Raw genomic sequence first — 72,089 nt, 5'->3', positions numbered from 1 at the left:
GGTGGCCAGTCCTCTCACAGGGGCCTCTAGGCCTCTTGGGGAGTGGTGTGCTGCTATCCCCTTGCACCTCTGACCCAGTCCACAGCTGGGGGTGGTGGCTTCAGCTAAAGTCTCCTTCGGTTCATCTGGCTGGGGCCCCAGCGTCCCAGCAGGGTCTCCGACTTCCGGCAGAGCCCCATTGGCTGGTTTCCTGGGGGCAATGGTGGTCACTTCTTCCCTTGGCTCGTACGGTAGGTCTGGTCTCTCCGTGGCGTCAACGTTCGTTGTCCTAATACACTCCACACCCCACCCGAAGGCGTGTTAGGTTAGAAAAAAAAAACGCAGAAACGGTTTACACAGGATGTACTGGGACCTTATGGTGAGTTCAGAACATACTTTCCCTAAACTGAGTTAGTACCTTCCCATAGTAGAAAATTTTAAAATTACTTTTGGTGATCAAATATTACTTTCATTTTTAGACTACCTTCACCTAACCTGCTTTATTGTCTTATTTTGCCTTTCATGTTTATCATGCTAATTCGCTCACATTGCAGTTGAAATGACAGATATTGGAGCTTTCTAAAAAGGTCTCTAACATTTTTCTAGCTCTAATACTTTTTGAGATATCTTATTTCAAAGTATTGCTGTAAAATCATCTTTTATACAGCAAAAAGTTGAAATATAAAATTAGTTATTTTAGAAAAAATTTCAAGTATCTTCATGTAAATCTCTCTAATATTGCTCCAAATTGACCAAATTGGACAGTTAAGGTGCCTAAAACTATCTACATTCAATGGACAATCCAAATCCACACTTTTTAAGACTTTTATAAGTCAACAGGAGCATGATGAAGTGAATTTTAAAAATGCTAAAGAAAAAAATATTTGCTGTTTATTTAAATAAATTGAAATTTAATCGACTTTAGCAAGGATTTTAAGATAAGTTATGGTGTATAAAGTTGTCACTTTGTAATGAGAAAGCCAATAAAACACAATCATATGATATTTTGAACCACCAATAGAAACATAGCTTAAGAAAAATAGACATAATCATTGAAAATAAACAAAAAATTTGTTAGAATTTTAAGCATTTCCAAGCAGTTTACAAATGTAATCTACTAATTCTAGTAATTTTTTCTAAGAATAATTGATTGGCTTTTTAAATTTTTTATAACCTTATGAAACAAAATTAGTTTTTGCCACCTTAAATAAGAAATCATAGTATTTTTAAAGACTTTCATGGATGATCTCATATATAATAAAAGAAACAATTTATTCTTAAGCCACATTTTTTTTGTTAATATACACTATTAGGTACTCTAAACTAATACTGAGATTTTTAAAAATAATAAATTATAATCAATTATGAGTTTATTGTACCTTAAAACACATTTTACATTATTAAAATGCCTTAAAAGTGATTTATAATTAAAATTAAATTACATTTGTTTCTTTGATATTACATTTTAGCCTTCTCCTGTTGACTTATAAAGTCTCAAAAAGTGTGGATTTGGATTGTCCATTGAATGTAGATAGTTTTAGGCACCTTAACTTTCCAATTTGGTAAATTTGGAGCAAAATTAGAGAGATTTACATGAAGATACTTGTAATTTTCTCTAAAATAACTAATTTTTTATCTCAACTTTTTGCTGTGTAAGAGATGATTTTACAACAATACTTTGAAATAAGATATCTCAAAAAGTATTAGAGCTAGAAAAATGTTAGAGACCTTTTTAGAAAGCTCCAATATCTGTTAGTTTAACTGTAATGTGAACGAATTTGCTTGATTATCATGAAAGACAAAATAAGACAATAAAGCAGGTTAGGTGAAGGTGGTCTAAAAATAAAAGTAAAATTTGATCACCAAGAGTAATTTTAAAATTTTCTACTATGGGAAGGTACTAACTCAATTTAGGGAAAGCATGTTCTGAACAAGGTCCCAATACATCCTGTGTAAACCGTTTCTGCGGGGTGTTTTTTCTAACCTAACACACCTTCGGGTGGGGTGTGACTCCATATTAATAGAAATCTTGACAAGAAACAGCTTTTGAAAGAGCTGAGAAACTCACATTTCCCCGAAAACTTTTCAGACATACAGACAGACAGACATTTCAAATTATAGAGTAGCTTTGCTAATAAAAATTTTGTATATACCTCTACACAGTCAACTTGCTCTTCTGCTGGGATTGATACCAACTCAATAGATGATTCATATCTAACAACACCTTTCTTTGGAGACAATTTCTGCTAAAAAAAATCATGTTGATAAACATCCTTAGTTTTACATTATACATTCTAAAGACTATCCAGATTTTTCTTTTAGTATTTTTGAATAGAACTTGCATTGGTTATATTTGTGTTGTATAATCCAAAGATAAGTTTAAGTCACCCCTTACCATCAAAAGAAGTTCAGACCTTAAAAGCTATGAGATTCTGGTGGTTGGAAGTTATTGAAGGATATCTTAAGCTTATTAACAAAAAAATAAGGAGTTTCTCTAAATAAAGAACTTAGTAACACAATTTTTTCTGCATAAAAAAAGTAAAAACATTAATTAAAATCTTTTATCAAGATAACACATACTATATTTCATTAAAATTTCAATGAATTATTTCAACCCTTAACAGTCGGGCCCCTTGCTGCACCTAAATCATTCGGGTAGGGAGGCGTTCAACGCCCCCCATATTATCGCAGTTCTTATTAAAGCTAGAGGGCTAAAAATTTTTGTGCAAGTCTACTGATTGATAATGAATTTCCGACCTTAAGTAAGTCAAAGTCAATTTTCGCTTTCTTCACCCTTTTATTTTTAGGTCCTTTTTTACTTAAAAATTTCAAACGGCTGTAATACTCTTATTTTTATGTAGGCATGTAAGAAAAGCTTAAGTTTAAAATTTAACGTCACTAAGTCATAAATTGCAGCCGCAGGAGCCTTTTAAAGATTTCTGGAGACCTGGAGGATCAGGACCTGCAGGATCATACCTGGAACCTGAAATTGACTTGAACAACTGTATTTCATATGAAAATGTGTCAGTAAGGGATATTTTAATATTTTAGTAAGATAAAATGCTTTGTTTAGGTCAAAAAAAATATTTTTGCTCTTTACTTGGGTGACCCTGCCAGGTTTTCTGACATCCTGTGCCCGCCAGGATGGAGATATTAAAAAAATTCCAACTCTCAGTTATGTGTCATACCCAAACTTATAAAGTCACACAGTTTGGGCTCTTTTTCTTTCACACACAGAAAATGAGATAGAAAAAAACGGAAGGGGTTGAACATCCCCCCCCCGCCCCCTCCGACCGTTAAGGGTTAAATCTTTGCATTTTAGATAAAAATTGTGGATGACAGTTATATAATTTGAAGAGTGTACCTGTAAAGATTTCTGATCTAATCTTTCATTTAGCTCCTTTGTCACTTGCATCCACACAGCACTCTTCTCAGTGGATCCACCAGGATCCTTCTCCATCTGTAATAATTATTACATATTATACAAAGTAGAATGCTGTCTGTCTGACTGTATGATTGTCTGTATGTCTGAAGCTGAACCGATTGGGCTCTACTCTTTTAGGTCATATACCTTCTGGTCCTGTGATTGTTTAAATCTATTTTCTTGGGGGGTGGGACAACCCCAACCCCACAGAAAAAAGGAAAATACCCATCCCCCCCAAAAAATTTTATTTTCTTTTAAAACTAAAATCTAAATTGAGGGTGGTCGACCGCCCACAAAATTTAGTTTTTACTTCTTATTTAATCTAAATACAAAAAAAAATTATATTGTTGATATCACCCCCAACCCCCCCTCCCCCCATTTATATTGTCTATAGTACAAAGCAGTAAGATTTCAGAGATACGAAAAAAAATTTCATTTTCAGCTATATGTCATACCCATTATCCATTTAAAAAGTTAATCATAGCCCTCTATCTTTCAATAATATTTTATACATAAATTCTTAATAGAATGATAATTATCAATGATAATTTTATGTATTATTATTAAGAAAAATTGTTAATACATAGTATTACCGTGTTATGTGAAACTCAGAAATTTCTTTACTCAATTTTCAAAGACAAGAAAATAATATTCAAATCTTATTACAAAACTTTAAAGGGAGTGTGAACGTAAAAATTTCTCATCTTATTATCAAATCTTAACATTTTCTAAGCACATTTCACTACACTGATCAACCAAAAATGTCCTATTAACAAAAATATCCAGGAATAATTCCTTGATTTTATGGTATTTTGGGAGGGAAAAAGGAAAAAAACAAGGTAAATCTGAACGTTTTTGTTTCTTATAATGTTTGTAAGGAAATTTAACTTGTCATATATAGTTGAAACAATTTACTTACTGTTAAGGATTTATTTTATGATATAAAATTGCCAATTAGTTTTTTTTTTATAACGTAGTACTTAGGTAATAAACACCTATTTTAAATTCGTATTATTGACAAAAAAATAGCTCACTGTCTACAAAGGGTTGAATCTCATAGGTTATTTAAAATAATAATATCCTTATTTATTGTGTTGGACAATAAATAACCCTCTTTGGAGAATTAGTTTACACTTTTATTAGACTGTTTATAAAGAAATATTGCGTCTTTATTATTTACAAATTTGTAATTAAAGGTGGGCGAGAGATGAGCCATCTTAAGTTAATTGAATACTAATAAAAAACCTGTTTCTAGCTTTGTTATTGTATTTGGTTTTCAATAAAAAATATTGCTTATTTTATCAATTTCTAAGTAACTATACATTGCATTGGTTTAAAGCAAGGATTATGTTAAAAGTCAGCTTAACCGCTAGGAAAAATCAAGAACTATGTGAAAAAGTTTAATTTTAGCTATAATGGGAAAAAAAGCAATTTAATGCACATTTTATATAATACGGAAAATTTCTTCCTTTCCCTTTACCTTATAAAAATCGTCGGAAAAAGCCGTTTTTTAATCAAACAAAAGCGCCTTTTGCTCTATCTGTGAGATATTATGAATGAGTTAATGTTAAGATTTGATATTAAGATGAGAAAAATTTACCTTTACAGTCCCTTTAAGACTATATCATATTCTAGCAGCTATCCCCCTAAAGGTCTCTAGGGTGAGGGGTAGGGAGTAAGGGGTAAGTCAACCCCATAGAATAAGGAGGAATAGAAGTGAAAACCCTAAAAATTTCTGGGAAATTTGAAAGAATCTTTGACTTGCGCATTAAAGACAATAATGTTGAAGTACAAATCACAATGACTAGTTGGACAAAATCTAATTTTTATCAAAATCTAATATATACTATTAAAAATTTATTTGATCTTCATGATTTAAAATAATGTATTGTAGTGTAACACGCTTGACTTTAGAACTATTTAGAATAATTTTAAGCATTCAGAAGGTAATTATTAACCCTTAAACATAAGTATCTGATTAAGACTAACACCTATGATATACACCTCTTATTGAAGTGAGACAGTATTAGCTGCTTGGTCGATTTAGACAAAGATGAAAAGTTACTTAACAATATGTTGTTTTAATTTTGGTAAGTACGATTGACCACATTTGTAATTTTCAAGGGACAGTTAAATGGGTACAGCCCCTTCTTCCCCCCTCCCCCCCTACCACAAGTTAATGTATGTATGTAGTTGCTATCATGTATAAATCAGCTGTTTAAAAACATACATAAGAGCACAACCTAGTTTTATAATATAAATACCGAGACCAATATTTTTTGTAAATTTTCTTACATAATTAAATTTTTTAAGGCTTAAATGCACATCAAATTCCTTTTTAATCCATTGTGAATAGGGAAGATAAAGCTGGAAGCTTGGCTACAAGGCTTTTAGTAAATTATTGGAATAGGAATTTATTTTGAATATTTTTTCTGAATAATTACTGAAATCATGTTATTTACTAAAAGCCTTGTAGCCGTTTTGGTCTTTCAAATGGTCCAATTTTATTTCAGGCTAGCCAGGCAGAATCTTCTACCTGGATTCTATTCTATACTTTATCTTCTTTGGTCAACCCTCCTACACTATAAATTTATATTATATTGTTTAAAAAGAAAAACTAAAATATCTCTGTGGAGGGAAAAGTCATATAAAATAATTTCTAGTTGACTTTTAATCTATGAGATTTAACAATATTAGTCATTGAATATTTATAGAATTTGATCATTTATAAAATGTGTAAATCTATTAATAAATTTTATTTCCATACATAAAACTCACTATTTTTATCAAATTTCTTTTATATGTCCGTTTGGTCCAAGAATAAACGACATAATGTTGTTAAATGAATATACAATAATCTTTATTTTTAGTTACTTTTTTTACTTATTCTACCTCCAATGTTTTTCTTATTCGTTTGATTGCACATAGATTTATTTACATACATATTTGACATTTTGTGGTAAGTTGAAGCGTTTCAACCTACAGTCGCGAGTTTGATTCAAACGAGCCCCTAGCCTTGAAGATCCTACCAATAAATAACTACAAGGAGTACTGATTAAAGGATATATTTTGAACTGATCCATTACAAAAGATATACAGGTTTATATAGCAAATAGAAGTATAATAATAGATGATGAGGGGTAGCTGGTGATGGGTTCCTTTGAGCTGGGGGGCTGTGTCCACAGGCGCAAAGGTAGGAGGGAAGGCTACCTCCTTGGGGTAGGCAGGTGATGGCAGAGAAAGGGGAAGGTCCGGCTGCGGCAAGGGGGATGTAGACATCCCCTGGCAAGGCAGGTGACTGGGGCTTGGGGTTGTAGAGGGGCCATGCCCCTCCCACTATCAGAGATGTCCAATTTGACCGCTGCTTGTGATATGTCGGCAAGGCCCCGGAGGGGCAGGGTGAAATGGTGATAATAGGATTAACTTTGGGTTGTAATTTGATAAGCCGCGGCATAGCAACTCTATGAAAGGCTTGTCCGTATACTGCCGTCTTACCACATCCTCCCCTTCAAGGGCTGCGGGACCACCAGGACATCAGGCCTTGAACCGTGGGGGACGGCAGATTCTCCCTGGGGCACAGCGCGGTGTAGGACAGCTCGGGCTACACAGGCCCCTCGGGAAACTCGTTGCTCGGTCTGACTGTGGTTGGATATCAGCATGGTCAACTCCCGGTTGGCTCCCAGCTGAGGGTTGGCGACGGTCAGGCCTCGACGCTGGAAGTTAGGCCTTGTCTGGAGAACTATCTCTGTCTTGGCTGGCAGCTGGACACGGCGACCCAGGCTCACTCTAGAGGCTCCTAGAGGAGGGACAACGATGGTAGTAGGCGCGTAGAACTCCATGGGGGCGCCTGTCTTGTCCAGGTTGCTTGGCCTCTTGGCTCCTACCCGTATGGGGATGGCTGTCATCTTAAGGGGGCACATCGCTTCCGCTTTGTCCTCGGGGGCCACTACTTCCATCTCAGTGGCTGCTTCTCGTCCTGGGGACTCGCTGTTGGCTGGCAGAGGCTCCATGTCGGCATCTGGGTTCCATATTGCGTCAGTGGGTAGCGCCAGAGGAACTGTTCCCAGTTCTGCAGGTTGGCTGGTCAGGTTCTCTTCTTCTCCTCCAGGGTGGTTGGTCCGGTCCTCAGGTATCTCAAACTCTAGTTCGTCTGTGGGATTACATATAGCGCCAGTTGGCAGTGCAGGCGCAGGTCCCGACTGCTCTCCTCCTCCTGTAGGGTTGCTGGTCAGACTCCTGTTCACAGCTGGCAGTGGCAGGACAGTGACTTCGGCTGGTTGGTACAGGGGCAGTTGGTTCGTGGTTCCAAGTTGACTGCTAGCTGGTAAGGTTGCCGCAACCGTTCCACCATTGGACTGGTCCAGGAGTATCCAGCTTCCAGGGTCTCGGACCACGCTGGCAGGTGGTGGTGGCAGTTTGGCGGCCACCATGTCTCCCCTAGGGTTGTCGTGGACAGGGGCAGGTAGGAGACTGGCAGTTAGATCTTCAGTGTAGGGGTAGGCCAGCTCTCTGTGTCGGGGATCAGCGCCGGTCTGGAGGTCCGGCGGGGATCTGGCTGTTATCTGGGCAGACAGCTCCCCAGTCCCTGCTGTGAGGAGACTAAAGGTATCGCATCCTGAGCTCTCCCCAGGCAGCTTCTTCCAGTTTGCTGGAGGTGGCTGATGTCGGTATTCCTGGTTCCCACACATTCTCAGCTGGAGGCGTAGGTTGTGGAAGGTCTCCCCTGGCTGGCAAGTTCTTCTTGGCTGGCCTTGGACAGGGGTGTCTGGCTAGAGGTGACCCCTCGTTGGCAGTCGAGGGTAGACTTTGTGAATCCTTCCCAGGAACAGGCAGGTTGGTTGCTACTGGGTCTGTGCAGAGGCAGGTGGCCAGTCCTCTCACAGGGGCCTCTAGGCCTCTTGGGGAGTGGTGTGCTGCTATCCCCTTGCACCTCTGACCCAGTCCACAGCTGGGGGTGGTGGCTTCAGCTAAAGTCTCCTTCGGTTCATCTGGCTGGGGCCCCAGCGTCCCAGCAGGGTCTCCGACTTCCGGCAGAGCCCCATTGGCTGGTTTCCTGGGGGCAATGGTGGTCACTTCTTCCCTTGGCTCGTACGGTAGGTCTGGTCTCTCCGTGGCGTCAACGTTCGTTGTCCTAATACACTCCACACCCCACCCGAAGGCGTGTTAGGTTAGAAAAAAAAAACGCAGAAACGGTTTACACAGGATGTACTGGGACCTTATGGTGAGTTCAGAACATACTTTCCCTAAACTGAGTTAGTACCTTCCCATAGTAGAAAATTTTAAAATTACTTTTGGTGATCAAATATTACTTTCATTTTTAGACTACCTTCACCTAACCTGCTTTATTGTCTTATTTTGCCTTTCATGTTTATCATGCTAATTCGCTCACATTGCAGTTGAAATGACAGATATTGGAGCTTTCTAAAAAGGTCTCTAACATTTTTCTAGCTCTAATACTTTTTGAGATATCTTATTTCAAAGTATTGCTGTAAAATCATCTTTTATACAGCAAAAAGTTGAAATATAAAATTAGTTATTTTAGAAAAAATTTCAAGTATCTTCATGTAAATCTCTCTAATATTGCTCCAAATTGACCAAATTGGACAGTTAAGGTGCCTAAAACTATCTACATTCAATGGACAATCCAAATCCACACTTTTTAAGACTTTTATAAGTCAACAGGAGCATGATGAAGTGAATTTTAAAAATGCTAAAGAAAAAAATATTTGCTGTTTATTTAAATAAATTGAAATTTAATCGACTTTAGCAAGGATTTTAAGATAAGTTATGGTGTATAAAGTTGTCACTTTGTAATGAGAAAGCCAATAAAACACAATCATATGATATTTGAACCACCAATAGAAACATAGCTTAAGAAAAATAGACATAATCATTGAAAATAAACAAAAAATTTGTTAGAATTTTAAGCATTTCCAAGCAGTTTACAAATGTAATCTACTAATTCTAGTAATTTTTTCTAAGAATAATTGATTGGCTTTTTAAATTTTTTATAACCTTATGAAACAAAATTAGTTTTTGCCACCTTAAATAAGAAATCATAGTATTTTTAAAGACTTTCATGGATGATCTCATATATAATAAAAGAAACAATTTATTCTTAAGCCACATTTTTTTTGTTAATATACACTATTAGGTACTCTAAACTAATACTGAGATTTTTAAAAATAATAAATTATAATCAATTATGAGTTTATTGTACCTTAAAACACATTTTACATTATTAAAATGCCTTAAAAGTGATTTATAATTAAAATTAAATTACATTTGTTTCTTTGATATTACATTTTAGCCTTCTCCTGTTGACTTATAAAGTCTCAATAAGTGTGGATTTGGATTGTCCATTGAATGTAGATAGTTTTAGGCACCTTAACTTTCCAATTTGGTAAATTTGGAGCAAAATTAGAGAGATTTACATGAAGATACTTGTAATTTTCTCTAAAATAACTAATTTTTTATTAACTTTTTGCTGTGTAAGAGATGATTTTACAACAATACTTTGAAATAAGCTATCTCAAAAAGTATTAGAGCTAGAAAAATGTTAGAGACCTTTTTAGAAAGCTCCAATATCTGTTAGTTTAACTGTAATGTGGACGAATTTGCTTGATTATCATGAAAGACAAAATAAGACAATAAAGCAGGTTAGGTGAAGGTGGTCTAAAAATAAAAGTAAAATTTGATCACCAAGAGTAATTTTAAAATTTTCTACTATGGGAAGGTACTAACTCAATTTAGGGAAAGCATGTTCTGAACAAGGTCCCAATACATCCTGTGTAAACCGTTTCTGCGGGGTGTTTTTTCTAACCTAACACACCTTCGGGTGGGGTGTGACTCCATATTGATAGAAATCTTGACAAGAAACAGCTTTTGAAAGAGCTGAGAAACTCACATTTCCCCGAAAACTTTTCAGACATACAGACAGACAGACATTTCAAATTATAGAGTAGCTTTGCTAATAAAAATTTTGTATATACCTCTACACAGTCAACTTGCTCTTCTGCTGGGATTGATACCAACTCAATAGATGATTCATATCTAACAACACCTTTCTTTGGAGACAATTTCTGCTAAAAAAAATCATGTTGATAAACATCCTTAGTTTTACATTATACATTCTAAAGACTATCCAGATTTTTCTTTTAGTATTTTTGAATAGAACTTGCATTGATTATATTTGTGTTGTATAATCCAAAGATAAGTTTAAGTCACCCCTTACCATCAAAAGAAGTTCAGACCTTAAAAGCTATGAGATTCTGGTGGTTGGAAGTTATTGAAGGATATCTTAAGCTTATTAACAAAAAAATAAGGAGTTTCTCTAAATAAAGAACTTAGTAACACAATTTTTTCTGCATAAAAAAAGTAAAAACATTAATTAAAATCTTTTATCAAGATAACACATACTATATTTCATTAAAATTTCAATGAATTATTTCAACCCTTAACAGTCGGGCCCCTTGCTGCACCTAAATCATTCGGGTAGGGAGGCGTTCAACGCCCCCCATATTATCGCAGTTCTTATTAAAGCTAGAGGGCTAAAAATTTTTGTGCAAGTCTACTGATTGATAATGAATTTCCGACCTTAAGTAAGTCAAAGTCAATTTTCGCTTTCTTCACCCTTTTATTTTTAGGTCCTTTTTTACTTAAAAATTTCAAACGGCTGTAATACTCTTATTTTTATGTAGGCATGTAAGAAAAGCTTAAGTTTAAAATTTAACGTCACTAAGTCATAAATTGCAGCCGCAGGAGCCTTTTAAAGATTTCTGGAGACCTGGAGGATCAGGACCTGCAGGATCATACCTGGAACCTGAAATTGACTTGAACAACTGTATTTCATATGAAAATGTGTCAGTAAGGGATATTTTAATATTTTAGTAAGATAAAATGCTTTGTTTAGGTCAAAAAAAATATTTTTGCTCTTTACTTGGGTGACCCTGCCAGGTTTTCTGACATCCTGTGCCCGCCAGGATGGAGATATTAAAAAAATTCCAACTCTCAGTTATGTGTCATACCCAAACTTATAAAGTCACACAGTTTGGGCTCTTTTTCTTTCACACACAGAAAATGAGATAGAAAAAAACGGAAGGGGTTGAACATCCCCCCCCCCCGCCCCCTCCGACCGTTAAGGGTTAAATCTTTGCATTTTAGATAAAAATTGTGGATGACAGTTATATAATTTGAAGAGTGTACCTGTAAAGATTTCTGATCTAATCTTTCATTTAGCTCCTTTGTCACTTGCATCCACACAGCACTCTTCTCAGTGGATCCACCAGGATCCTTCTCCATCTGTAATAATTATTACATATTATACAAAGTAGAATGCTGTCTGTCTGACTGTATGATTGTCTGTATGTCTGAAGCTGAACCGATTGGGCTCTACTCTTTTAGGTCATATACCTTCTGGTCCTGTGATTGTTTAAATCTATTTTCTTGGGGGGTGGGACAACCCCAACCCCACAGAAAAAAGGAAAATACCCATCCCCCCAAAAAAATTTCATTTTCTTTTAAAACTAAAATCTAAATTGAGGGTGGTCGACCGCCCACAAAATTTAGTTTTTACTTCTTATTTAATCTAAATACAAAAAAAAATTATATTGTTGATATCACCCCCAACCCCCCCTCCCCCCATTTATATTGTCTATAGTACAAAGCAGTAAGATTTCAGAGATACGAAAAAAAATTTCATTTTCAGCTATATGTCATACCCATTATCCATTTAAAAAGTTAATCATAGCCCTCTATCTTTCAATAATATTTTATACATAAATTCTTAATAGAATGATAATTATCAATGATAATTTTATGTATTATTATTAAGAAAAATTGTTAATACATAGTATTACCGTGTTATGTGAAACTCAGAAATTTCTTTACTCAATTTTCAAAGACAAGAAAATAATATTCAAATCTTATTACAAAACTTTAAAGGGAGTGTGAACGTAAAAATTTCTCATCTTATTATCAAATCTTAACATTTTCTAAGCACATTTCACTACACTGATCAACCAAAAATGTCCTATTAACAAAAATATCCAGGAATAATTCCTTGATTTTATGGTATTTTGGGAGGGAAAAAGGAAAAAAACAAGGAAAATCTGAACGTTTTTGTTTCTTATAATGTTTGTAAGGAAATTTAACTTGTCATATATAGTTGAAACAATTTACTTACTGTTAAGGATTTATTTTATGATATAAAATTGCCAATTAGTTTTTTTTTATAACGTAGTACTTAGGTAATAAACACCTATTTTAAATTCGTATTATTGACAAAAAAATACCTCACTGTCTACAAAGGGTTGAATCTCATAGGTTATTTAAAATAATAATATCCTTATTTATTGTGTTGGACAATAAATAACCCTCTTTGGAGAATTAGTTTACACTTTTATTAGACTGTTTATAAAGAAATATTGCGTCTTTATTATTTACAAATTTGTAATTAAAGGTGGGCGAGAGATGAGCCATCTTAAGTTAATTGAATACTAATAAAAAACCTGTTTCTAGCTTTGTTATTGTATTTGGTTTTCAATAAAAAATATTGCTTATTTTATCAATTTCTAAGTAACTATACATTGCATTGGTTTAAAGCAAGGATTATGTTAAAAGTCAGCTTAACCGCTAGGAAAAATCAAGAACTATGTGAAAAAGTTTAATTTTATAATGGGAAAAAAAGCAATTTAATGCACATTTTATATAATACGGAAAATTTCTTCCTTTCCCTTTACCTTATAAAAATCGTTGGAAAAAGCCGTTTTTTAATCAAACAAAAGCGCCTTTTGCTCTATCTGTGAGATATTATGAATGAGTTAATGTTAAGATTTGATATTAAGATGAGAAAAATTTACCTTTACAGTCCCTTTAAGACTATATCATATTCTAGCAGCTATCCCCCTAAAGGTCTCTAGGGTGAGGGGTAGGGAGTAAGGGGTAAGTCAACCCCATAGAATAAGGAGGAATAGAAGTGAAAACCCTAAAAATTTCTGGGAAATTTGAAGGAATCTTTGACTTGCGCATTAAAGACAATAATGTTGAAGTACAAATCACAATGACTAGTTGGACAAAATCTAATTTTTATCAAAATCTAATATATACTATTAAAAATTTATTTGATCTTCATGATTTAAAATAATGTATTGTAGTGTAACACGCTTGACTTTAGAACTATTTAGAATAATTTTAAGCATTCAGAAGGTAATTATTAACCCTTAAACATAAGTATCTGATTAAGACTAACACCTATGATATACACCTCTTATTGAAGTGAGACAGTATTAGCTGCTTGGTCGATTTAGACAAAGATGAAAAGTTACTTAACAATATGTTGTTTTAATTTTGGTAAGTACGATTGACCACATTTGTAATTTTCAAGGGACAGTTAAATGGGTACAGCCCCTTCTTCCCCCCTCCCCCCCTACCACAAGTTAATGTATGTATGTAGTTGCTATCATGTATAAATCAGCTGTTTAAAAACATACATAAGAGCACAACCTAGTTTTATAATATAAATACCGAGACCAATATTTTTTGTAAATTTTCTTACATAATTAAATTTTTTAAGGCTTAAATGCACATCAAATTCCTTTTTAATCCATTGTGAATAGGGAAGATAAAGCTGGAAGCTTGGCTACAAGGCTTTTAGTAAATTATTGGAATAGGAATTTATTTTGAATATTTTTTCTGAATAATTACTGAAATCATGTTATTTACTAAAAGCCTTGTAGCCGTTTTGGTCTTTCAAATGGTCCAATTTTATTTCAGGCTAGCCAGGCAGAATCTTCTACCTGGATTCTATTCTATACTTTATCTTCTTTGGTCAACCCTCCTACACTATAAATTTATATTATATTGTTTAAAAAGAAAAACTAAAATATCTCTGTGGAGGGAAAAGTCATATAAAATAATTTCTAGTTGACTTTTAATCTATGAGATTTAACAATATTAGTCATTGAATATTTATAGAATTTGATCATTTATAAAATGTGTAAATCTATTAATAAATTTTATTTCCATACATAAAACTCACTATTTTTATCAAATTTCTTTTATATGTCCGTTTGGTCCAAGAATAAACGACATAATGTTGTTAAATGAATATACAATAATCTTTATTTTTAGTTACTTTTTTTACTTATTCTACCTCCAATGTTTTTCTTATTCGTTTGATTGCACATAGATTTATTTACATGCATATTTGACATTTTGTGGTAAGTTGAAGCGTTTCAACCTACAGTCGCGAGTTTGATTCAAACGAGCCCCTAGCCTTGAAGATCCTACCAATAAATAACTACAAGGAGTACTGATTAAAGGATATATTTTGAACTGATCCATTACAAAAGATATACAGGTTTATATAGCAAATAGAAGTATAATAATAGATGATGAGGGGTAGCTGGTGATGGGTTCCTTTGAGCTGGGGGGCTGTGTCCACAGGCGCAAAGGTAGGAGGGAAGGCTACCTCCTTGGGGTAGGCAGGTGATGGCAGAGAAAGGGGAAGGTCCGGCTGCGGCAAGGGGGATGTAGACATCCCCTGGCAAGGCAGGTGACTGGGGCTTGGGGTTGTAGAGGGGCCGTGCCCCTCCCACTATCAGAGATGTCCAATTTGACCGCTGCTTGTGATATGTCGGCAAGGCCCCGGAGGGGCAGGGTGAAATGGTGATAATAGGATTAACTTTGGGTTGTAATTTGATAAGCCGCGGCATAGCAACTCTATGAAAGGCTTGTCCGTATACTGCCGACTTACCACATCCTCCCCTTCAAGGGCTGCGGGACCACCAGGACATCAGGCCTTGAACCGTGGGGGACGGCAGATTCTCCCTGGGGCACAGCGCGGTGTAGGACAGCTCGGGCTACACAGGCCCCTCGGGAAACTCGTTGCTCGGTCTGACTGTGGTTGGATATCAGCATGGTCAACTCCCGGTTGGCTCCCAGCTGAGGGTTGGCGACGGTCAGGCCTCGACGCTGGAAGTTAGGCCTTGTCTGGAGAACTATCTCTGTCTTGGCTGGCAGCTGGACACGGCGACCCAGGCTCACTCTAGAGGCTCCTAGAGGAGGGACAACGATGGTAGTAGGCGCGTAGAACTCCATGGGGGCGCCTGTCTTGTCCAGGTTGCTTGGCCTCTTGGCTCCTACCCGTATGGGGATGGCTGTCATCTTAAGGGGGCACATCGCTTCCGCTTTGTCCTCGGGGGCCACTACTTCCATCTCAGTGGCTGCTTCTCGTCCTGGGGACTCGCTGTTGGCTGGCAGAGGCTCCATGTCGGCATCTGGGTTCCATATTGCGTCAGTGGGTAGCGCCGGAGGAACTGTTCCCAGTTCTGCAGGTTGGCTGGTCAGGTTCTCTTCTTCTCCTCCAGGGTGGTTGGTCCGGTCCTCAGGTATCTCAAACTCTAGTTCGTCTGTGGGATTACATATAGCGCCAGTTGGCGGTGCAGGCGCAGGTCCCGACTGCTCTCCTCCTCCTGTAGGGTTGCTGGTCAGACTCCTGTTCACAGCTGGCAGTGGCAGGACAGTGACTTCGGCTGGTTGGTACAGGGGCAGTTGGTTCGTGGTTCCAAGTTGACTGCTAGCTGGTAAGGTTGCCGCAACCGTTCCACCATTGGACTGGTCCAGGAGTATCCAGCTTCCAGGGTCTCGGACCACGCTGGCAGGTGGTGGTGGCAGTTTGGCGGCCACCATGTCTCCCCTAGGGTTGTCGTGGACAGGGGCAGGTAGGAGACTGGCAGTTAGATCTTCAGTGTAGGGGTAGGCCAGCTCTCTGTGTCGGGGATCAGCGCCGGTCTGGAGGTCCGGCGGGGATCTGGCCGTTATCTGGGCAGACAGCTCCCCAGTCCCTGCTGTGAGGAGACTAAAGGTATCGCATCCTGAGCTCTCCCCAGGCAGCTTCTTCCAGTTTGCTGGAGGTGGCTGATGTCGGTATTCCTGGTTCCCACACATTCTCAGCTGGAGGCGTAGGTTGTGGAAGGTCTCCCCTGGCTGGCAAGTTCTTCTTGGCTGGCCTTGGACAGGGGTGTCTGGCTAGAGGTGACCCCTCGTTGGCAGTCGAGGGTAGACTTTGTGAATCCTTCCCAGGAACAGGCAGGTTGGTTGCTACTGGGTCTGTGCAGAGGCAGGTGGCCAGTCCTCTCACAGGGGCCTCTAGGCCTCTTGGGGAGTGGTGTGCTGCTATCCCCTTGCACCTCTGACCCAGTCCACAGCTGGGGGTGGTGGCTTCAGCTAAAGTCTCCTTCGGTTCATCTGGCTGGGGCCCCAGCGTCCCAGCAGGGTCTCCGACTTCTGGCAGAGCCCCAAGGCTGGTTTCCTGGGGGCAATGGTGGTCACTTCTTCCCTTGGCTCGTACGGTAGGTCTGGTCTCTCCGTGGCGTCAACGTTCGTTGTCCTTCTCTTCTCCTTGGTGGTGACATGGGTCAGGGCAGGTTGAGATGCTGCAATGGCCGGCAGCTGCATGGGGCCGGCCTGGTGCTCAACCTCTGGTGGCCTCTGGCCCGTCCTGGGGGTCTGGTACCTCTCTTGTAGGCAACCAATTCTCTGGCATGGGTTCGAACCCCCTGAGCCTTGGTCAGGGGATCTTCTGGGTCTCTGTGATGGCACCGGATATGACAACGGGCTGGATGCCTGGACTCTCCTACGCTGCCATGTACCTCTGCTGCTGTACTCAATCGCTGACTTTCCAATCTGAGTGAACATTTGTAAGAATATTGAGAGATGTAGGGGTAAGAGCCAGGTACAACCACTCAACATTAACAATACGATGACCGGCAGCCAGGCGGTGGTCATTGATGCCAGGTGGTTGAGGGTCCCAAGCTGGCCATCCCTGACTTCTTGCTGCACAGTGGGACGTCTCGTGTGCCCAAGGCCGGCGATAAGCTGGGCCAGGTGACCAGGTAGTGACAGGTCCGAGTGAAAGGACATGGTTGCAACGGGGCCTCCAGGGGCAACCCTACCGTACGGGGTCCATGTTACAGGTAGCTTCCCCGGCGGGCAGTCCTGAGGCTTGTGGTAGGGGTCCTCCCCAGGCCTTGATCCTGTGGGGGCCTGGACTCTCCTCAGGGGGGTTGGCTCCCCCTTACTCCTAGTGCTGGGTGATGGCCTCTTCCTACGGCCCTGGGCTGTGTTGGGCTGAAGCTTCCATCCTCCTGGGTTAAAAGGGTAGTTGATGTCCTGGCATTGTTCTGGAGCGCTTGGTCCCCCCATCTTTAGCATGGGGTCTGTCTCCCAGAATTCAGTCTTGTCCAGCTCCAGGTCCGCCTGGAGTCCTACAGGTTCTTCCCTGGCATGTAGGCGTTGGGGTAGATTGGTGGAAACCCCCAGAACATCAGGCTTGACTAGCTTCCTATCCACAGGAAGGCCAGCATCCAGTGGGAGGTAGTGCTCCCCAACCTGCTGCGCTGGGGCAGCCAAGCGGATTGCGGCCTGAAAGTGTCGGCCAAGTAGTTGGACGGAGACCATCGTGAGGCTGCGGGCCGGTAGGGTGACTTGCTTGGCCGTGATCAGCGGGGCCGCGTGCCTGTGCAAGGGGAACACGGCGTTCAAGGTGTGCGAAGCCGGCCGCAACTTGACGGGCTCGGCTTGGTAGGAGCACTCAGGGATGGATCCGGGGGGACACGGTTGGCCGTTGATGACAGTATCCTCAGTCGGGGAGGCTTCTGGGAGGCAATCGTTCTCCGGGAAGGCTGTGGGTGATTCTCCTGCGGCCGTGTCTGGTACAGGTAGGAGGGTCACAGCCGACAGGTTGGTTCCCTTGCTGGCGGTGAGGGCTGTGTCCACCCGGTGGGTTCCGCGCTCACCGACATGGGATGAGTCTGGCTTCAGGCCCGGCAGCAGCTCCTTGTGGCTCAGTTCATGTTCCGTGTCGTCACGGTTGGCCGACCGTAATTGGACGGGCTCGGCACCGGGAACACCTGGTCGTGACTTGGCAGACTCGGGCTCTGTGGTGGCCAGCCGCGACTTGACGGGCCTGGCACCAGGGGCGTCCGGCCGCGATTTGATGGGCTCGGACTGGGCGGAGACCGGCCGCTGCTTGGCAGACTCGGGCTCGGTGGTGGCCAGCCGCGACTTGACGGGCCTGGCACCAGGGGCGTCCGGCCGCGCTTTGACGGGCTCGGACTGGGCAGAGACTGGCCGCGACTTGACGGGCCTGGTCCCGGACTTGACCGCGACTTGACAGGTTCGGTTCCGTGGGTGGCTGTACTCTGCTGGCCAAGCGCGGCACCGGGGGCATCAGGCCGCGACTTGACGGGCCTGGTCCCGGATTTAGCTGGCCGCGACTTGACGGGTTCGGCCTCTGGGGGCCCCTCGTAGCTTAACTCTCTCTTGGCGGTCTCGCGGTCCACTAGGGCACCGTGGAGGGGGATAAACTCCCCACGCACCCACAGGCAGGGGGTCTGCATGTCGAAACAAAGCCTAGTTCCGAACTCACACAGAAAGACCCCCCCTAAGCTCAGTGGGCACGGGAGATTCCTGACCACAGGCTCACCGCCATATAGAGCTCGCTTAGTTCGCCAAGTACCTGGAGGGGCTGCCCCCTTTCATTGGCAGTGATGATATGCGTACGTGTTGGAATCAGTAGCCTCTGCACGCCCATTGAGTGCATGAGGGACTCGGAAATTACTGCAGACCCGGGCATACGGTTGCCGGGATCTATCATTGCGTTGACCTGCACGTGCTTGACCTGCACGGAATTTCCTCTGCGGCTGGGCCGCAGCTATGATGCCCTCTCTTACCATGGTGGGGGCACAGAGCTCTAGAAGCTGATTCTTGAAGTGGTGGCAGCAGGGAATGCCCGTCCTGCAAGCGCCGGTAGGTTGTGTCCTGGGCTGGTTCCAGCGACACAGTTGGGTTTTAGAAGCAGCGGCGGCAGGGAATACCCGTCCTGCTAGCGCCGGTGGTTCGTATCTGAAGTGGTGGCGGCAGGGCATGTCCCGTCCTGCAGCACCGCGGGTTGGAATCCAGGTGGTGGCGGCAGGGAATGTCCCGTCCTGCAGCGCCGTGGGTTCGAATCCAGAGAGGTGGCGGCAGGGAATGTCCCGTCCTGCAGCGCCGTGGGTTCGGATCCAGAGAGGTGGCGGCAGGGAATGTCCCGTCCTGCAGCGCCGTGGGATTGAATCCAGAGAGGTGGCGGCAGGGAATGTCCCGTCCTGCCACGCCTTGGGTTCGAGTTCTGCTATCCGTCGCAGTGGTAGGCCTTACTTGTGTGCTGGAGCTTCGCAGCCACACATTGCCTTCTCAGGGAGACCAGCTATGCAGCTGTCCGTCTCGTAGGTTTGGCCTGGGTGTCCTGGGGCTTGTCCCAGCCGACACGTTGCCAGTTCGCAGCTATTTGGCCGGCTTCGGCCAGTCAGTGGGCATGTTTCAGCCAGTCAGTGGGCATGTTTCAGCCGTCTAACACACGATTCTCCGTTAGAATTCGCCGCTCTCCGCGGTTCTCCGTTAGATTTCGCTGCTCTCCGCAGCTCTGGAGGCTCGCCTGGTCTCGTAGATTCTCGGTGGGGGAAGACCAGTTACGCAACACTCTATCTCATGGGTCTGGCCTACTCGTGCCCTGGGGCTTGTTCCCAGCTGCACGTGCCAAGTTAGAACCCGCTCGAATCGTATGGGCTAACACTTCCAATCACCACGGCAGTGCCCCTATCGCAGCTACCCAGCGGTGTGGCAAATGTTGTACTAAGTGGTGTACAATTCCCCAGTAATTGCGGAAAAGTACGTGGACAACACTCCCAACACTGCAGTATCACCCCAATCGTGACTACCCAACAGTGTGGCAAATGATGGACACCTCTGTGATGCAATACTTATGCTCCTTCCTAAGCACAGTTGTTACACCCCGTAGAGGGTGCCCCACACTTCCGACAATGCGTTCATATGCTCCTTCCTAAGCGTAATCGCAAAACATTGCGGCAAATGTGGTTGTTTCTATTCAAGACTCCCCTCTAGGTTGTTTCTCGCAGGAGGCGACTGCAACTATGCTAGCATTCTCCCTGCTTTTAGGAGTGTTGGCTAGTGTAACTGCTCGGGAACAAGGCTTTCAGCTACAGTTGCGTCTGGACCTTTAGTCCGTTGATACTCGCAGGAGGCGACTACAACTATGCTAGCATTCTCCAAGCTTTTAGGAGTGTCAGCTAGTGTAACTGCTTGGGGACGAGGCTTTCAGCTACAGTTGTGTCTAGACCTTTGGTCCTTTGAGTCCTAGAATCAGGTTGTCAGACACTTATCAAACCCGCAAAATTGGCGGAAGTGCCCCATTAGTGGGTCCTACCTTTGCTGGCCTAGACGATAAGGCGTTCAGCAAGCGTAGGATGAATCCGCAAAGCGGCTTGGACGGTCACTAAGGGTGCCGTGTGGTGCGTTCAGCAGGCAAAAATTTACCCGCAGTAGGTAAAAATACCTACGTGGTGCATTCAAAAATGATAAAAAGTGGCCTAAAAAGGCCGTTTCTCGGGTCAGTTGGCTTCTTGACTTCTTGTTGGATGTCAGTTGACTGTCCCCTTACTTGCAAAAGGGTCCAATCTCTCGGCCAGGAGTGCTTCTAAAGTTGTCAGTTGACTGTCCCCTTACTTGCAAAAGGGTCCAATCCCTCGGCCAGAGGTAGAATCGGCTAGTTTTAGCAGGGCTCGATTGAAACACGCTGACACCAAGTTGTGGTAAGTTGAAGCGTTTCAACCTACAGTCGCGAGTTCGATTCAAACGAGCCCCTAGCCTTGAAGATCCTACCAATAAATAACTACAAGGAGTTACTGATTAAAGGATATATTTTGAACTGATCCATTACAAAAGATATACAGGTTTATATAGCAAATAGAAGTATAATAATAGATGATGAGGGGTAGCTGGTGATGGGTTCCTTTGAGCTGGGGGGCTGTGTCCACAGGCGCAAAGGTAGGAGGGAAGGCTACCTCCTTGGGGTAGGCAGGTGATGGCAGAGAAAGGGTAAGGTCCGGCTGCGGCAAGGGGGATGTAGACATCCCCTGGCAAGGCAGGTGACTAGGGCTTGGGGTTGTAGAGGGGCCGTGCCCCTCCCACTATCAGAGATGTCCAATTTGACCGCTGCTTGTGATATGTCGGCAAGGCCCCGGAGGGGCAGGGTGAAATGGTGATAATAGGATTAACTTAGGGTTGTAATTTGATAAGCCGCGGCATAGCAACTCTATGAAAGGCTTGTCCGTATACTGCCGTCTTACCACAATTTTAACATATTTTCTGTTGTCGAAATCTCCCGGGAGGGAGAACTATTCTTTATACAATAAGAATCTGAATTTACAAGTTTCTTTAAAATCATCTTACAATCTGAATATTCATCAAAAGAAACATACAGATGAACAGGCATTGTTCTACTTTTTAAAGGCGAAGCTTTTCTATAATTAGGATTGGTCCGTCTGTTTGGACCTGCAGGATTATACCTGGAACCTGAAATGGACTTGAACACCTGTATTTAATACAAGGATGTACTACTGGAGGTTATTTTAGTATTTTGGTAAGATAAAATGCTTTGTTTAAGTCAAAACATATTTTTGCTTTTTTCCTGGATGACCCTGCCAGGTTTGCTGGCATCCTGTGCCCGCCAGGATGAAAAAAGATCTAACTCTCAGTTATGTGTTATACCCTTACTTAAAAAGTCACGCAGTTTGGGCTTTTTATCTTTCACACACAGAAAATGAGATAGAAAAAACCGGAGAGGGGGGGGGGGCGTTCAACGAATTAGAAAGCTCAGCAACTTTATAATAGTTACCAGAAAGTCCATACGTCCATTTTTTACTTTTTTGACATGAACTTTTTTTATATTACATAACTTATATACATAACAAGGATGACAACATCCATAAAAGCAAATCTCTAAAACGGTTGGACAAATGAACATTAACACTTGTAGAGTGTCAGAACTGAATAATATGAATGAAAATGCATAAAAGTCGAAACAAAATTGTAAGTAAATTTGTAGAAAAACTGCCTAAATACAGTATATTGTTTAAGGTCATACTTCAATTTTTAAGACTTTATAACTTTGTTGTCTTAGGAATCAGTATTCCAAAAATCAGATTAAAATCACCAAAAATTAGTTGTTAAAATCAACGTGTTTAAAATGGACGTACGGACATTTTGATAATAATTATAGAGTTGGTATGCTTTTTAAATTGTACCCAACTACTACAGGAATCACCATATAAAGTTTGGAATATATAGGACAATTTAAACCTGTTTAAATTGTCCAAAAAAAAAAGGTAACTGTTTGTGACATACCTAATTATAGAAAAAAATCGCTTTTAAAATATATACCTTAGCTTATTTTTGACTCAATACCTTATCAATCAATTAATATTAAAAGTTAAAGCTTGAAAAAAATGATATCAACACTTGCTGAAATTTATTGGGTGTGGAACTAATTTCTACAAATAAAATTTTGATAAGAAATTATCAAAAATTTTAAAAGCAAAGCTTTTCTATAATTAGGGTCATTCTGTCCGTACGTCCGTTCGTTAAAGTTAGCTCTTTTGATTAATATAAACAGGTTAGAATTGTCCTATTGTTTTCAAACTTTGTTCGATGATTCCTATAACAGTTAGGTACGACTTAGAAAGGGCAGCAACTCTATAATCGTCACCAGAAAATACGCCCCTAGAGACATCTAGGGGCACTTGAAGTGGGGTAAGTAACTCTCCATTTTCAATTTTAGTTTTTAAGAACTGAAAAAGTTTTTTTTTTTGTGGGGGGTTATTTTTTCTAGAGGCGTTTTCTCTTGGGAGGGTGGTGGTACCCTTACCAAAAAAAACCTTCCCAGGATATATCATAAGCTACCCTGTAAAGGATAACAATATCGGTTCAGCGGTTAGCGAGATTCTCCGGTACAGACAGACAGACAAACAGATTGACAAACTTTATTGGAAGCAAAACAACCGACTGGTTTTACTCAACTGAAACTAAATATAAAATCCAAAATGGGCTGTTTATTACACTAGTCACCAAAGTTTATAAATATGTTTTGGGGACTTGAGATAATTTTAATTGGTTGGTTTATAAAGTTGAGTGTTCAAACGTTTCAACCACAAATTTTTATCTACAGAAGGGGTAATATTTTGTATCATCCTTGGGGATGTACATCAATTTATCGGCCATTGTCTTATCCCTTTAGATCCCTGATAAAAATGATTGTTATTGGACTAAATCGTCGCTAGTTTATTCTATTATTTGAAAAATATGAAAGGAAGTATAATTCTTATCAATTATAATTTTATTCATATTTTTTCTCTCTCTATGTCTCTTTCTCTCTCTCACTTTCTCTCTCCCACTCTCTCTCTCTCTCTCGTTTTAATATTCTTTCTCGCATTCTCTCTCTTTCTCTCTCTCTCTCTCTCTCTCTTTCTCTCTCTCTGTCATTCTCTCTCTCTCTTTTTCTGTCTCTTTCTCTTTCGCTTACTTCTCTCTCTCTCTTCTCTTTTCTCTCTCCTTTTCTCTGTCTCCCTCCTCTCTTTTTTCTTTGTTTCTCTCGTTTTCACATTCTTTTTCAGTCTCTTTCTTACATTCTCTCTTTCTATCTCTCGCCTGCTTATCTCTCTCTCTCTTCTCTCCCCTCTTTTTTTCTCTTTCTCTCTCTCTGTCTCTCTCTCTCTCTCTCACACACACATATTCTTTCTCAGTCTTCTTCTCGCATTCTCTCTCTCTCGATGCTGTGAGTATTGGTGCAAAAAATATGACGTAACAAAAAAAAATAGCCAATGAGAGGTCGTTATTGACCAATGCAATAGTAAAATTTATAGTGGCCTCTCATTGGCTAATTTTTTTGTTACGTCATATTTTTTGCACCAATACTCACAGCATCCTCTCTCTCTTTTTTTTCTCTCTTTCTCTCTCTCTTTTTTTCTCTCTCTCTGTCTCTCTTTTTTTCTCTCTCTCTGTCTCTCTCTCTTTCTCTGTCTCTCTCCTCTTTTTTTTTCTCTTTCTCGTATTCTCTCTCTCTCTCTCTTTCTCATTCCCTCTCTCTCTCTCCCTCTTTCTCTCTCTTTCTGTCTCTCTCTCTATCTCTCTCCTTCTATCTCTCTCTATCATACTTTGTCTTTCTCTCTGTCTCTTTCTCTCTCGCTTTCTTCTCTCTCTCCTTTTCTCTGTCTATCTCCTCTTTTTTCTCTCTTTCTCTCTCTGTGTCTCTCTCATTCTCTCTCTCTCTCTCTGTGTGTCTCTCTCATTCTCTCTCTCTCTCTCTCCCTCTTTATCTCTTTCTATCGTACTTTGTCATTTTCCCTCTCTCTCCTTCTCTCTCTTTCTCTCTCTCTCTTTCTCTTTCTCTCTCTCTCTTTCTCTCTCTCTCTTTCTGTCTCTCTCTCTGTCTCTCTCTCTCTCTCTCTCTCTTTCTCGCTTTCTGCTCTCTCTTTCCTTTTCTCTGTCTCTTTTTTTTCTTTCTCTCTCTCTTTCTCTCTCTCTCTCTCTCTCTCCCTCTCTGTCTCTCTCTATCGTACTTTGTCCCTCTCCTATCTCTCTCGCTTGCTTATCTTTCTCTCTCTCTCTCTCTCTCTCTCTCTCTCTTACTCGCTAAATACTATATCCATCTATCTGTCCTTTAAGATCCTGTATTCATTCAAAACCGATTAATATCCGGTGGATTAGAACCAGTTCTTATCCATACAAAAAAACATTGTCTAGCATCCTATTATATCCAGTTTTCTATTAATATAAAAATGTACAATCATAAGATTAAAACAAGTTTATTTAGCCTGTGCATTGGGCATCTTGGAGCTAAGATAACTGGTTTTAATCTCATAATTGTACATTTTTATATCCGCGGAAAGCTGTTTATAATACAATGCAAGAAATAACTATTATAAATACTTTATTTGATGTTTCCTCCTCTGCATCAAAGTTTGACAAGTGTCCACTATTTTCAACTTGGTCAGACATGCCATCAGGAATTGTTCTTTCCTTTACATAAATTACTATTTAAAGGAAGCCTGCAAGAAATACCATGCTTTAACTGCTGAAAGACTGCCACAGGTAGACCCAATACCTTAAATTTGAAGCCTTCAGCTTCTATAACAAAAAAGTTCTATGCATTTTAAAATGACATTTTATGTACAATGAAAATTTGAAAGAATTTTAATGCTAATGTTAGAAATTTTGAAATTAAACTACATGGTCTAGAAACAAAATTATAAGCTTATTTTTGTCAAAAATTTAGATTGCCAGTAACTAATTATATTTTTACAATAAAAATACCCATTTTTATAGTCAAAATCATTAAAAAAAATTAAGTTTAACTTGCATTGTACCGAATGTACTGTAGCCAATCAGAAGGCTGAATCAGCTAAGCAACCAATCACAGCTGAGCTTGTATTAGTTTACCCTTTTGTTTCCGCTATGATTTTCGTTTACAAATGCAATTTAAATCGAATATTTTTCATAGATTTTGACTATGAAATGTTGTGTTTTTATTATAAAAATGTAATCAGTTACATGCAATCTAAGTTTCTGACAAAGATAAGGTTATAATTTTGTGTCTAGGCGACGTAATTTAATATTGCTTTTTCTTTTATGAGCATTGGAAATCTTTCAAAATATTCATTGTACATAAAATGCTATTTTAAAATGCCTAGAACTTTTTTGTTATTGAAGCTGAAGGCTTTAAATTTTGGATATTGGGTCTACTTGTGGCAGTCTTTCAGCAGGTAAAGCGTGGTATTTCTTGCAGGCGTCCTTTAATTGAATACAATAGAAATTCTAATTTATTGTTTAAGTATATCAACTGTTAATTATAAAATGTACAGTAAAACTTAAATTTTGAATGATTATATTAACTTTACCTCATTAAGTTCTACCACAGAATTGATGAGATCTTCTAACAATTCATTGACTACATTGACAGCAGCCTCCTCATCTTGAGGAGGTTCTGCACTAGACATCTTATCAAACTATACTTCAACAGATGAAATCTAAATAAAATTTGTGATAATTTTTGTCAAGGATATGAAATATACTAAAACCTGCCCTTGACCTTCTCTTCTGATTTTTAAAACAGTTTAACTCTTACAGATCGGGGGAGGGGGGTCATATTGACCCCCCCCCCACTAGTTTTTTCAATTTCATTTTTTTTGTAGGTAAGATAGAGTTGTGACTTCATGACTTTTTAAGTTTAGTAATTATACGTCAGCAAGAGAAGGATATCTGGTCTGTGTCGGTCATGGCGTCCGGTCAAAGTCGGTTAGGTGGCACAAAATTTAGAAAAAAATCTAAATAAATCTTAATTTTACATTATGACTTTTGTGTACAAGGTAGAAACCTAAAAATTTTTTGGGGAATCCTAAGATATCAATGACCTTCTAAGAAAAGTGGTGTTATGACCGTCTGACCGCTCCCTTACCGACTTTATGACCGATTTTTGTCCGGCTTTTACTACAGACATATGTCATGAATATCCTGGCTTCTATTACAGCTAGAGACCTATAATTTTTTTTGGTAAATCCTTGAGCAACAAAAAACAGATAAAATATTAATTGGCGCTGCCAACTGCCATTTTACCGCCGTAACCGCCGAAAATGGCGGTTTCTGTTATTTGCGGTTTTTCGGCGATGATCAGAAAAAGTAATTTTTTTTGTTATGAAAAATAAAAGTTCGTCCTAAAATTTGGTCATCCAAGCTGTAAAATTGGCCGTTCTACAGCTGTTTTAATATTTAACTTTAACAGAAGCCGAGATAGAGGGGGGGGTCAATATGACCCTTCCCCCCTCGATCTATTAAGGTGGGAATTGGGGCCCGATCTGTAAGGGTTAACAATTCATGAGATCTTATCAAACATACAAATAAATATCATTTTATTTTATAAGAAATAATTTTAATTTAATAACTTGACAAATAAAAATAACAAATAGCCTAACATCTATCAATATATGTTAGGCTATTCATGAGATCCTTATGGACACAAAATATAATTATATTATCCATAAAACTTACATTACCTTTTTTTTATGTTTATTTCAAGACTGAAACTTACCAACTGCTGATTAAAAGCCCAATCAATATTGATAAGAAATACTTCCTATCAAAAATGGGTGTGAATATATAAATTTCTTAGTAATTTGATTTAATTAAACTTATTCAATTAATATACAAAGTAAAACGATGTCTGTCTTTTTGTAGCGAAGGATCTTGCTAACTGCTGAACCAGGTTCTCCTTTACAGGGTAGCTTCTCATAGGTCCCTGGAAGGTTTATAACTATTTTCTGGGGGGGTGGGACACCCCCAACCCCCCCCCCAAAAAAAAAAATTAAAAATTACCCCCCCCCAAAAAAAAAAAGAATTTATTTTTGGAACTAAAATTAAAATAGTGGGGTCGACAACCCCCCCCCCCCTTCAAAAAAAAAATTCTCCCCCACCCCAATTTATTTCTTCTTCAATTTTTCTTTTAAATCTAAAATAAGAAAAAATTGGTTTGATCAAACCTCTTAGGGCTAGTATATATGTATAGGGATAGGATAATTAAAGGAATAAGGTATAACTGACAAGAGAAATAAATCTAAAATTAATTTCATTGTTGGTATAAGATGGGACAATGATAATATAATTAGAGTCTGGCTAGGGATCTTAAGGGATAAGACAATGGACAAAAATTATGTATACCCTTCCCTTGCAAGAATGTTGAAATGAAGTAAGGCATGAGGAAGGCAACTAGCATAGGATAGAGAATTACATAACCTTTATACGTATACTAGCGGCTACACACCTAGAAGCCTCTAGGGGTACTTAATGTGGGTGAAGTGGTTATCTCCACCCATTTCAAAAAAAGTTTTAAAACGAAAAAGTAAATCTTTTTTTTTTTAGGGGGGGGGGGGGGGGTGGGGTAGGTCATCTTTTATTAGATTATTATTTTTATTTTATGAGACCTAGTAAATTAGGAGTGGATACAAAACCGCGACAATAACAAAAATATAACTATGTTGGAATTTTTGTAGGAATACATGGCCGCAGCGCTCGGCCTCCTGGCCTGCCTAGCCGCGGGCGCTCGGCCCCCTTGCCCATAACCTAACCTAACCTAAATATTGTAAAAAAAAATATTAAAAATTTTTAAAAAAATCTACCAACCACTTTTTGTAAAATCCACGAAATTCTAAACTAAAAATAAGTTAATGTACATTAAACATTCAAACATATAGGTTAGGTTAGGTTGGGTTATAGGCAAGGGGGCCAAGCTCCCGCGGATAGGCAGGCCAGGGGGCCGAGCTCTGCGGCCATGAACTTCTAGCATTAAGATTTCTTTTATTATAGATTTTTAGTATAATAGATTTTTTGTAATGACGGACATATCAAACTAGAGAGTAGCTTTACCATTAAAAATATTGTGGGGACCTATTTGGTTTTTTTAACAGTGAGGAGAAGGAATGGACAGGAAACTACACTGGTACCCAAAACTTTATTTTTCGTTGATTAAAAAAATTTGAGTACTTTTTGAATTTTCATTGGTTGCTTCAAACTTTTCAACCAAAAATTTCTATATAATAATTTCTAGTAATTTTGTTTATCTTCATTTGGGTTGAGAGTATGAATTTATCATGAATTGTCTTATCCCTAAAGTCCCTGTATATTACAGAATTAGTAGAGTAGTGCTGCCCGAGGGATCTTAAGGGATAAGACAATCCACAATAAATTTAATGATAAACAAAATTATCACTTCTGGACACTGCTAATAAAACGAAGTGCCTTAAGTGTTTTGGGCCCCAAAGTATTTTGAAGGCCAATTTCTCCTCCCTCCCTTAATGAAAAAACTTTAACAATTTCTCGTATTCATTCGAATCCAGTGGATAGGAACCAGTTCACATCCATAATAAAAAACTATGTCTAGCATCGTAATATATCCAGCTTTCTACAAATATAAAATATACAAGATTAAAACCAGTTTTTTTAGCCTGCGCCTCCGGCACCTTGGAGGCACTGGTTTTAATCTTATAATTGTACATTCTATATCCGCGGAAAGCTGTTTATAGTACGATGCAAGAAATAACTATTATTATTTCTAATTGATAAGAATTTTACTTCCTTCAATAATCAAATTTATTATACACAAATAATCATAATTAAAATAAAAAAGTATCTTTATAAATTCTGGATAATAAATATATTAAGTCTAGATGGACATTCCCTTAGTTGTACCAATAGAACCATAGTATTTAACCCCAATCTGCCAACATTTAACATATGAATCATACCTAGTAGTATCAGGAATCTTTATCCAAGTATGGATTTGAAACCAATTAATATCCGCTGGATAAGAACCAGTTCTAAGCCATACCATAAAATCGCATATCATATTGCTTTGTAAACAATTTTCTACGAATAATAAAAAAAATCAAGGATGATAACTCAAGTAGCAAAGCACCAAAAGATAATTGACAAGCTAATAAATAAATCAAATGTTAAATGGTCATAAAAAAAGGACAAAAATATATCAGAATTATAAAAAAAATCACAAAACCTTAATAAAAAATATTTGTATGTCATTTGTTGCGTAACAAAACAATATATTTAGAAATTAATAAATAATAACAAGGATGACAACATCAATAAAAGCATGGCTCTGAAACGGTATGACAGGCAAACTTTACCTCTCGTAGATTGTCAAAACTGAATAAACAAAATATAAACACACAAAATAATACGTAAATTTGTTGCAATACATCTTAACTAGAAAATAATGTTTAAGGACATACTGATATTTTTAGGACTCAATTAAAGTGATGCTTCGCTTATAATATTGTACCTTATTGTAATAGGAGTCAGTATCTAAAAATCAGATAAATCGGATGATTATATAACAAAAAAAGTTAAAAAGCAATTTGTTTAAAATATACATTCTGGTACGATTGTAGAGTTGCCATGCTTTCATAATTAAACCTAATTACAACAACAGTACTACAGTACGGACATACCCTAAATATAGAAAAGCTTTGCTTTTAAAAATCGGCTAAAAACCACCTAAAGCAGTCGGACTGCTATACTCAAATTGACCTTGCTACTTAAAGAGTGTCTAGCTTTGATAGCAGCTGAGTAAATCTATTTTCCCTCATAGCGTTACGGACAGACTGACAGATGATTAATTAAATGAACACCAGTTTTGTTGCCCTGGGCCTTCAACCCCTCTGGTCTACCAACCTTGAATTATAATCTTTTGATTTTTCATTTTACTCTCTCTGGGAAGCTGTCTATAATACAATGCATAAATTCAAACTATTCAAAGTTTATGAAAAAGTTAGGACAAATGTGTTTCCCAGATTAACAAGCATGGCTTACAAAATATACCTACAAACATATGCACAATACATACATGATTTTAGAGTATTCACATTTCTAAACAAGGTGGTATAAGTGAGTTATACAGTAGATTCTCTATAGTAATGCATAATGTTGATATCAAAAAATTACTAAAAGCAAAGCTTTTCTATAATTAGGGTTGGTCCGTACGTCCATCCGAAATATATAGCTTTTATTCGTTAATTTAGAATTGTCCTATCGATTTCAAACTTTGCATGATTATTCCTTTAGTAGTTAGGTACGATTTAGAAAGCATAGCAACTTTATAATCATTACCAGAATGTTCGTACGTCCATTTTAAACATGTTGATTTTTTCTACTTTTTTAACACAAATTTTTTGTGATCTAATTATCCGTTTGATCTGATTTTTGGTATATTGATTCATGGGACAACAAAGAACAACATTTTAAGCAAAGTAAGTCTATAATCAAGTCCTAAAAATGTATGTATGTCCATAAACATTATCCTGTATCAAGCAGTTTTTCAACAAATTTACTTACAATTTCTTATACTTTTATATTCTGGTTATTCAGTTCTGACACTATACAAGTCTACAGTTTCAGTGCTTCGCTTTTATGGATGTTGTCATCCTTGTTTTATTACACATTGCCAGGGAGGGAGGGGACATTGGGCTCATTATATTCCACTAGTTCCCAAAGTTTATAATAGCATTACTTTTTTGTTGGCTTAACAACTTGATTTTTTATTGCTTTGTCTATTAAGTTGAGTGCCCAAACATTTCAACCACTAATTGTAATCTACAAAGTAGGCAATTTTGTGCATCTTCATTGGATATGTACATCAATTTATCGGCCGTTATCTTATCCCTTTAGATCTCTAGGTTTCCTTGTCAGGTAAGAGCACAAAGTAGGATGGCCTTCCAGCACCTTTTCATTCCACCTTCATTCTTCATTCATGTACACCTTCAATTATAATAGTCTTTTCTCGCAGCATATCATAAACAACTTTCGGCGGATATAAAATTTTTATGTTTAAAACCATTTTTTAGCTCCAAGATGCCGAAGGCACGGGCTTAAAATTGGTTTTAATCTTATGATTGTATATTTTTATATTCATAGAAAACTGGATATATTACGATGCTAGACATAACCATTTACTACGGCTAAGAACCGGTTTTGTGCAAGTCCCTTGTTGCATAATGAATTTCCGGCTATTAGTGAATGAAAGTCAATTTTCACTTCCTTCACCCTTTTATTCAACAACCTTTGTTTTTAGGTGTTTTTTTTTTACTTTAACGGCTGTAATTTTCTTATTTTTGAAGCTAAAAAAACAATTTTTCCAGAAAATGTTTATATTTATATAAATTTTGTGTTAGAAATCTCAAAACATTAATTTTGGCGGCCGAAGCTATACTTGGCAGCTACCAGCCGCAACTGTCTCTGTGGAAAAGCGGTGACAGATTTTCATTAAATATGTCATGTAGATATGTTTGAAAAGTTTTAAAGTTTAAAAAGTCTCTAAGTCAAAAATTTAAAAATTCTAGCAAGCAATATTTAATTATCATATGCACTTATTTTACTTTCTTTCATGTTTCGTATTTCGGTTTTCTATCGTTATTGCCAATTTTAAAAGTCACAAAAAGTGGTAAAAATTATTTACTGATTATTAATTATGAACAACTTTTTAGTATGTCTTGAGGTTGGTGGGAGCATTTAATTCCTTCCTCTTATTTGCTAGTTTATGAACTTCGGGTACTTTAAATCTAGGTTGGTTATCTGGCAGTGTCCAAACTTTATACCAATAAAAAAAGGGGTAATTATGTTTATTAGTTTTGGGGGCTTTTGTACATTTATTATCATTTCCTTGAGATTTTTAAAAATATTTATGATAAAAAAGGGGGTAGCATCAACCCTCACCCCTCATTTAAAAAAAGGCAATAAAAAAAGATAGACAGACAAACCTCCTACTATTCTTATGTAAATATTTTAGTTTGATAAAGGTTGCGTGATTTTTCATTAAAAATTATTTCAAATTCAATTTTTAGAAATTCTTTTTTAGACATACCATTCCAATATAAATATAAGTAGTATCCAAGCTACCCCAAGAAAGATTTAATAGTGTATTCTATAGAATAAACTGCATTCCAACTATATTTTTTCTTGGAAAAAGCTGTAAAAGAAGGTGTATCAACTTTTTTTTTATAGCTAGCCGGTTCTTTTAGTAAGTAGTAGATGTAAAATTTTTCATAGAATTCAGATATGCAATCGGTTTTTTTGTAGACCTCTTATTTTTTAAGTAATTTAAGTTTTTTAAAAAAATAATTAAGTCGGTTTTAAGGTACTAAAACGCAACAAAATAAAAGAAGAAAATGGCCAGTAAGAACAAAAATAGTAAGATCTTTAATTTGACACCTTACTTTTAAAATTCTGTTGAGTAATTATTGAAAAAATCTATTTTTTTAACCTCGGTTTAATAAAAACTTTAGACCTAAATATTTTCTCAAACAGACATAAAAAACATGGGTTCATATATACCTTTAGAATCAGAAAAATATTACGAATCCATTGTAAGCAAAATTGAAAAAAAGTAAAAAAATAAAAAAATATAAAAATGGCCAATTGTATTTTTTGTTCTGGCAACACTATCGTCTTCCCTTTTTTACCCCCTCTTTACCCCCTCTATACCCCCTTCCCATTTTTATACTCAATTGAAGAGTTAAGACGTTGCCTGTACAATATAATATGATATTTTCATATAATTCCTTTTATTGTAGTTTATATTGTAAACTTTTTTTTTCAATTTTGCTTACAATGGATTCGTAATATTTTTCTGATTCTAAAGGTATATATGAACCCATATTTTTTTACTTGTGAAATGATAAAATTGAGTTCAAAGTTTTTATTCTTGTGGGTTTAAAATAATCGATTTTTTCAATAATTACCTGACAGAATTGAAAAAGTAAGGTGTCAAATTAAAGATCTTACTATTTTTGTTCATAATGGCCATTTTCTTTCTTTTTTTTGTTGCATTTTAGTACCTTAAAATCGACTTAATTTTTTTTTTTTAAACTTAAATTACTTAAAAAAAAAGAGGTCTACAAAAAAACCGATTGCATATCTGAATTCTATGAAAAATTTTACATCTACTACTTACTAAAAGGACCGGCTAGCTATAAAAAAAAAAGTTGATACAACTTCTTTGCGAAACTTTTCTATAATTCTGTCTGGATAGCTTTATTTGTTAATTTAGGCATGTTAAAATTGTCAAATTGATTTTAAACTTTATGTGGTGATTCCTGTAGTTGTTAGGTATGCTTTAGAAAACGTAACAACTATGTAATCGTTACCAGAATGTCCGTACGTCCAGTTTTTAAACAATTTTATGTTCGTTTGTCCTAGTCTATTCCAGTATGAGAATCTAGATTGCTATTATAATTTTACTGAATTCTTCGATATATTCTGAAATATCTTTTACTTTTAATGCTATAATAGTTAATTAAAATGTATGTATATAAAAAAAAACATTAAATATTATTGCAAATTTAAAAGAACATATTTTATAGCTCCCTACCCCCGCATAGGTTAGGCATAAGAAAGTACCAAATGTGGTTCTGTGTCTCACGCATGCGAGGGGACCTAACCTTGCTAGGCCAATTCTGGTGGTGCTAAATCCCTATAGGGCTAACCAGTTCCTAATATAACCTAACCTAAACTATCCTAAATAATTAACAAATAAACGAAACACTAACCCCTCTTATTTCAAATTTTTTATAAAAATAAAATTCAAAGATTTTTACAAAAAGTTTTTGAAAATTTTTTCCAAAATTATTGAATTATTAATTTGAAACAAAAATATCTTTATAGAAAAGTAACGGAATGTCTGTTTGTACTGAAGGATCCTGCTAACCACTGGACTGATATGGAACTCTTTTACAATGCAGAAAAAAGCAAAAGAAATTAATTTGAAAAAAAAAATCACAAACACAGATTTTTAATTGGACGTCATTTATATACTTATGTTATCAAAAATATTTATATTATGTTCACTTATTTTCTTGTTCTAACAATTTAAATTCATCTGAATGAAAATTAGTTATATGTACAAAAAAGATTTACTTTTAATGAAATTTAGTAAATTAAATAGCCTAACTATAGGAACTTTATTGTGATCTTGATAAAACAACTCCTTTCTACCAAAAATGCCTGTCAAAACCTCGGAAACGGCAAAAACTTCAAAAATTCCGCATTTTCCGGCAAAAATTACAAAAGAATGAAAATTTGTAAAATTAGGCACATATTATTGTTATTAGTCAAAACCTTTTTTCTACCATCCAATTCCAGTGATACATGGATTTTTCTTAGCGGATTTTTAAAAAATCTATAACGGTACAGGGAAATTTGAAATTCTTTTAAGTAAATACTATTTACTTGGATTCTTTTAGGAATAGAATCATCTAAAATTCTATAATTTTTGGAAAACTTTTTCATAAGATATGATAAAAAACCCTTGAAGATAAAAAAAGTAATAGAACCTGCTCATGATCTACGTAAAGCATCTAAATACTGAAAAACATATAAGATAAGGTCATTAGCAATATCTTAATGGGCAGACAAAAAACATTAATTACCCTGGTGGGTTCAAGATTAGAATAGAAGGGTTGAATAACTATTATATGACCTCACCCCATGGACCCTGTACAGACATTCAATTGGGTCAATGAATATCAACCAATAGCGTCATAAACCTTAACATTAACAAAGCTACTAGCAGACAAACAGTGTCCCCAAGACAAGGGTTAGATAGTTGCCTTGGTTATCTATAATACAAAGTAGCTTGATGTCTGTCTGTCCGTCCGTCCGTCTGAAGCTTAAGATCTCAGTAACCACTGAACCGATCGGATTCTACTCTTCAGGGTATATACCTATTGGTCCTGCGGTGGTTTTAAGCTATTTTCTTGGGGGGTGGGACACCCCCTTTCCCTTCCCCCCCCCCAAAAAAAAAATCCTCCCCCCATTTTTTTTTTTTTTTTACGAATTTTGCAAATTCGTTATTCAATCGTTTTTTTCTTTTTTTTTACGAATTTTGCGAATTCGTTATTTAATCGAGAAAATGTTTTCCTACTGGGTAGGTGCAAAAATTTGCGATCCGATCTGCTGGGTAAGTAATAGAAGATGTAATTATACCTCTTGGGGCAAAGCCCCTAGAGGCTAGGGGCGAAGCCGCTAGTACATATATGTAGTACATCTTTACTTATTACATTTTTTATACACAGAATATATACAACATCCAAAAAAGCAAAGTTCTAAATTCAAAATAAAGGACAAACACACCATAACTCTTGTAGAGTGTCAGAACTTGATAAACAGAAAATTTTGTAATTTATAAGTTAAAACAAAATCGTATATGATTTGTTTTTTTAGAAAAATTTCGTAAACACAGGATAATTTGAAAGGAAATAATCTAATTTTATAGAATATGATTATAAAGATGCTTTGTGTTTATTATTGTACCTTGTTGTCCTAGGAATCATTTTGTCTATAAATCGTGCCAAACTGTTATAGGAATCATCATGCAAAGTTTGAAATCAATAGGACAATTTTAACATATCTAAATAATGAAATAACCTATCCAATACAGACGGATGGACCAACACAAATATTATAAAAGCTTTGTTTTTTAAAAACATTTGAGCCGTAAAATGCTTTAGCCTATAAACAGGTTTTTAAACTGTTACATGAATCATCATGTTTGATTTAGAATTGATAGAACTATTCTAACAAGTTAAACTTATTTATTACTGGCGTAGGATAAATCTTTTTGTAAGACAATGTATACAAAAGTTGTATAGATAAAATTATTGTAAAACCTAATCCAAATTTCAAGGATTTTGAGGTATTTTATTTTGGGTAAAAACTTTTTTTTGTAGGAGGAAAAACATTTGAATTTCTTCACCCCCCCCCCCCCAAAAAAAAAATCCATAAAAGTTGAAACAAATTTTCTACAACTTTGGGTACCAATATAAATTAAAGTCCAATGTCTCCTCCCTCCCTGAAAAATCAAAAATATTTCTAAATTGATAAGAAATCTATTTCCTTTCATAATTCAAATAAAGTTACAGAAAATGTTAGCGTCATAACTAAAGACATTAAAAGTTGTACCTACTGCTATTATGAAAGAGTAGAGGGAGTGACGAAGACCAAAATACATAACTTTAGTGTTACTTTTGTTCCTGTGACGTCATATAATGAGGAAGATGAGAGGAGAAGTGGGAAAGAAAACCCCTAAAAAAGAGATGGAGAATATGACGTCAAAAGAGGTGCAAATGTTTTGTATTTTGGTCTTCGTCGAGGGAATACATTCATTCAAACTCATATTCATGAACAGTTAGGAAGATTTATGCTATATATTTTCTAAAACAAAAACCACTAAATTACATTTTTTATGACATTTTGATTCAAACTTAAAGTTACATCGGTAGTAGCATAACAAAGTGTCTCAAAAATCAGCCATGTGACGTCATAAAAATGAGTGATTATCCATCTCTTTTTTAGGTGTTTTCTTTTAAAACATTTAAAACAAGCTGATTTCAAACATTTTTAATAAGATTTTCTGTATTATATATAATTATTAAAAAAGTTATGAATTTCTTAGTAAAATCGAGAAACGTAAAAACAATTTCGATTTTTTTTATTTCTCTTGGGAGGATGGTGATACCCTTCCCCAAATAGGTATAAACCTTCCCAGGACCTATGAGAAGCTACCCTGTTAAGGAGAACCCAATCGGTTCAGCTAGATCCTTCGGTACAAACACACAGACACACAAACATCCTGTTACTTTATTAAGGATACACATACTATAGAAATTAAATTTAACAGGGATGTCAACATCCATAAAAGCGAAGCTCTTAATCGAACACTAACTTTTGTAGAGTGTTAAACCTTAATAATCAGTATAATAATTTAAGTGTCTTAACAAAATTGTACATAAATTTGTTGCAAAATTGTGAAAATACAGAGTACAGTCTACAGCATACTTTCATTTTTAGGATTTGATTATAGAGATGCCTTGCTTGTACCAAGATGTTCAAGGAATCATTATTCCATAAATCAGATGAGTAGGATAATTTTTTTATACAAAAATTTAAAACTCCTTTTTTTAAATTGATGTAGGAACTTTCTGGCAAAGTAACTTTTAGGTCAGCAGAAGAATTAAATTTAAATAATTAGAAGTGTATTTTGAGTAACAGGTCTAGTAATCATCATACAAAGTTTGAAATTGATAAGACAATTCTAACAAAAAGATCCAACTGTTACGGACGGACCCTAAGTATAGAAAAGTATTTTAAAAATATCTTATTAACCCTTACAGATCGGGGGAGGGGGGTCATATTGACCCCCCCCCCACTCTATTTTTTCAATGTCATTTTTTTTGTAGGTAAGATAGAGAGTTGTGACTTCATGACTTTTTAAGTTTAGTAATTATACGTCGGCAAGAGTTGATTTTATTAGGATATCTGGTCTTTGTCGGTTGTGGTGTCCGGTCAAAGTTGGTTGGGTAGCACCAAAATTTAAAAAAATTCTAAATAAATCTTAATTTCTACATTGTATAAGGTAGAAACCTAAAAATTTTTTGGTCAATACTGAGATATCAATGACCTTATGTGAAAAGAGGTGTTATGACCGTTTGACCGCCGCACCCTGACTGACTTTATGACCGATTTTTGTCCGGCTCTTACTACAGACACATATCATGAATATCGTGGCTTCTATTACAGCTAGAGACCTATAAATTTTTTTGGTAAATCCTCGAGCAACAATAAACAGATAAAATATTAATTGGCGCCGCCAACCACCGTTTTACTGCCGTAACCGCCGAAGATGGCGGTTTCCGTTATTTGCCGTTTTTCGGCGATGATCAGAAAAAGTTCGTCCTAAAATTTGGTTATCCTAGCTGCAAAATTGGCCGCTCTACAGCCGTTTTAAAATTTAGCGGCTGGCCGCTAAAAAGCGGCTAAGGAGCGGCCTGACCGCTATGACTAGAAAAAGTAATTTTCTCTAAATATACACATGAACCACCAGAAAAAAATTTTACGTCTTTATCTGTAACAGAAGCCGAGATAGAGGGGGGGTCAATATCACCCCCCCCCCCCCCCCCGATCTATTAAGGTGGGAATTGGGGCCCGATCTGTAGGGGTTAAAAAGTCAAACATTGTCTATGAAATTTATTTCATAAAACAAGATAATTTTTCACGAAACTTATGCCTTTTTAAGAGCGAGGCTTTTCTATAATTAGGGTCGGTCCGTCCGTCTGTTACAGTTAGCTCTTTTCTTTAATTCAAACAGGTTAGAGTTGTCCTATTGATTTCAAACTTTGCATGCTGATTCCTTTAACAGTTAGGTACGACTTAGAAAGCGCAGCAACTCTATAATTGTTACCAGAAAATACCATTTAAAACAAGCTAATTTTTTACTTTTTTGACAAAATTTTTTTCAATATTTAAATCATCCTATTCAACTGAGTTTTTGAATACTGATTCCTATTACAACAAGGTATAGTGTTATAAGCGAAGTATCTCTATAATCAAGTCCTAAAAACGTAGGTATGTCCTTAAACAGTAACATGTATTTGATCAGTTTTGCATCAAATTTACTTATAATTTTGTATAGACATATGCATTAATATTCAGTATATTCAGTTCTGCTACTCTACAAGTGTTAATGTTTATTTGTCCTTCCATTTCAGAGCTTCAGATGTTGTCATCCTTGTTAAAATCCAATCTGCATAGAACAACTGAAAATTTTCTGATAGTTTAATCGAAAATATTTTATCTCAACAAAAAATTATTTTAAGTTTAAAAGTCTGTACGGTTCATCAAGTGGTTCCAAAGACCCCCCCCCCCCCCCACTCCCTCAGAAGGACATACAAACCGACATTTCGAACTTAAAGAGTAATTTAATTACTATATCATGGCAAGATGTTTCAGCCGCCGAAAAAAATCAGTTTTAAAACGTTGTTGCGGCTTAAAAACAGTCTGACCGCTACGGAGTTTTATACTTAATTATAACAATATTACCAAAAAGCTTTAATCATATATATTTTGTAGAAGCCACAAAAATCAGTTCTAAAAATTTGGCCAAAAAGCTGCTTAAAAGCAGTCTGACCGCTATGGACGTTTTATACTTAATTATGCTCCATAATAAAAGCAATATTGACAAGAACTTTCAACCGTCTATCTTTTATAGGAGTCGAAAAAATCAGTTAAAAAGTAAAAGCGCCTAAAAATCTGCTTAAAAGCAGTCTGACTGCTATGATTGTTTATGCTTAATTATGCTCCATAATATGGGAAATATTGACAAGAAGTTTCAGCTATCTATCTTTTATGGGAGCCAAGTAAAACGGACATATGGACAATTCAAAATATAGAGTAATTTTGCTACTAAAAAAAACTAATACAATTATTATTATTATTATTATTTACTTAGTATAAAAAAGGATTTCCTACACAAAACATTCTTAGAATGACAATTTCAATAATTCATTGGGTACAGGTCCCTTTCCTGGCAACGCCTCTTCAGGGGCGATTTGTTGTATTTTCACAGTAGCTTTTGATAGGTTAGGTAATTGCCCTGCAGGGTTAGGCAATTGGCCCCGCAGTGGCTAGAATAAGGGGAAAAGCTACTTTTAAAAATACGACGAAACGCCCCTCAAGAGGCGTTGCCACGAAAGGGACTATACCCCAATAACTAATAATTTGGATCCAGTTGGAATTTATCTATTTTTCCAGTATGGCTTCGAATCCGCTGGATTAGAACCGGTTCGGTCAGCCATACTGAAAAATCATGTATATAGCATCGTATTACTACTGACAATTTTCCACGAATATTAAAATAAAATCTATAAAATTAACACCAGTTTTATTAGCCTTCGGTCCCTCATAGCAAACAAAACTAATTATAATCTTTCATTTTAATATCCGCGGCAAGCTGACTATAAAACGATGCGTTAAATAACTATTTTTAAAAACTTTAAAAGCTGCTTACGGTCAAACGGCAGTTTTTATAGATAAATTTAACACATTATTAGAGTTAGATTAATATCAGGGAAGGGGATATTATGTTTATTATCATTGGGGATCAATATCAATATCCATTGTCTTATCCCTTTAAAGACCTATTATTAACACCCCCCAATTATAATAAACAATATATCAACCCACTATGCAGATTAATATTATTGGTAGAAAAGTTAAGACATATTTATTTTTATAAACTAGTTAAGTGCCGCTAGCCGTTTTGCCGTAAGCAACCTTTAAAGCTGCCTTCATAGAACTATCCAATTTTTTTCAATAGTTTTAATAATTGTTTAATACTACTAATTTCATATAATTAATACATTAGTACATAATAGTATATTTGGCAGGGCTAGACAGCCGCCCATAAAACCGCCGACAAACCGCCAAATTATCTATACAAATTGCGGCGGTTTTTTTGGGGGGCGTCTACCAAGTCCTGAATTTTGGTTTGTTAGTAGAATTAATTTGGTATAAAAGAGGGGTAAAAGCTCATTTTTTAACGAATAAAAATTAGAGTTGGGCCGGATATCCGGCCAATTTTAGTTTCCAGATATCCGGCATATTTATAATGCCGGATATCAGGATATTTGGTCATTTTCAATATCCAGCCGGATTTCCGGCATTTAAAATCAGCCGGATATCCGGTATCCGGCCAAAAAAGTATCCGGTCCAACCCTAATAAAAATACAAATAATCAAGTAGGTAATAGGTAATTGGTGGGGGAGGGATGTGCAATTTATGCAAAGAAATGCACCAAAAACCGCCGTTTTTTACTATTATCCCCAATAAATGGCGGTTTTTGGTATATTTTCTTCCAAAAAGTTACAAATCTTTCACCCCCCCCCCCTTTCTTCTAAATAAACATGGCAATACTTTTATAGAGACAATTGACTGCGGATACGAAAATTAAATATTAAATAGGTATTTGTTATATTGGTATTTTAGATTTTGCTTTGTTTCTATAATTTATGCATGTTACGTCCAAGGGGGGGGGGGTAAAGGGGTGTTAACCCCCCTCATCAACCCTTCATTTTACCCCCTTAAAGTTTTATAAAATACATTAGATTACCCCCCCTATCAAACCTTTGAAACCCTCAAACATTTGAAACCCATCATTTTACTTCCCTCAACATAAAAAGCTTGGACGTCCTTCATTCATACTATACATGAATTTTCATCCCGATTTTTAAACAGTTTGTAAGCCGTGGCTGATTTTTTTAAGAAAAAAATCTTCCAATTTGCAAAGAAAAATCTATGAACTGAAAAACATTGAAAAGATAAGGAAATATTTACAATCAGTGCTCGGCAGCTGCGCATAAGCCTCAAATTTAAATCCGCTTGCGTGCAAGCAAAAAAAAATTCTGAAAAGATGGATTGTCTGTTCAGAAAAAGGTTTAGACATCCAGCTGAATTTTAAGGTTATAATATGATGATTTTACTGAGGCTTAAACGTGGCTGACAAAAATAATAAATCTTTATTTTCGTATTTAAAGTCAATTATCAAAACCAAACAAAAAAATATATTTTCATATATGAAATATTTCTAAAAAGTTAAATACCTAATAATATTAAAGTACAAAAAAAAGTAATCTTAGGATTAAACTTTTTTTAAAATGAAATTGCTGAATATAAAAATAAAATCCTTACAGTTTTTTTTTATATATAATATTTTACAAAATATAACTAAAAGCATAAAATTAAAATTAATATTTTTATACAATAAACTTTGGTTGTTAGTAGACTTAGTTAATATTCTATTAAGTTTTTAGGTCACGTGCAGTTCATGGTAAAATATTCCTGGTTACGAATATCTCCAAAAGTCTGTCAATTTTAAAATCTTCTAACGGCTAAACGGTGGAAAGTATAGATTTTACTCGGACAGAATTATAACCGACAAGAAAAAGCCTAACACAGTTAATTCGCAGTGTACATAAATGCGCGAAAAAGACTTATTTTACTAGTTTTTCTTCAGTGAAGCTTTCCCTGTGCATCATTGGATCTTTGCTATTTCAGATTATTTGTTGGCCGCCTTCTAATGCCGCTTAACATGGTGTGCGGGCATGACATGTGTACGTTCAGCCGTTTGGCAGCTAGCAGCCTTAAAATTCATAGATATTCGTTACCAGAAATATTTTACCGTGAACTGCAGTAGCTCCAAGTTTTTTTTAATCATAGCGGCCATTGGGTAAAATGTATTACCCCAAACCACATGTTTATAATAAATATATATTATCAGAATGTAAAAATTATTATTCTTTAAGACTTCTATGTTATTCATTTTAAAAAAAATTCGCATTTTTCTTTTACATTACATGATTCTAATATCTTAAGAAAACTATCTATTTGCTATTTGTTAATTAAAAAGGGGAGGGGGGGGGTATTACAATAGCTTTAAAAACTTATTGCCCCCCAATTCTTAATGTTTTAAACACCCCTACAAAATACTAAGCAAAGGGGGAGGGGGCGGATAACACCCCCCCCCCCACAATAATTTTTTAAGCACATATACATATATATATTTGGTTAGGTATATAAAATTAAAATGTATAAAAATATGGTAAAGTGGTTGGTTAATTATAAATTAATAATAATATATAAATTAGAAAAAATATAGGTTTAGTAAAAATGTTAGGTAATAACTTAAAAATTCATAAAATTAAAAATTATAAAACTTTTTCATCATTATTTTGTTATACCTAAAAATAATCTTATTATTTTACTAGTATGAATTGAATAAATGTGTAAAAATTAGCTCCTCTTGCATAAAAACAGGTCTTTACAGCTGCCAAACAGCCACAAGCCAGCCGCCAAATTAAAGTCGCTTTGCTGATTAAATATTTTTCCTGAGAGGGATGGGGTGCGCTTGCAGAGAAATAGAGGGAGAGAGAGAGAAAGAGAGAGAGAGAGATAGAGAGACGGAGAACTAAGGAGAGAGAGAGAAAGAAAGAAAGAGAGATAGATAGATAGATAGATAGATAGATAGATAGAGAGAGAGAGAGTGAGAGAGCGCAAAAGAGATAGCGAGGGAGAGAAAGAAAGGGTTCTTAATATTGATAGCGTCCATAACGAGAGGAAGAAAGAGAGAAAGAGAGAGAGAAAGAGAGTGAAAGAGAGTGAAAGAGAGTGAAGAGGGGGAGAAAGAGAGAGATGAGAGAGAGAGAGAGAAAGAGAGAGAGAGAAAAAAAAAGAGAGATGGAGAAAAAGTGAGGGAGAGAGAAAAGCAAAAGGTTCTAACTATTGATAGCGACTATTTGATAGCTGACGAGCCCCACAAACAAGAATTTAAAAAGGTACATAATAATTATCATTGATGATTTTGGAATTTCAAAAATAAATGCAATACTGTAGAATTTTGAAATGTACAACATTGTAAAAGAAAAGTGGAGTAACTAGGGATCTAAAGGGATAAGACAATGGCCGATAAATTGAAGTACATTCCCAATGATGATATACAAAATGTAATTGCCCTGTTTATATATTGGTAGTTGAAATGTCTGAAAAAACCAATCAAAATTCAAGTCACTAAAATTATTGAACTAACGATTAAAAAAGTTATCATAAAACTTTGGGGACTAGTGTAATAAATAGCCTAATGTCCCCTCTCTACTTGGAAAAAACACATAAAACAAATTTAATTTATAATCCAAGGAAGGGAGGGGACATTGGACTGTTTATTACACTAGTTCCCAAAGTTTTATAATACAGTTTTTCTATTCGTTGGCTTAATAACTTTGGAGACCTTTATTGAATCTTGATTGGTTGGTTGATTCAGTTGAGTATCTAAACGTTGCAATCAACCACTATTAAAATCTACATATAAGAAGTAATTTTGTGTATCATCATTGGGTATGTACATAAATTTATTGGCCATTGTCTTATCCCTTTAGATCCCTAATCTTATAGCATCACAGGAGTAGTGTTTCAAACGCAAAAAAATGCTCGATTACAAAAAAAATATTTTAAAAAAAGTTCTATTATACACTAAAATGGAGCTTTTTAGTTTAAGCTAAGTAATACAGAAATTTTCAAAAATAAAAATATTACAATTTTATTCCTATTTTACAAGAGAAATATTACATATAACCTTTTCCAGTATGGCTTCGAAACCGATAAATATCCGCTGGATTAGAACCGGTTTGGTCAGTCATACTGAAAAATCATGTATAACATTTTTCCACGAATATTAAAATAAAAAAAAATAAAACCAGTTTTAAGCCCGTGTCTTCGGCATTTCTAGGCTAATTAAAAACTGGGTTAAACTAGGATTTTTCATTTTAATATCCGTGGAAAGATGTCTATTTATATGATTGTATAAATAACTATTCCACTAAAACAGTTACGACACAATTTTATATCTAACCACTTTTTCATTTCAAAATCAGGGAATATATAATAAGAGGATTGTTATTTTGCGTAATTCTTAAAAGTTAGGTGTTGGGTTGTAGTCAAATGCTCTTAAGTCAAACTGTTCTTAATTATAACCTACTAGCGGCTTCGCCCCTAGCCTCAAGGGGCTTTGCCCCATGAGGTTTTTTTTTCGTATTTTAGATTTAAGAGAAATATTAAAATAAATTTTTTTGTTTTTTTGGGGGGGGTATTTTTCATTTTTTGGGGGGGTTGGGGGTGTCCCCCAAGAAAATAGTTATAAACCTTCACGGACCTATGAGAAGCTACCCTGTAAAGGAGAACCTGATCGGTTCAGCGGTTAGCGAGATCCTTTGTATTATAGATGTATTTATAGGAAATCTTAAGGGTAAAAGACAATGGCCTATAAATTGATGTATATTCCCGATGATGCAACACAAAATTACCCCTTCTGTAGATTTAAATTAGTGGTTGAAACGTTTAAATACTCAACCAAATAAATTAACCAATCAATAATGGGCCAACGAATAAGAACACGTTATTATAAAACTTTGGGGACTAGAGTAATAAACATCCCATTGTCCCATCTCTCTCTGTGTGACGTATTAAGAGTATTTGACTGTAACACAACACCCAACTTTAAGGAATTATGCGAAATTTACACAATTTCTTTTTACGACCAAGATTTGAAGATTTTTGCAACTTAGAAGGATAATTTAAGCTTTTTTTTCTTGGTGTATTGTATCTATTTAGTTCTAAAAGTAACAATTTTAATCAATATTCTGTGGCCAATCAGAAGTAATCTTTTCAAAACTACTATTAAACTGACCAATCATTGGCCAGAAAATCATATAATTACTATGACCAATCAGATGTAACTATAAAATTAGCCAATAAAAGGCCAGGATGATTAAATTAACTGACCAATGAGAGGCCAGGACTATTAAATTAACTGACCAATGACAGGCCAGTAAAAATGTAAATAACCAATAGTAGGTCAGTGATCAATCTAAAAGGTCACTTTTCTATCTAATTGACCAATTATAGGACCGCAAAAAATTTAAAGAACCAATAGCAGTTCAGTTTTCTATCTAAATGACCAATAGTAGTTCAACTTCAATATTCAATCTAATTAACCAATGGTAGGCCAGCACACAATCTAAATGACCAATGGTAGGCCAGCAAACTTTTAAATGACCAATGGTAGGCCCTTCTTGTCCGGGAGCCTCGTCTTTTTGCCCAACCAGAGCCCATTGTGGATTGTGAAGGCGTCGATTGTAACAGTTAAGTGCTTCGTGTGGATTTGGGTAAATTTCTTTCCACCTACAGACACAAGTGACACAATTTTAATGTATATACAGGGTGAGTCAGAAAGTTGAATAAAGATTACATTAATAAATTAAAGGCTCCTATTGGTTGAATAAGATTACATGACTAAATCTAAAGCTCTCATTGGTTGAATAAAGATCACATGAATAAATCAAAGGCTCCTATTGGTTGAATAACAACCACATGATAAAATTTAGAGTTCCTATTGGTTGAATAAAGATCACATGACTAATTCTAGAGTTCCTATTGGTTGAATAAAGATCACATGACTAAATCTAGAGTTCCTATTGGTTGAATAAGATCACATGACTAAATCTAGAGTTCCTATTGGTTGAATAAGATCACATGACTAAATCTAGAGTTTCTATTGGTTGAATAAGATCACATGACTAAATCTAGAGTTCCTATTGGTTGGATAAAGATCACATGACTAAATCTAAAGTTCCTATTGATTGAATAAATATCACATGACTAAATCTAGAGTTCCTATTGATTGAATAAAGATCACATGACTAAATCTAGAGTTCCTATTGGTTGAATAAAGATCACATGACTAAATGTAGAGTTCCTAATGGTTGAATAAAGATCACATGACTAAATCTAGAGTTCCTATTGGTTGAATAAAATTATGTTCCTGAATTGTATTTATAATAGTTGTCTATCATGTTATCCACAATTTGTTTCGGCCCGTTTCCATAAATTTTAAACACCTAAAAAAAGTAAAATATTTTCTTGTATTCATTTGAATCCAATTAATATCCGGTGGATAAGAACCATTTCTCATCCATACCAAAAGACTATGTTAGCATTGTATTATATCCAGTTTCTAGGTATGTATATAAAAATAAGATTAAAAACAGTTTTCTAGCCCCGAGTTGCCAATGTACATTTTTATAACCGCGGAAAGCTGTTTATAATACCATGCAAGAAAAAACTATTTTTGTGCTTTGGGTAAAAAATACTTCAAACTATTCATCTTTATCATTTTATCGATCAATCAATTCCATCAAACTATCTGACAATCTATCAATCTCTTCAGTAAATCTATCAATCTATCAGTAAATCAAACAATCAATCTATTTTTAAATAATGAAACAATCGATTATTAACGCAATCTATCAATTATTAATCAAACAATCAAACAATTTTTTATTGAAAGATTCAATACATCTATTTTTACAACAATCTATAAATCTATTAATTAATCAATCTATCTAGTATTTAAACAATTTATCTATTTATTTTTATCAAACTATTAGTCAATCTATCAATATATTCAGTAAACCTATCAATCTATTGTTGAATCAATTGATGAATCAATTGATTAATCATTCAATGCATAAATCAATTTATCAATCATAGAATCAATTGATGAATCAATCAATGCATAATCAATTGATCAATCAATGAATTAATCTTAGAATCAATTGTTGACTAAAATGATTAATCAATCAATATCAATTTATCAATCAATAAATCAATTGAATCAATCAATAAATTAATTAAATCATAAATGCATTAATCAATGAATCAATTAATGTATCAATCAATGAATCAATCAAACAATCAATCAAAAAATTAATGGTAGATTTAGTCTAACTATGAATCAAAACCTCAATCAATGAAATAATCAAACAATCTATCAATGATTACCTCTTCAGTGTCCGGGTAGAAAGCGTATAGAGCTCTGAACTGTAGACGATTGTCTCGGAAGAGAAGAAGGAAATGTGGACAGTCACACCTCTCTATCTCCTCCAACAGGCGCATCCTAAAATTGGTGGTTGAAACATTTGAACACTATCCAAAAAATCAAAATTCAATAACAGTCCGTAAAGTTGTTAAGCCAGTTGTTATAAACAGCTCAGTCTCTGACAAGAATGATAACATCTATAAGTAGAGGAGCACAAAAAATCCAATAGATATAGACAACCAGAAAAAGTTCATGATAAAGCAGATGTTCAGTGGTAAAAAAAGTAAAGTAAAGAAGGAACACCTACTTATGCCAAAAAATCAAAGAAAATCACGAAACATGTATAATAAGTAGATAAGTTTTATGTCTTTTGTTGCATAGATGACAGACTAACTTACAAAAAAAAATGTATTTAGTGTTAATTCACCCTATAATAAAAAGAAAACTTTTTTGGTTTGTCCTTAAGATATCCCACTTAGATAACCACCAAACCAATTGCGTTCTCCTTTCAAGGGGAACTAAACACATGTCTCTGAAAGGTTTTAGGCTATCCTAGCTAGCCTAGTCCTATAGGTACTACATCTAAATGAAAAAAAATTGAAATTCTCCCTAACCCAACCACTGACCTTGTTTCTCTATTGACAGCCCCCGGGAAGACAACAAATTCTATGGCATTCATGACTATTGGTCTGTTAGACTTGCTCACTGGTTCTCTATACAGGCGGGCTGATACTAAATATTTATATACAATCAATCAATCAATATATCAAAAATCAATCTATCTCTCAATGTATAAATTAATGAGTCAATATATCAATCATTCTATCAATCAATTAATCTATCACTCATTCAATCAATCCATCAATCAATCTATCAATCAATATATCATCAATCTAACTATCAATCTATTAATCAATATATCAATCTATGAATCTATAAATGATCTATCAATTCTATCAATGAATCAATGAATCTATCAATGAATCTATTATCAATTAATGTATCAAACAATCTATCAATTAATAAATCTATCAATCAATTAATCAATATATCTATTAATATTTCAATTAATCATTCTATCAATATATCAATCAATCTATCTTTATATCAATAAATCTACAGGGTTATTCAAGAGAAACGTTTTTTAAAATTCCTGTTCTACATATAGTATTGGTAAAATGTTCGAACTTACTCAAAACTTTTTAACCTTTCTCAAATTTTTCTATGTAGCTTCTTAGTTTAAACATTTATATTTATATTAGCTTTTACGGATGTTGTCATCCTTGTTAGTAGCAAAGCTACTCTATAATTCGAAATGTCCGCCTGTCTGTCTGTCCGTCCGTCCGTCTGAGACAAAGTGGGGGAAACGTGATTTTCTCGGCTCCTATAAAAGATAGACAGCTGAAATTTTTAGTGAAGATTCTTATAACATATGCCCATCTAATCTATACATTGTTTTGTCCAACCGTCTGTCATTTGGGGTGCTAGATCGATTCCTACATTTTCATGTTTTTCTGATTTTCTCAACTCCTTTTCAAGATAATGGGCTGAAATTTTCAGGGATTGCTTAAATTTACATTTTATATATTTTCCTCAAGTTTTATTACGATTTTTTATATTAATAGGGGTGCTAGATCGATTCCTAGATTTTTAGGTTTTCTATTGTTTTCTCAATTCCTATTCAAAATTTACGGCTGAAATTATCATGGATTGAATATGCTAATAGTCTACTTATTTCCATCAAGTTTCATTAAGATTTGTTTATATATTGTGGTGCTAGATCGATTCCTAGATTTTTAATTTTTCGTGATTTTGAAGTTTTCGTCATTTCCCTATTTCATCAAATATATAGGATTACACTGGTATATGGTAAATATATTCATAATATACATTCATAATTTCTGAGCTTCGCTACTTATGGATGCTGTCATCCTTGTTTTACAACATATCCTGTAATTCTAACCTCCAAGAAAAACATGTGGAATCTTTTTCTTCTAAAAAATACTTTCAAATATTTACCTGTTAAGAAAAGTAAAGCTAATCTGGGATCTCATAGATTCTAAGTAGAAAATTGATATACATTATAATAGTCTTAATTTAGGATTTAAATTTTAAAAGATATTATGATTATTTTCTAAGACCAAATTATATATTTTTTTCCCAAAGAGGAATGAATAAAAAAGTGCGAATTCAGAGGCAACAAGAAATTTAATGTTGACACAGAAAAATTGTCAGAAAAAAGGGGGTCTCAAATTTAAACAATTTTCACACGATAAAATGACTTTCAAATGTATTAAAAAATAGATTCCTACAAATTTGATCTATCAAACTATTGAATACAACCCAGAACAGGTTTAATGTTAAAGTTTACTTTTTACTTTACCCCAGATGTATGTATTTTGTATGAGAGTTTACACCATTTAAAGAGCGCTAAACTGTAGACACACTATTGGAAAGCAGGGAGGGAGTGGACATTGGGCTGTTTATTACCCTAGTCCCCAAAGATTTATAAATCATTTTCTTATACGTTGGTTACAACTTTGGAGACATAAATCAAATTTTCACTGGTTAGTTTATTAAGTTAAGTGTCCAAACTTTTTACACATTAATTGTAATCTACAGTGAGTTGTTTTGTGTATAATCATTGGGGATGAACATCCATTTATTGGCCATTGTCTTATCCCTTTAGATCCCTAATTGGAAAGATAGTAAAGACCTAAATTTAAATTAATGTGTGAAAAAATTTAGACTAAAAACTACACATGGGGCCTTTACGTAGGTGGTGCGTCTATATTCCCCCCAATAGTTTTAAATTTGCTAGTTGTCAAAACATTTTAAACTATACCTTCTACTTTGCTTCTATTTCATCATTGTACACTCCAATTTTTTTAAATTTTGTTTTTTTATCATTACTTTAAGCCTAGTTAGGTTAGGTTATATCAGTTATATTTGTAGCCCCATTGTACACTGTAAATGGCGTCCCTCTCATCCCAATTAATTTTCATTTTAAAAAAAGTGTGGAATTGTTGACACACTACTATGTGTAAGAGAGAATGAATGGATGTGTATATCCTCATTTTAAAACAAGGATATTTATGTCCAAAATACAACAAATGAAAAAGATTACAACAAAATTTGAGTTTTTCTTTACAAAAAAATAATCAAAACCCTTATCCAATGAATTAAAAGCTGCGCTAAAAATCGTGAATCCACGTCACCTAATGAATCAGGCCAAAGTTTTAGATAGATAGGTAGGTAGAGAGAGAAAATTCAATTTAAAAATAATTAAAGTAACATACTTTAATAATAGAGTAGCTGCATTTCTTCATTGTAGAAATTACACATTAGCAACTTTCACAGTGGGGGGGGGGGGGTTAATATTTTTTTATACAAATACTAAGGCAAGACAAGGATAAATATAAGCGTAGCTTAACAATTTTTACCATATTTTTATTTTGATACAGCAAAGCTACTATATAATACCAGTGTCTGTCAGTCTGTCCGTCAGTCAAGCTGTATATAAAAGCTAATTTACCTAATAATTGTCTATATTATTAATATGCCAGTTATTAAGCTTTTTTTAGTAGTGAAGCTACTATATAAAACTAGTGTTTTGTACGTAGGTACATTATTATAAAACTCTGGGGACTAGTGTAATAAACAGCCCATAACCGTCCCCTCTCTCTCTCTCTGTCCAAAGGGGCTTCATGAAACAAAAATGATAAGACAAACTCTTTTGGCATATTGGAGCACTTTTTGCTCTTATGCCTTGATATCAAATTATATATTTCTTTCTAATATGTTAGTAAAAGTAGAAGTATGACATATAACTCCAAAATATTCAGAGAAGCTTAGTATTTGGCAGGGGGATAGGGGGCCCAGGGAGTAGAAGGATATTTAAGACTAAATATAAAAATTTCAACCTTATATAGGAAAATATAAGGTATTCTTAGTAAATATAGTATTTTCTAGTCTGTGCACTGCATATATAAAAATCAAAAAGAAGGTTATATATTTAGCATAGCAACAAATTTGGTTTATTTATATTTTGTAATCAGTTTTGTTGAATAAAATAAAAGAAGGAAAGTTTGAAAGAAAGAGAAGGAGAGAGAGAAAGAGATAGGCAGATGGGTAGTGGTGAAACAGAAATATTTAAAAAGGACCCGTTTTAAAATAGATGGATAGATAGATAGATCAGAAAATATTATTGAAACCGTTGTATTTTAAAGCGTTGCGACAAATTTTATATTGATATATTATAGGATATTGTAACAAAATATCTCCTGCTGTGTTGAATACATGCAGAAATTGTTCTATGCTGCATATATTTTCTTTTACACGTTAAATTTGCTGTCAATACAATTAGAACAGTTTTGATTGTCTTTTAAAGTAAAAAGCTCTTTATGTATTTATTTATTTATCGGTTTCACATAAAAGAAATATTTTGAAAAATAGTCTTCACTTTCAGTGATGGTTTGTATTGGTCATAAACTGGTTCTGCTTAAATTTTGACAAGGCTAAGTTCTAATACATTAAAAAAGACTAATGGCTACATAAGAAAAAGAATCCTAAAAATACAAGATTTATATTTATGTGCAAGTCTTTACCTTTAGTTAAATTTTGGATAGAGATGTTCTTGTTTTATAATTTCAGTCAAATTAGAGGGGGTATTTTGTGCTAAAGAATTGGGATATATCAAGATCAAGTATTTCCCAATATGTGCCCCCGGGGGGGGGGGGGGGGTATGGGTAAGAAAAATAAAGATTTATGCTGAAATCATTCATTCCCATATAGGTGTGTATACAAATCAACACATTTTTTTACAAAGAAAATTATTCACAATATGTAGCTTTCCCTAAAGCAAAGGCTTTAACCCTGCAGGGCATATACTTGTGCTAACTTAATCCAGCGGGGCTACTAATTATCCTAACCTAACCTGACTTAAAGTAGAAAATAGTATACACAACACAAACAACTCCGCCATAATATAAGTCAATGATTGTTAGTTTAAAATTAAAAGAGTGAAGCAAAGTAAACGAAACAGTTTGCACTGATTTTACAATTAGCTAAATTGATGCATGTGTGTTATTGAAGACACACCACTTATGGGAAACATTTTGAAGAAAGAATGTCAAGTTAATTGCACCCAATATATTTGACTCAAGTTTACACCTTAAAACAAAAAGCAGTAAAATTAGTACTTTTTATTTTTGGGGTCATAAAATATTTCACAGGGATGTAGAGGGAAAGGACAATGCCCGATAAATTGATTTACACATGAAGTAACACAAAAGCACCCCTTCTGTACATTACAATTAGTGGTTGAAATGAAACACTCAACTCAATGAACCAACTAATCAAAATTCACTATATTCCTCAAAGTTATTGAGCCGACGAATTAGTAAACATTATCATATTTTGGGGACCAGTGTAATAAATAGCCCAATTTCCGCTCCCTCCCTGCATATTTACACATGGATTGACAAGTTTAATTGCCCCCAATTAATATGTCTCAAGTTTACACTTTAAAACAAAAAGCAGGAAAATTTGTCCTTTTTTGAGAGTTCAAATTTTATTATTATTCAAGATTTTTATAACTACTGAACCTATTGAGTTCTCCATTTAAGGGAAGCTTCAATTTGGTCCCAGTTTTATTTTCAGCTATTTTATTTTCAGATGTATATTTTGGGATGGTTTTAGGCTATTTTTCCTTCCTTTTTTACCTTTCCAACACAGAGCCCCTGAATTCTAGGGGCACGGCTGCTAATATTGTATAAGATGTTTACTTCTTTGAAATATTTGTTAAGCTGCTTTAAATTTTTTAAATATCTTTTTTTCATGAGAAAAACAGTTAAGTTTTGTACAGTATATGTAGATTAATTAGCTGTAGAAAGGGAAATAAGTCATAAATATCTGGGACAGGAATATGTAATCAAAATTTTAATTAATGTTGATCTATTTTAGGGAATCAATTTATATATACAGGGATCTAAACTACTGTACTTTCCCAATGATGACACACAAAAATATCCCTTCTGTAGATAACAATCATTTGTTGAAAGGTTTGAACACTCAACAAATATCTAATAAAACAATAAGACATTGTTCAGACAATGAATAAGAAAACATTATTATAAAAATTTGGAGAGTAGTGAAATTAACGGCCCATTATCCCCTTTCTTCCTGTACTAGGAAATAAACCCCTACAATTTAAGATTTTAATACAAGATTTATCTAAAGTAAATCCTTCCCTATCCTGGATGACAACCCCCCCACTAAAAAAGACATTTTTGTTAAATATCCTTAAAAAATATATCTTCTTACAAGTATGTAGGATGTCGGCTTTTTTAGGATAAGAAACAGGTCATAAATGCAGGGATAAAAAGGGATAAGACAATGGCTGATTAATTGATGCACATCCCCAACTTTAATGCACAAAATTATCCTTTCTGTGTATTACAATTAGTGGTAAAAACTTTTGGACACACAACTTATTAAAATTCTGTAAAGGTTACCAACGTTGTTCTGACTTCGGGGACTAGTGTAATAAACAGCATAATGTCCCCTCCCTCCCTGCATAATATGTGTTAACACTAACTAAAAACTAAAAAGGTCACTTACATATTTTCACATGAGTTGTAAAAATCTTCATGTTAGGGGTAAAGTGAAAAGCAATAACTTTAAATAAAAAACAAAGATAAATTCAATAAATTAAAGTTTTAAAAATAAGAAATATTCATTATTTTAAATTGAGTTCAGTACTATCAAGATACCAAAATAGAAAAAAACAGTTATTTTTAATGGATATATATATGAATTATTTATATTGAATGCATATGAATTATTTATATTGAATGCATATGAATTATTCACCAGGCTCCAAGTAGAATAGCATTAAACCTGTTCTGGTTCATATTATTTTGTATAAAATAAAAGATATTTAAAAGATCAATGTTATTAAAATTATTAATAGATATTATTTGTATGTTTTTTTAACATTTTAACACATTTGAAAATCCTTTTATCCCTAAGAAAATAGTTTAAAATCAATACCTCCTACCCTGTGAGAATTTTTCTGTGTCAACATTAAATTTAACGGGTCCTTTTAATTTGAGACCCCCTCCCACATAAGAATTTTTTGTGTTACTATCCAAATTTAAAGGGCTGTAATTGGCCAATTACAATCCAGAAGTTTATGGAGGGAAAAAATGCTTAGCTGTAATTAGTTAGGTAGTTTTAACTATATAGAAGTCCCACCTTTTTTGTTTCATTAGTCAATTCTATTTTTTTAAAGCGAACCTTTTCTATAATAAAGGTCTGTTTGTCTGGCTGTTATGATAAGCTCTGTTCATTAAATTATAAGGTTAGAATTGTCCTAATCATTTCAAACTTTGTATGATAATTCCTATAAAAGTTAGGTGCAACTTAGAAAGAGTAGCAATTCTACAATTGTCACCAGAAAGTCCGTTCGTCCATTAAAACATGTTGATTTTTTACCTTTTTGACAACAAATATTTGTATGTTAAAATTATCTGATTCATCTGATATTTGGTATACTTACTAATTCCTATTACAACAAGGTACAATTTTATAAGAAAAATGTAAGAATAGAATCATGTATTTAAGCAGTTTTGCAGCAAACCATTTTAAGATCAATTTATTTATTCTAATTAAGATTTAAATACAAGAATTATTTACAGTATAACCTTCCTTATCCTTACCCCCTCTGCTGAAAGGACAAAATATCATGTTGACATTTTTTCACATGGGAATAAGATTTTAAAAGTCTTGATGTCAGGGGTAAGGGGAAAAAGTAATGAAAAAAGTTTAATAATGCAAAAGTACTAAAATTAGATCTAATACCAAACCATTATTTTTAATTAATACTTATCAATTTTCCACATACCCCCATATGGAATTAAACCTGCTCAACAATTATGAAGTATCATATTTTGATAGTTCAATATATGTACCTAATATGTATATTTATTTTACCACATAAGAAAGTCCTTTAATCCCAAAAGAAAATAGTTCAAATTTTAGACTTCCTCCCATCTAAGAATTTTTCTGTGTCAACATTAAATTTAAATGGCTGTAAAGCCAATTAGAATCCAGAATCTTTTGGAGGGAAGCTAAGTCATCTGTGATTGGTTACTTTTAAAAGGTTCTAAATCCCGCCTTTTCAGATTAACACATTTTTCTAGCTCTACAAGGTTGATTTTAAACATAAGAAGGATGGTATACAATAGGTTAGGTTAGGATAGGATATGAAATAACAACTATCCCCCCACAGGAGTTAGGCATTTAATTAACCTAAAAGATAGTTTACAGAGGGTTAGGTTAGGTTAAGATATGAATTAACAAATAAGCCCCCTGCAGGATTTAGGCATTTGGAAAACCTTTAAGATGGTATAGAATAGGTTAGGTTAGGTTAAAATATGAATAAACAACTAAGCCCCCAGCAGGGGTTAGGCATTTAATCAACCAATAAGTTGGTTTACAAAGGGTAAGCTTAGGTTAAGATATGAATAAACAAATAAGCCCCCTGCAGGGGTTAGACATGCAGAAAACCTTTGAGATGATGTACAATAAATTAAGTTAGGTTAAGATATGAATAAAAAACTAATCCCCCAAAGGGGTTAGGCCTTTAATTAACATATAGGATGGTTTACAAAGGGTTAGGTTAGGTTAAGATATTATTAAACAACTAAGCCCCCCGCTGGGGTTAGGCCTTTAATAAACCTATAAGATGGCTTACAATAGGTTAGGTTAGGTTAAGATATGAATAAAAACTAATCCCCCAAAGGGGTTAGGCCTTTAATTAACCTATAGGATGGTTTACAAAGGGTTAGGTTCGGTTAGGTTAAGATATTATAAAACAACTAAGCCCCCCGCTGGGGTTAGGCCTTTAATAAACCTATAAGATGGTTTACAATAGGTTAGGTTAGGTTAAGATATGAATAAACAACTAAGCCTCCTGCAGGGGTTAGACATTTAATTTACCTTTAGGATGGTATACAATAGGTTAGGTTAGGTTAAGATATGAATAAACATCTAAGCCCCCCCGCAGGGGTTAGACATTTGGAAAAATTTTAGGATGGTATACAATAGGTAGGTTAGGTTAAGATATGAATAAACAACTAAGCCCCCCGCAGGGGTTAGACATTTAATTAACCTATAAGATGGTTTACAGAGGGTTAGGTTAGGTTAAAATATGAATAAACAACTATGCCCCCCGCAGGGGTAAGGCATTTGGAAAACCTTTAGGATGGTATACAATAGGTTCGGTTAGGTTAAGATATGAATAAACAACTAAGCCCCACGCAGGGGTTAGACATTTAATTAACCTTTAGGATGGTATACAATAGGTTAGGTTAGGTTAAGATATGAATAAACAACTAAGCCCCCAGCAGGGGTTAGGCATTTAATTCACCTTTAAGATGGTATACAATAGGTTAGGTTAGGTTAAGATATGAATAAACAAGTAAGCTCCCCCAGGGATTAGGCATTTAATTAACCTATAAGATGGTTTACAAAATGTTAGGTTAAGTGAAGATATGAATAAACAAATAAGCCCACTGCAGAGGTTAGGCATTTAATTAACGTTTAAGATAGTATATAATAGGTTAGGTTAGGTTAAGATATGAATAAATAAATAAAACCCCCGCAGGTGTTAGGCATTTACTTAACCTTTAAGATGGTATACAATAGGTTAGGTCAAAATATGAATAAACAACTAAGTCCCCGCAGGGGTTAGACATTTAATTAACCTTTAGGATAGTATACAATAGGTTAGGTTAGGATATGAATAAACAACTAAGCCCCCCGCAGTGGTTAGACATTTAATTAACCTTTAGGATTGTATACAATAGGTTAGGTTAGGTTAGGTTAAGATATGAATAAACAACTAAGCCCCCCGTAGGGGTTAGGCATATGGAAAACCTTTAGGATGGTATAAAATAAGTTAGGTTAGGTTAAGATATGAATAAACAACTAAGCCCCCCGCAGTGATTATACATTTAATTAACCTTTAGGATGGTATACAATAGGTTAGGTTAGGTTAAGATATGAATAATCAACTAAGCCCTCCGCAGGGGTTAGGCATTTAATTAACCTTTTAGATGGTATACAATAGGTTAGGTTAGGTTAAGATATGAATAAACAACTAAGCCCCCCGCAGGGGTTAGGCATTTGGAAAACTTTTAGGATGGTATACAATAGGTTAGGTTAGGTTAAGATATGAATAAACAACTAAGCCCCCCATAGGGGTTAGGCATTTGATTAACCTTTAAGATGGTATACAATAGGTTAGGTTAGATTAAGATATGAATAAACAACTAAGCCTCCTGCAGGGGTTAGGCATTTAATTAACCTTTTAGATGGTACACAATAGGTTAGGTAAGGTTAAGATATGAATAAAAACTAAGCCCCCTGCAGGGGTTAGACATTTGGAAAACATTTAGAATGGTATACAACAGGTTAGGTTAGGTTAAGATATGAATAAACAAATAAGCCCCCCGCAGGGGGTAGGCATTTAAAAAACCTTTAGGATGGTATACAATAGGTTAGGTTAGGTTAAGATATGAATAAACAACTAAGCCCCACGCAGGGGTTAGACATTTAATTAACCTTTTAGATGGTATACAATAGGTTAGGTTAGGTTAAGATATGAATAAACAACAAAGCCTCCTGCAGGGGTTAGGCATTTTGTTAACCTTTAAGATGGTATACAATAGGTTAAGTTAGGTTAAGATATGAATAAACAAATAAGCACCCCGCAGGGGTTAGGCATTTAATTAACATTTAAGTTGGTGGTACTCTATAGTTTTTACTAAGGTACCCAATTAGGAAGTTGGTACTCTATAGTTTTTACTAAGGTACCCAATTAGGAAGGTGTGTAAGAATAGTTTTTATTAAGGTACTCAAATAGGAAGGTGTATGATTATAGTTTTTAATAAGGTACCCAGTTAGGAAGGTGTGTAAGTATAGTTTTTACTAAGGTACCCAATTAGGAAGGTGAGTAAGTATAGTTTTTACTAAGGTAACAAATTAGGATGGTGTGTAAGTATAGCTTTTACTAAGGTACCCAGTTAGGAAGGTGTGTAAGTATAGTTTTTACCAAGGTACTCAATTAGGAAGGTGTGTAAGTATAGTTTTTACTAAGGTACCCAATTAGGAAGGTGTGGAAGTATAGTTTTTAATAAGGTACCCAATTAGAGAGGTGTGTAAGTATAGTTTTTACTAAGGTACAGAATTAGGAAGGTGAGTAAGTATAGTTTTTACTAAGGTACCCAATTAGAAAGGTGTGGAAGTACAGTTTTTAATAAGGTAACCAATTAGGAAGGTGTGGAAGTATAGTTTTTACTAAGGTACCCAATTAGGAAGGTGAGTGACCCTGGTTGGTTGTTTATGACTGGGTCTACTCTTACTTTGCCCTTAGGGAACCTTTTTTTCTTCCAAGGTTATAAAACTATGGGTACCAGAATAATATACAGTTTACTATACCCTCCCATGGTTATAAAACTTTGGGTACCAGAATAATATACAGTTTACTATACCCTCCCATGGTTATAAAACTTTGGGTACCAGAATAATATACAGTTTACTATACCCTCCCATGATTATAAAACTTTGAGTACCAGAATAATATACAGTTTACTATACCCTCCCATGATTATAAAACTTTGGGTACCAGAATAATATACAGTTTACTACACCCTCTCATGATTATAAAACTTTGGGTACCAGAATAATATACAGTTTACTATACCCTCCCATGATTATAAAACTTTGAGTACCAGAATAATATACAGTTTACTATACCCTCCCATGATTATAAAACTTTGGGTACCAGAATAATATACAGTTTACTACACCCTCTCATGATTATAAAACTTTGGGTACCAGAATAATATACAGTTTACTATACCCTCCCATGATTATAAAACTTTGAGTACCAGAATAATATACAGTTTACTATACCCTCCCATGATTATAAAACTTTGGGTACCAGAATAATATACAGTTTACTACACCCTCTCATGATTATAAAACTTTGGGTACCAGAATAATATACAGTTTACTACACCCTCTCATGATTATAAAACTTTGGGTACCAGAAATTAATATACAATCTATTGTCCCGTCCCATGATTATAAAGTTTTCTTTATATATATTGAAAAGTAGCTAAGTGCCAACCTTAACTCATAATGAATCTCACATGGAGTTACTTAAATCCAATTTTGAGCATAAGAAAAATGCGCTGAAACCATTTAAGATGTTGTCACCTAAGTTTTTAATTTTCAACTTTACTGTACTTTTTCAACAAAAACTGTAATTTTTTTTGGTTGTTTCATAATTTCCCTTAAAAAACGAAGAAAATAAGCCATTAATCATTAAATTCTAATAACTATAAGTGGAGAAAAATTGCTTTCAAAAAAGTTCTCATAAAAAAAACACACTGTATATTGAAAAGTAGCTAAGTGCCAACCTTAACTCATAATCAAATTCATCTAAAATGGTTACTTGTATTGGCCTGTTTAGGCTAGGTTAGGTTGAGTAAGGGGATGTAAGACCCATTATGGTTTTAACCGTTTTCTACCTGTACCATACCCATTCGGAACCAGTTTTTTTTTTAATATATATTGAAAAGTGCCTAAGTGCCAACCTTAACTCATAATAAATCTCATTTGCAATTACTTACTAAACTTTAGTTTTGGCCTGTGTATAATAGTTAAACATGGACCTACAAACTAGCCATGTAACCTAATGAATCAGATTTAAATTCTCCATAATTTTCTTTATATATATCTAAAAGTAGCTAAGTGCCAACCTTAACTCATAATGAATCTCACATGGAGTTACTTACACAAAGTTTGAAGAAATGGTTACTTGTATGGCCTGTTTAGGCTAGGTTAGGTTGAGTAGGGGTGTGTGAGACCCTGTTTGGTTGATAATTATTGGTTTAATTCAGAACCATTTTTCTGTATATATATATTGAAAAGTGCCTAAGTGCCAACCTTAACTCATAATCAAACTCATTTGCAATTACTTATTAAACCTTAGTTTTGTACAGTGTATAATGGAACAGCCAGTTGTTTGACATGATGTAGGTTAGGTTAGGTTAAGACAAGGACCTACGAACCATCCATGTATATCAATCAATTAATCAAACAATTTATCAATCTATCAATATATCAATCTTTCAACCTATCATTCAATCAATCAATCAATCAATCAATCTATCACTCAATCTGTCAATAAATTTGTCAATCAATCTATTAATCTTTCAATCAATCTATCACTCAATCTGTCAATCAATCCATCAATCAATATATTAATCTATCAATCTAGTAATCAATCAATCTATTCATTAATCTATTCATCAATCTATTCATCAAGTAATAAATCAATCTATCCATTAATCAATTAATGAAAACTTTGGGTACTGGTGGGATACTTTGGGTACTCTTACCTCTGCCCGACCTATAACCAGACGTGGTGCTGGAAATATCTGAAGCTCTGTCATCAAACTCAGTCTCCCCCCTGTGACTGCCATACTCGGATCTGTGTCCGCCAGAAAGACCTTTAACACGATTTTTTAAGTCCCAGGGACAGGGTAGGCAAAAATGCGATTTTTTTTTTTCAAAGTCCGCGGATAATTGAAAAGTTCGATTTTTAACCAGTTAATCATAGAAAAAAAGCAGAATTTTTAAAGAAAAGTAAATTTTTTTTATGAGAGATATATAGATAGATATTTCAGTCTCCTCCCTGTGACTGCCATACTCGGATATGATGGATGAATATATAGGTGGATAGATAGATAGATAGGTGGATGGATGGATGGATATATAGATAGAAGATACTCAGTCTCCCCCCTGTGGCTGCCATACTCGGATCTGTGCCCCCCGCCAGAAAGACCTTAGATAGATAGATAGGTGGATGGATATATAGATATATACTTAGTCTCCCCACTGTACCTGCCAAGGGGAAAGGAGCTTTTGATTGCACGACCTTTGTCTGAGAAGTCCTAACTGTACATGGTAATAAGTTACGCATGTTTATGAGCTAAGGCATTCTTCCCGTCTACTTTAACTATTAATGTCGCGCACCTAACATAGTAGCAGTAGGAACCACTTTTAACGTCTTTAGTTATGACACGGTGTTGGGCCGAGATTCAAAACTATCACCTCTCAGACGACGAGCGGATGCGCTATATGTTGATAGACATACCCAATGATAATAAACAAGATCATCCCTTTAGTAAAACTAACCTGTACCTCTACGGAGACCCAGGGGTAAGGAGCCAGGACCAAGATTGCTAACACTGGATGATTTACTGCGTCCTACAAGAAAAATTGGTTGAAAATTTTTGGGCACCTACAATAATGGATGTAAATTATGCGTGGATATTATGAAAAGGGGAAAAATTGGCGTCATTTATTGGTCAATTCGTTCATCCAGTGGGAGGGGATGGATAAAGTTGGTAGAGGGAGGGGATTGTTATTTCTAGCCAGCTACAAGTTTCACTTATTAGAGTACATGAAAATCTGGAAGGATACTATCACACTCCAAAGATAAATTTTTTTTTTTTTTTAAACTAAAAGTGGGGAGAAGAGTTCCAGTTTTGTTGTTGGCCAAGTACGAATAAGAAAAAGTTATTATAAAACTTTGGGGACTAATGTAAAAGTAGAACTGACCTATATGGCCAAGACCTCTAAGCCCAGAAGAAACGCCTCCATAAAGTTCTTCATCAGCTAGGGATGAATTACTGCCCCTTCTGTAATTTCTAAAATTTAACATAATTAGTGGTATTAGAATGGTACCTAAACTTATATAATTAGAATGGTACCCAAACTTATAAAATGGTACCCAAACTTATATAATTGTAATGGTACCCAAACTTATATAATTGTAATGGTACCCAAACTTACATAATTAGAATGGTACCCAAACTTATATAATTGTAATGGTACCCAAACTTATATATTGATAATGGTACCCAAACTAATTTAAAACAGTACCCAAACTTATATAATTGTAATAGTACCCAAACTTATATAATCATAATGGTTCCCAAACTTATATATTGATAATGGTACCCAAACTAATTTAAAATAGTACCCAAACTCACCTTGACCTATTGAGACTTGAAATATTGAGATTGGAATGGTACAGTATTATAGACAGCTTTCTGCTGTAGTAAAATAGTACCCAAACTTATTTAAAACGGTACCCAAACTTACCTTGACCTATTGAGACTTGAAATATTGAGATTAGAATGGCTGCCCCGAAGACCGCTGGATGAGCGCGTAACTTGTCCACCTGTCCGTCCGTCTGGCAGGTCGTCAGAATCTACATGGATGGTTCGCGGCCGTGGTTTCATACCCCCAGCTCCAGCAGATCTAGCCAGCCACAAGTTTATTTTACACATTTTTTATAAAAGTCCCCAAAGTTTTTAAGTCCCAAAGGTTTTATAAAAGTCCCAAAAGTTTTTATCAAAGTCCCCAAAGTTTTCATAAAAAGTCCCTAATGTTTTTAAAACCTTTAAAGTATCAATATAAAAGGTGTTAAAATAAAAACCAATCGCTTCAATTTTTTTAATATAAACCTTACAGTTTTGGTCCAAAACTAATAAAAAAAATACAATACATGCCCAAGCAATGACAATGAGAAAACAACATTGAATTTCGAATCTACTCACCCTTCCAGAGCCCTAGAGCTTAAGACCTAGCCCTTGCAGAAAAATTTGCCCTACGCCGAATGTGCATATTTTATTACAAATTTGTCTTTTTAAAAACCAATCGTTCACAATTTGAACCACCATAAGTACTTAAAATCTTGTAGATAAACCCCATAATGTTTGGAGTTTTTGATGGGGCATGTAAGGTGTCTAAAGAAAGGTCTTTACATGCCCCATCAAAAACTCTAAACATTATGGGGTCTATCTCCAAGATTTGAAGTACTTATACTGGTGCAAATTGTGAGCGATCGGTTATTTTTTTAACACCCTTTAATTTACGGTGCCTTGAATCAGGAATCTAAAGGGACAGGACAATGACCAATAAATTCATGTACATCCCCAATGATGATTTAAAACATTGCCCATTCTGTAGATTAAACTTAGTTGATGAAACGTTTGAACACTCATTATATGTGTATCATAATTTTTTATCGGCCATTGTCTTATTTCTTTAGATCCCTGGGTAATTGTGAGAGGAGAGGGGTTATGCACATTAGATTTAAAATCATAATGGTAACCAAACTTATTTGGAATGGTACCCAAACTTGTATGATTAAATTGGTACTCAAACTTATGTATTAGAATGGTACCCAAACTTATGTATTAGAATATTACCAGAGCTTATGTATTAGAATGGTACCCAAACTTATGTATTAGAATGGTACCCAAACTTATGTATTAGAATGGTAACCAAACTTATGTATTAGAATGGTACCCAAACTTATATATTAGAATGGTACCCAAACTTATATATTACAATATTACCAGAGCTTATGTATTAGAATAGTAACCAAACCAACATATTATAATTAGGGCTGGCAATCCGAATACGGAATCCGCCCAAATTTGGCCAATTTTGGAATCCGAATCCGAAATCCGTTTTTAATAGCGGATTCGGATTCTTAATTGGTAGGCTAAAACTCATGTAAAAATAAATTCCTAGGTCGCATTCTTGGTCCAGTTTTGTCAGAACTAGTTGGGGGAGGGTGGCTGGGGGCTTTGTCTTCCTTCTCTAGCTCCTGAATATAATAATAAATGTTACAAAGAGTATATAAATGTTACAAAGAGTATATATCTAGTGGCTAGGGGCTTTGTCTTCCTTCTCTAGCTCCTGAATATAATAATAAACATTACAAAGAGTATATAAATGTTACAAAGAGTATATATCTAGTGGCTGGGGGTTTTGTCTTCCTTCTCCAGATCCTGAATATAATAATAAACATTACAAAGAGTATATAAATGTTACAAAGAGTATATATCTAGTGGCTGGGGGCTTTGTCTTCCTTCTCCAGCTCCTGAATAGAATAGGAATATGTAAATATTGGTCCTGTGGTGGTTTTAAGCTATTTTATTGAGGGGTGAGAGACACTCCTACCAAAAAAAGAGAAAAAAACCTGAATAAAATAGGAATATGGTGTTTTAATAAACTAACAGTATCTGTCTTTTTATCTGTCAGTTTGTACCGAAGGATCTTGCTAACCACTAAACTGAAATGGTTCTTCATTAAAGCTACCCTGTAAAGACAAACACACAGACATCATGTTACTTTAGTATAAGGATTTACCGCATCGTATTATAGACACATGAAAAATCACAAGTTTAAACCAGTTTTGTTAGCCTAGCGACCAGGCTAACAAAACTGGTATTAATTTTATAATTTTAATTTTAATATTCGTGGAAAATTTTCACAAAAGGTAAGCTACTTATGTCCTTCCTAGGAAGGTGACTTCTGTCCTAATTAAGGAATGACTTTATTTTCTTTCCATGATCCTATATTTTTAGTAGCAAGCAACCCTATAATTCCAAATTCTGTCTGTGCTATTCATAAATTTTTTCACACATCTTAGATGTTGTTGGTTATATTATATATGAATAGGGTATTTAAGGACAAGAGGTAAAAATTCATTATTTGATGACAAAATCTAAATTTGTTAACCTACTATGTATTATTCATACAGAGGATGGAATAATAAACCAACCTTAGTTATAGAATCTGAGTTACAAAAAAATTATAAAGACTGAAATATAAAAAACATATAATTTGATTGTTTCCTGTCTGCTGAGTATACTCTACATATTCATTCTAAAACAAACAAAAAAGATATTGAACATTGCAATTAAATATAAATATATACTAATAGCAATGCCTGTAAAGGCCTCTAGGGGCCTTTTAGAAGTGGTTTAGTTAATTTTAAAAAAGATAGTTATAAACCTTCCTGGGACATATGAAAAGCTACCCTGTTAAGGAGAAACATATTGGTCCAGAGGTTTGCAAGATCCTTCAGTACACACAAACATCCTGTTGCTTTATTATATAGTTTAGTGGCTATGCCCCTGGAGGCATATATGGGCAATTGTTAAGAAGGAGTAGAATTTTGAACCCAATTATTATATAAGATTTAAAAAGAAAAAAGTAAAAAAGATTTTTTTGGGGGGGAGATTTTTATTGAGATGAGTTTACTTAAAGAAAAAATATAAATTTTTTTTAGGTAGGGGAGATTTTTTTGCTGGGCGATTTCTCTTTGAAGGGTACCCTACCCCAAAATAGTTATAAACCTTCCCAGGACCAATAAGAAGCATTCTGTAAAGGAGAATCAAATCAGCTCAGCGTATAGCAAATTCCTTTGATACAAACAGACAAACATCCTGTTACTTTATTACAAGGAATCAAAAGATTTTTACCCAATCAAAACTAGCATTCATCCAGTACTTGGTGGTAATCATGAGGTCGTTTGTGAAATCCCAGGCAGGCAAAAAAACATCAAGAACCAAGAACATCAAATTTGCCCCAGTCAACAATTGCAATAGCTTCAGCAAACTAAAATTATTTACAAAGATTTATTTTCCTGTAGTATAATAAGTTTAGCCAACTAACAAAATTAAATAATACTTCTTGCCAATAATAAATTAAATTGATTTTAACCTATCTTACATATTTAACCCTTTACAGCCAATTTTTTTTTTAAAATGGGTAATATAACATAAACATGTTTATGGTAATACATTGATGTATATATAAATAATTGATTTTTTAATGAATTTTGATAGATGAAATCAAAAGAAATTTTACTCTATACTAGAATACAATATTTATGATTCTAAACACTCTAAAAGCTAAGAATTTTACCCCAAAATGAAAAAAAACCTTCTGGTCTTTAAAGCAAAAATCATCATTGGGGCCTACCCAGGAGGGGGCTTGATTTACAGATACCCCCTAAAAACCTAAAAAAAACGGTTTTTTATAAAAATCCCGGCCGGTTTTGGCCGGATCCGGCTCAAATTTTGCATGGAGTCATCCTTTGGTATTCCCCACAGTTGATACTTGATCTGGCAAGATCCCAGAAAAGTGTGGTATATCTAACCCAGGGGTATGCATCTATTTTGACACCCGGTATGCATCAATTTTGACTCGGTATATATTAATTTGGTCACCCCAATTTTTTTTGCTGAAAACAGACAAATGGGTAATGAACAATACATAGTGGGTGAAAAATAAAGCATACAGGGTACAAAATTAAAGATAGGGGGTAAAAAGATAAAGGGTCAAACATAAAACCCCCCCCTCGGTATGCATCAATTTTGACCCGGTATATATTAATTTGGTCACCCCAATTTTTTTTGCTTAAAACAGACAAATGGGTAATGAACAATACATAGTGGATCAAAAATAAAGCATACAGGGTACAAAATTAAAGATAGGGGGTAAAAAGATAAAGGGTCAAACATAAAACCCCCCCCTCGGTATGCATCAATTTTGACCCGGTATATATTAATTTGGTCACCCCAATTTTTTTTGCTTAAACAGACAAATGGGTAATGAACAATACATAGTGGATCAAAAATAAAGCATACAGGGTACAAAATTAAAGATAGGGGGTAAAAAGAAAAAGGGTCAAACATACAACATTTTGACACCCGGTATGTAATAATTTGGTCACCCCAGTTTCTTTGCTTTTGAAAGGATAAGACAGGCAAATGGATAATGAACAATACATAGAGGGGTCTAAACTCAAGCATACCAGGTGCAAATTTAAAGATAGGGGGTCAAATCAATAGTTGTGAGGTCGGGTTGGGGGGGGGGGGGGGGTAAGGGACCCCCAACCTCCCTAAAAACCTAACTTTTTTGTTTATGGACTAATTTCAAAAGTTTTTTTTCCTTTTGAAAGGATAAAATAAGCAAAAGGTAATACACAATACATAGGGGCTCTAAACTCAGGCATACAGGGTGCAAGTTCAAAGATAGGGGGTCAAAATTAATAGTTGTTAGGGGGGGGGAGGGACCCCCAACCTCCCTAAAAACCTAACTTTTTTTGTTTATGGACTAATTTCAAATGTTTTTTTTCCTTTTGAAAGGATAAAACAAGCAAAAGGTAATAAACAATACATAGGGGGTCTAAACTCAAGCATACCGGGTGCAAATTTAAAGATAGGGGGTCAAAATTAATAGTTGTAATGGGGGGTAGGGACCCCAAACCACCCTAAAAACCTAACTTTTTTGTTTATGGACTAATTTCAAAATTTTTTTTTCCTTTTGAAAGGATAAAACAAGAAAAAGGTAATAAAAAAATACATAGGGGGTCTAAACTCAAGCATACCGGGTGCAAATTTAAAGATAGGGGGTCAAAATTAATAGTTGTAATGGGGGGTAGGGACCCCAAACCACCCTAAAAACCTAACTTTTTGTTTATGGACTAATTTCAAAAGTTTTTTTTCCTTTTGAAAGGATAAAACAAGCAAAAGGTAATAAACAATACATAGGGGGTCTAAACTCAAGCATACCCAGTGCAAATTTAAAGATAGGGGGTCAAAATTAATAGTTGTAATGGGGGGTAGGGACCCCCAATTACCCTAAAAACCTAACTTTTTTGTTCATGGACTAATTTCAAAAGTTTTTTTTTCCTTTTGAAAGGATAAAACAAGCAAAAGGTAATAAACAAAACATAGGGGGTCTAAACTCAGGCATACCGGGTGCAAATTCAAAGATAGGGGGTCAAAATTAATAGTTGTGAGGGTGGGGAGGGACCCCCAACCTCCCTAAAAACCTAATTTTTTGTTTATGGACTAATTTCAAAAGTTTTTTTTCCTTTTGAAAGGATAAAACAAGCAAAAGGTAATAAACAATACATAGGGGGTCTAAACTCAAGCATACCGGGTGCAAATTTAAAGATAGGGGGTCAAACTTAATAGTTGTAATGGGGGGTAGGGACCCCCAATTACCCTAAAAACCTAACTTTTTTGTTTATGGACTAATTTCAAAAGTTTTTTTTTCCTTTTGAAAGGATAAAACAAGCAAAATGTAATAAACAATACATAGGGGGTCTAAACTCAGGCATACCGGGTGCAAATTCAAAGATAGGGGGTCAAAATTGATAGTTGTAATGGGGGGTAGGGACCCCCAACCACCCTCAAAACCTAACTTTTTTGTTTATGGACTAATTTCAAATGTTTTTTTTCCTTTTGAAAGGATAAAACAAGCAAAAGGTAATAACAATACATAGGGGGTCTAAACTCAAGCATACCAGGTGCAAATTAAAGATAGGGGGTTAAAATTAATAGTTGTAATGGGGGGTAGGGACCCCCAACCACCCTAAAAACCTAACTTTTTTGTTTATGGACTAATTTCAAAATTTTTTTTTCCTTTTGAAAGAATAAAACAAGCAAAAGGTAATAAACAATACATAGGGGGTCTAAACTCAGGCATACCGGGTGCAAATTCAAAGATAGGGGGTCAAAACTAATAGTTGTGAGGGGGGGGAGGGACCCCCAACCTCCCAAAAACCTAACTTTTTTGTTTATGGACTAATTTCAAATGTTTTTTTTTTCTTTTGAAAGGATAAAACAAGCAAAAGGTAATAAAAAAATACATAGGGGGTCTAAACTCAAGCATACCGGGTGCAAATTTAAAGATAGGGGGTCAAAATTAATAGTTGTAATGGGGAGTAGGGACCCCCAACCACCCTAAAAACCTAACTTTTTTGTTTATGGACTAATTTCAAAAGTTTTTTTTCCTTTTGAAAGGATAAAACAAGCAAAAGGTAATATACAATACATAGGGGGTCTAAACTCAAGCATACCGGGTGCAAATTTAAAGATAGGGGGTAGGGACCCCCAATTACCTTAAAAACCTAACTTTTTTGTTTATGGACTAATTTCAAATGTTTTTTTTTCTTTTGAAAGAATAAAACAAGCAAAAGGTAATAAACAATACATAGGGGGTCTAAACTCAAGCATACTGGTTGCAAATTTAAAGATAGGGGGTCAAAATTAATAGTTGTAATGGGGAGTAGGGACCCCCAACCACCCTAAAAACCTAACTTTTTTGTTTATGGACTAATTTCAAATGTTTTTTTTTTCTTTTGAAAGGATAAAACAAGCAAAAGGTAATAAACAATACATAGGGGGTCTAAACTCAAGCATACTGGTTGCAAATTTAAAGATAGGGGGTCAAAATTAATAGTTGTAATGGGGAGTAGGGACCCCCAACCACCCTAAAAACCTAACTTTTTTGTTTATGGACTTATTTCAAATTTTTTTTTTCCATTTGAAAGGATAAACAATAGGTAATAAACAATACATAGGGGGTCTAAACTCAGGCATACCGGGTGCAAATTCAAAGATAGGGGGTCAAAATTAATAGTTGTGTGGGGGGGGGAGGACCCCTAACCTCCCTAAAAACCTAACTTTTTTGTTTATGGACTAATTTCAAATGTTTTTTTTCCTTTTGAAAGGATAAAACAAGCAAAAGGTAATAACAATACATAGGGGGTCTAAACTCAAGCATACCAGGTGCAAATTAAAGATAGGGGGTTAAAATTAATAGTTGTAATGGGGGGTAGGGACCCCCAACCACCCTAAAAACCTAACTTTTTGTTTATGGACTAATTTCAAAATTTTTTTTTCCTTTTGAAAGAATAAAACAAGCAAAAGGTAATAAACAATACATAGGGGGTCTAAACTCAGGCATACCGGGTGCAAATTCAAAGATAGGGGGTCAAAACTAATAGTTGTGAGGGGGGGGGAGGGACCCCCAACCTCCCAAAAACCTAACTTTTTTGTTTATGGACTAATTTCAAATGTTTTTTTTTTCTTTTGAAAGGATAAAACAAGCAAAAGGTAATAAACAATACATAGGGGGTCTAAACTCAAGCATACCGGGTGCAAATTTAAAGATAGGGGGTCAAAATTAATAGTTGTAATGGGGAGTAGGGACCCCCAACCACCCTAAAAACCTAACTTTTTTGTTTATGGACTAATTTCAAAAGTTTTTTTTCCTTTTGAAAGGATAAAACAAGCAAAAGGTAATAAAAAAATACATAGGGGGTCTAAACTCAAGCATACCGGGTGCAAATTTAAAGATAGGGGGTAGGGACCCCCAATTACCTTAAAAACCTAACTTTTTTGTTTATGGACTAATTTCAAATGTTTTTTTTTTTCTTTTGAAAGGATAAAACAAGCAAAAGGTAATAAACAATACATAGGGGGTCTAAACTCAAGCATACTGGTTGCAAATTTAAAGATAGGGGGTCAAAATTAATAGTTGTAATGGGGAGTAGGGACCCCCAACCACCCTAAAAACCTAACTTTTTTGTTTATGGACTAATTTCAAATTTTTTTTTTTCCTTTTGAAAGGATAAAACAAGCAAAAGGTAATAAACAATACATAGGGGGTCTAAACTCAGGCATACCGGGTGCAAATTCAAAGATAGGGGGTCAAAATTAATAGTTGTGTGGGGGGGGGAGGACCCCTAACCTCCCTAAAAACCTAACTTTTTTGTTTATGGACTAATTTCAAATGTTTTTTTTCTTTTGAAAATATAAAACATGCAAAAGGTAATAAACAATACATAGGGGGTCTAAACTCAAGCATACCGGGTGCAAATTTAAAGATAGGGGGTCAAAAATTAACGCTTCTTTTACCCCAGAGTAGTATGTGGGGGGAGGTTGTTGGTTGAGTCCCCCCTCAAAATTTAAATTAATGAATTGAAGTTTCAATAATAAGAAGGACGGATATGTTCTTAAAGGAACCCTGCAAGAAATACCCTGCTTTAACTGCTTAAAGCCTGCCATGAGTAGATCCAATACCCAAAGTTTGAAGCCTCCAGGGGGTAAAAAGATAAAGGGTCAAACATATACCCCCCCCCCCCCAGTATGCATCAATTTTGACCCGGTATATATTAATTTGGTCACCCCAATTTTTTTTGCTTAAAACAGACAAATGGGTAATGAACAATAC

At 35.3% G+C, this 72,089-nt stretch overlaps 1 protein-coding gene and 2 long non-coding RNA genes across 4 annotated transcripts; all 3 read right to left on the bottom strand.

Moving 5' to 3' along the window:
- Nucleotides 1–25,192: 25,192 nt before the first annotated feature.
- Nucleotides 25,193–26,327, bottom strand: LOC145307056 (uncharacterized). Its single transcript, XR_013875266.1, has 2 exons — nt 26,197–26,327; nt 25,193–25,318 (listed from the first exon to the last, which is right to left on the bottom strand). It is a non-coding gene; the product is annotated as an uncharacterized LOC145307056 (long non-coding RNA).
- A 13,780-nt stretch (nt 26,328–40,107) lies between these two features.
- LOC145307143 (uncharacterized) lies at nt 40,108–42,252 on the bottom strand. Of its 2 annotated transcripts, none has more exons than XR_013875313.1 (2): nt 40,393–42,252; nt 40,108–40,226 (listed from the first exon to the last, which is right to left on the bottom strand). It is a non-coding gene; the product is annotated as an uncharacterized LOC145307143 (long non-coding RNA). The 2 variants fall into 2 exon arrangements; XR_013875312.1 differs by having other exon boundaries at nt 40,108–40,209.
- A 3,161-nt stretch (nt 42,253–45,413) lies between these two features.
- Nucleotides 45,414–63,547, bottom strand: LOC145307055 (patronin-like). The gene is made up of 9 exons (XM_080149395.1): nt 63,360–63,547; nt 63,248–63,307; nt 62,814–62,902; nt 62,388–62,459; nt 61,589–61,699; nt 48,740–48,845; nt 48,077–48,191; nt 47,060–47,133; nt 45,414–46,419 (listed from the first exon to the last, which is right to left on the bottom strand). The coding sequence occupies exons 1-9, from the start codon at nt 63,545–63,547 to the stop codon at nt 46,284–46,286; spliced, it is 951 nt and encodes a 316-aa protein (XP_080005521.1). The 3' UTR covers nt 45,414–46,283.
- Nucleotides 63,548–72,089: the final 8,542 nt, after the last annotated feature.

This window comes from Acartia tonsa, chromosome 15 (assembly GCF_053477335.1).
Source record: "Acartia tonsa isolate MP-2025a chromosome 15, ASM5347733v1, whole genome shotgun sequence".
Taxonomy (NCBI): domain Eukaryota; kingdom Metazoa; phylum Arthropoda; class Copepoda; order Calanoida; family Acartiidae; genus Acartia; species Acartia tonsa.
Note: the sequence above shows the minus strand (reverse complement) of the source record. Positions and strands in the feature narration are given on the sequence as shown.

Coding starts and splice junctions, on each gene's coding strand:
- LOC145307055 (XM_080149395.1), bottom strand. CDS start 63,547: ATGTGTAAAATAAACTTGTGGCTGGCTAGATCTGCTGGAGCTGGGGGT. Junction 63,308..63,359: donor TCAAGTCTCAATAGGTCAAG/GTAAGTTTGGGT, acceptor TTACTACAGCAG/AAAGCTGTCTATAATACTGT. Junction 62,460..62,813: donor TAGAGGTCTTGGCCATATAG/GTCAGTTCTACT, acceptor TTTTTCTTGTAG/GACGCAGTAAATCATCCAGT.